The 72,089-nt window shown below is 35.4% G+C and overlaps 2 protein-coding genes and 1 long non-coding RNA gene across 3 annotated transcripts in view; 1 reads left to right on the top strand and 2 right to left on the bottom strand.

The window, feature by feature from the left end:
* The window catches only part of LOC127970333 (golgin subfamily A member 7B-like), a 23,885-nt gene extending 3,100 nt beyond the window's left edge, over nt 1-20,785 (bottom strand). The window contains exons 1-5 of the mRNA XM_052572845.1: nt 20,582-20,785; nt 10,959-11,084; nt 10,034-10,186; nt 6,003-6,104; nt 1-2,191 (exon numbers count right to left, since the gene is read on the bottom strand). The exon at nt 1-2,191 is cut by the window's left edge and continues 3,100 nt beyond it. Of these exons, the coding sequence (XP_052428805.1) occupies nt 2,111-2,191; nt 6,003-6,104; nt 10,034-10,186; nt 10,959-11,084; nt 20,582-20,593 (474 nt within the window). The 5' untranslated portion in view covers nt 20,594-20,785 and the 3' untranslated portion in view covers nt 1-2,110. The remainder of the gene's footprint in view (nt 2,192-6,002; nt 6,105-10,033; nt 10,187-10,958; nt 11,085-20,581) is intronic.
* Nucleotides 20,786-44,753: 23,968 nt separating this feature from the next.
* On the top strand, nt 44,754-58,705 carry LOC127970331 (secreted frizzled-related protein 5). Its single transcript, XM_052572844.1, has 3 exons — nt 44,754-45,556; nt 52,462-52,539; nt 57,504-58,705. Exons 1-3 carry the CDS (start codon nt 45,031-45,033, stop codon nt 57,830-57,832), a joined length of 933 nt encoding a protein of 310 aa, XP_052428804.1. The 5' UTR covers nt 44,754-45,030; the 3' UTR covers nt 57,833-58,705.
* Nucleotides 58,706-65,531: 6,826 nt separating this feature from the next.
* Nucleotides 65,532-72,089, bottom strand: part of LOC127970335 (uncharacterized) — a 26,343-nt gene continuing 19,785 nt past the window's right edge. The window contains exons 4-5 of the long non-coding RNA XR_008156587.1: nt 66,690-66,771; nt 65,532-66,076 (exon numbers count right to left, since the gene is read on the bottom strand). This is a non-coding gene — a long non-coding RNA (uncharacterized LOC127970335). The remainder of the gene's footprint in view (nt 66,077-66,689; nt 66,772-72,089) is intronic.

Consider the following 72,089-nt stretch of genomic DNA (forward strand, 5'->3'; position numbering starts at 1 on the left):
ACTGGTCATTCATCTTAAGGTGTTTTTTGGAATGTGATAGCTGGTAAACCAGCTAATTGCCATCTTTTTAATCAAATGTCTCAAAAATGAAAAATTCTGAATCATCAACATATTTATTGAACTAAAACAACATTAAACTGACTTGAGCTCAACAATGACACTACTGACTTCTGTGGAGCTGCTTATACAGTAACTGAACTGAGTTGCTTTCATAATTAACAGACCTTACAGTTATTGTATAGATCTGAATCAACCCTGGCAGAATTAGAATTTATCTTAAATTTGAAGTTTGCATTGATTCAATTATTTTCCTGTTCATTACTATGAAGCTGCTTTAAAACTATCTGTTTTGTATAAAGCGTAATCTGTTAATAAAGTGGTAAATTACTTGAAATAAAATAAATGTTAAGTGGAATATATATATATATATATATATATATATATATAACATTTTATTTCAGCCTGTTTCCAAGGCAACATTTCTCATTTCATTAAGTTTAATTTGATGTATTAAAGAAAAATTAAACAAAAAATTAACTGTCCTGTAAAAATAAAAAAATAGAAATATAAAAATAGAGATATATTTGAAAAGAACAAAACACAACCAAACTATTAAAACTTTAACTAAAATCCAGCAAAGAAGGATATATACATTTTTTATTAAAAATATTTAAGGTGCTGTATAATTTGTTTGACTCTAATAATAATAATAATAATAATATATATATATTTGCAGATACTTTTTTCTCTAAAAAACAATGCTACGAGCCAGTTAAACTTGTCAAATGTGCATTCTGTTTAAGAATTTTTTTTTTTTTTTTTTTTGGTTTTGTGATTAATTTTTTTGGGGGGGATTTTGTGACCTCGGGTTGCCAGTTGGTTAAAAACAGCATATTGCAAAAGATCTGGGTCATGGATTGCATTCACATCAATCCTACCTAAAAACCCGCAGCATCCATCTTCAAAGCTCTATGACCAGATGTAGAATGTGTTCCGGCAATTGGTCGCTAGAATTTGCTCCTTTCACACTACCAGTGATTACCCGGAATATGTGCGTGCGTTCACACACAACCTGTAAAGGTTTCGTAAAGACACGTGACAACAGGATGTGACGTGTAATATACGAGTCGAAAGCGATAGGCACGTTAATTTTCACTTAAGCTGGCGAACGATCTCAGCTTCAGCCAGGATAGTGAGGAAATACCTGATCTCTTCTTCATTTAAGTTTGCACATATTTTTTCTTTGTTGCAAACCTTGATCTGCCTTCCAAACACCCGGTAAAAAAGTTGCACGATAATGTATGTCATCACTATGACACACCATTTACGGCATTAGTTCTGGCTTTTGTTCACACAGTGCTCGTTCCGGGACTGATCCCGGCAATGTTACTAGGTCCTCAACCCGGGATCAATCCCGGAATCAATCCTGGGACATGTTTGCTTTCACAAAGAAGGCGACCCGGCAATGTTTCGGCAATTTTCCAGGTCCAGTGTGCAGTGTGACAGGGGCTTTACAGTGTCAGGCTCATCACTTTTCGTTGTTAGTTGCGATCGTTCATATTGTGTGCCCTCAATCTGGCAAACCTTGTGAGCGTAAAGTCTAAGAAGGAGGGACAGGAAAAACAACTCCCTCCAGTATTTTGATTTTGAACCCATGTCAACCCATTTGCAGTAGCTAATGGCTGTCAATATTGCATACTGCACCTTTAACAAAAAATATTAAAGTAATATGTTTCAAAACCATCTTAATCTGGATTTTCCAGAGCTAACACACCGTTAGAAATCTGTTGGAAGCACTCTATCCATTGTACCTGTCTGCTAGGCCTCTTTATTTCAGTATTGAGGGCGTCTGATCAAAATGTGTCTGTCACTAATGGAATGCAGAGGAGGCTCAAAATCAAAAGAGATGGAGAAAGGGAGGTGTGTTTGTGAATCAAAGCTCCTGGCTTTGCACTTGTTGTTTGGAAGAAGTGAGTGAGTGAGCAGTATCTGTACTTCCTCTCTCTCTCACTCTCTTTCTTTAAAATCTGGTGCTCTCATGTTTCAACATGCGGATTTTGGGGAGCGTACTGGCCCCCCTGTACCCATACCCCTGGTGCTGCTCCTCCAGTCATTGAGCCGTGCCACTGGACGGAGAACCAGTGGAGCTGGAGCTGGTGGAGCCACTGTCTTCAAAGATGGAGATTTCAATCTGGAAATACATAGTCAAGGGTTAAATGCTGAGATGTTGAAATATAACAGTTAATGAAAAATGTAAGGACCCCATACAGTTATTTAATGAGCACTGTTTCTTGGAATGTCATGTCATGCCTTTTTAATCAGGAAATTTGGGTGCATATATCAAAGAGTTTATAAACCAGTTTCAGGCGGCATCATATTTGCATTTATGCATTTGGAAGATGATTTAATTCAAAGCAACATATTGCATTCAAGTTACACATTTTATTAGTTCATGCAATCAAACCAATAAATTAAGTAGTCTTGCTTGCACCCATACTGTTTGCTTCATAAAATTGTAATGGTATTTTAATTATATGAATCAAAATTGATTATATATAATTTAGAATCATTTTGATTTTATAAACAAATATATGCAATATTAGTATTAAGTAATATCGTTGGTCTTTTATCCCAAAGAGATTAAAATAAAGTTTGAGGTTAGTACGATTTTAAATTTTTTATTTTTTCTAAATAGATAAATAAATACTTTTATTTAGCAAGTTTGCATTAAATTGATAATTGTAAAAATGTGACAATAAAGACAAATTATTTACATTTCAAATAAACTATGTTCTTTCGACCTCTCTATTCATCAGAAGAAAAAAATAATAATAATGGTATCCACAAAAATATTAAGCAGCAACTGTTTTCAACATTAATAATAAAAATAATAATAATAATAATAATAAAATATAAATAATAATAATAATAATAATATGTTGAGCACCAAATCAGCATTTTAGAATAATTTCTGAAGGATCATGTGACACTGAAGACTAAAGTAATGATGCTGAAAATTCAGCCATGGATCACATTAATAAATTACATTTTAAAACATATTCAAACAGAAAAGAGGTATTTTAAATTGTAGCAATATTTCAAAATATTACAGTTTCTACTGTATTTTTGATAAAATAAATTGAGCCTTGTTGAGCACAAGTGGCTTCTGTCAAAGACATAAAAAATCATACTGATGGCAAACTATTTAATAGTGGTGTAAGTTCAATAAATATTTGTTTTGTAAAGTATACATAACATTTAGGAGGCCTTAACATTCATAGACATGCTCTAAAAGCCACAAAACCCAAAGTTGGACCCTAAAAAGGTTCTAGATGAGAGTTGGACAGCTGTTAAAGGCATTCCCTCCTAACAAAAAAACTTCGACCTAATCAGATGATGAGAATATGCAATATTTTGCAAACGTGGTAGCATAGCAATAAAGGAATTTAACCCATCAACTGATTGATTTAATTTAAGTTGAAAATGTCTTTCCTATGAGCTAAACCAAAGTTCTGTGATGAGTTACTGGTGGTCAGTGTGGTAGGAACTGAATGGCAGCTATTGTTGCCCATTGCTCCTAAGGTGACAGCTGGTTGGATTGCACAGGACTGTGAGCTGACAACGGGTTGCCAAAGCCAGCCGGGCCTGCAGTCAGCGGGAAGAGGGAGGAACGGGATTGCCAAGCTAGCTTGATGGTTCACTGGATAGATTTCCCAAAGGGAATCACCCAAAATTATGGGATCCAAAGAATAATATGTTCCTGGAGGATCTTTTGGGAGTGCATTTACTGCCATACCTGAAGACTGTGGACATATAATAGACTTTGAGGCAAAAGGAATGCACAAAAGTTACTTGAAAGATGCTGAAATTTCATTACGTATGACAATTTAATATATATTGTGAAAAAAAGGAAACCAAAATAATAATCAAAAAGGAAAGAGGTTGCCAAGGCAACTAGCAGACAATTGGGGTGCATGCAGTGCATGGAGCCTGATTTCTGCGAAGTGACAAGCATTCAGCCAGGCATCAAAAGACTTGACAGAAGCAATGCAGCAACATCTCATTAGAAGAGTTGCTTAGAAACAATTAGTGTTGTTCACGCTGACCCAACAAACGGCAACATTTTAAACTTCTGCAGATGCCTGTTGGATTTTTAACATGAGAAACATAACCAAAATGCTTACACACTGCCTAACAAACTGTTATATGTGGACCTGATTTGGTTATAATTTGTTGGAAAACTCAAAGCTGCATTTATTTGATCAAAATTCAGTAACAAAAATAATTCAGAGAAATATCATTACAATTCAAAATAATTGCTTTCTATTTGTATATGGTTTAAACTGTAATTGATGGCAAAGATGAATTTTTTGATTTTTTTTTAGAAGCTTACTAGTAAAAAAAAGCACTTGACTCAATTTGTTTTTGGCAGGAAATCTTAAACAATATTTTCTTGTAAAATTTAGTCTAATAATTTAGTTTTATTCTTAATATATAAGTTATATATATAATATAATATAATATAATATAATATAATATAATATAATATAATATAATATAATATAAGTTAACACAGTACAGTGTCACATGATCCTTCAGGAATCATTCCAATATGCAGATTTTATGCATGTTAAGAATGTCAAAAATGGTTGTGTGGGTTTCATATCTTTGATGGAATGCTGACACTTTTTTTTCAGAATGCATCTTTGCTGAACTGAACTATTAATTAAGAAAATAAATAAATTAAATTAAAATAATCTTACCGGCCCAAACTTTGGTGCAAATCATTTTTTTTAGCATGGCTCATCAGAATCAGAATCAGAATCAGAATCAGAATGAGCTTTATTGCCAGGTATGTTTACACATACGAGGAATTTGTTTTCGTGACAGAAGCTCCGCAGTACAACAGAATGACAGCGACAGAACATAAAACACATAATAAAAGAATAAAAAATACAAATAAGTAGATATTTATCCCTCATGGGGATTCCCTCAATTTTGTAAACTCTCTGCATCTTTTAAAAGGTACAGTTTTCTACCGTTACTTTAAGATACCAATACGGACCCTTTATGCACATAGGTGAACCTTTTGAAAAGGTACCACCACTGTGACATCTTTTGTACCTTTAATTCTGAGATTGTACTTAATTATTTTGAGCTATTAACACTTAAAAAATAAGTTCAAGCAATGTAGATATTTGAGTTATGGTTACAAACTTTGAATTTTTAATAATGTTTAATCAGGACTACTTTGATTAATGACAAAATTTGGGTTAAATGTGCACTGGAAGCAAATGGTGTGTTGATGCAACAAAACTAGATCGTTCCCTTTTTGATATTTTATTTTCTCCTCTAAAATCCCATTGATGGATGTTCAGTCTGGCTTTGAATATTAATGACTTTGAACTCCAGCTGTCAAACAGTTCAAGTGTCTTTAACCTGCAAGAGTCTTTTAATCGTCTTGACAAACATTCCTTTTCCAGTTATTCTTTAATCACACAGACAAAGTGTTTCCAGGTCTGGCCTCAGGTGCTTTTTGGTCTCACACAGTTTCCTAGCTACAACCACAGAGCTGGAAAATGGAAAGAAATGCCTACAAATAAGGCTGATTTTCTATTCTGCTTTATATCAACATATCGAAGTGTCACCTCAGCTGAACGGCTGAAGGTGAAGTGATATTCTTTGCAGATTGTGACTCTTATGAAAGTGTGACTTCTTATTTTGGAAAGAACAGCAGACACACAATCACAACATTACTGACTTGTATCATACTTTGCCAAGCCAATTATATACCTTTTTTTTTATAATATCAGAAGTGAGAGGAAACCATGGCCATTGGAAAGTTTTTTACCCTAAAGTGAAAGCTAAAAGTGTTTTTTTTTTTTTTTTTTTTTTTAGCAAGCAAATAACATAATTAATCAAAATGTATAGATTGTACATAGCTCTTTCAAGGTGGTGCAACACTTAAAAAAAAACACATCTTGAGTGTTTGCTAAGGATACCACTCTCATGCCTCTCTCGATGGGGTCTGTGAGGAGCAAACCTCTGGGTGCATAGATCTTCTCATTCTGCTCCTGAATATACATGCTGATCTTTTTCAGGATCTGTGGGGGTCACAGAAGAGACATAGTGAGGAGGAAAGCGAAAGGTTATTATGCATTATGTTATTAATGCATATAGGAATAAAAAAAAGCCACATTATACTAATGAATATTTATTAGGTGAATGCTAATAAATAGACACTGTCATACAAACAAACACAAAATACCATCATAGTACTAATTTGACAACAAAAGATGTAAAATAAAACAGTATAACAGTTTTTAACCATTTAGAGTAAGGGAACTTACCATAGGATTTTTGCAACATTTTAGCATTAAAAGTAGCATTTTTTTTTTTTTTTATCATTAGAATGAATAAGTAATATTTTCATTATTATAAAAACAGCAACTATAACATAGCTTATCTAAAAACAATACAAGTCTGTAGTATTATAAAGTTAAATAACTGCGCATATTAATACATTGTATATTGCCAAAGGCATTTGTGAAAACATCAAAGCTGTATAACAGTCGTTTATTTTTTTAGATTACTCAAGTTTATTTGTTTGACTTTTCAAGTGAGCATTGCAAAGGCTGTCTGTGTTTCTCTACCCCAGTGGGGTGAAACTGTGCATCACTTCGCTTCCCTTTGCTTTCCACTCTACAGAACCGGCCGTGAAAAGGGACTAGATGTTAGTAATAAGGGAAGAAAAACTGATCTGTTCTGGGTTCAGTGGCCATGAACAAACTTCAGGATGAGCAATGACTCACAGGAGTAAATCCAACACATGCTGTTAATATGCTACTTGGCGCAACCCAGAATGAAATATGTTTTTCCAGAACAAAGTGTACAAGCACACTTTTATCCAAAAACGTACATTCATTTATCATGATAAAAATTTCATGTAAATATGCAGTGAGCTCCAAAAGCCAGAGACCACCAGTGGAAATGCCTCTTCATTACAACTTATATATAAGCTTAATATATTGATTGGAAAGTTGAACTGAAAAATTTACATAAATATCTTAGTGTTTGGCCTTTAGCTTTAGCTTTACTGACTTTAATGCAATTACATTTACATTGATTCATTCAGCAGACTCTTTAATGCAAAGTCAATTGCATTGCATTTAAGGCAAATGCTGTATTGGCTCATGCATTCCTTTGGATTTTAACTCACGACACTGACATTGCTATTGCTATTGCCATGCTTACTTTTTTTTTAACATCATAAATTGAAAAATGATTGTAATGAAAATGTAAATCCGAAAACCACCTGTTTATTTACAGATTTAAACAGGATTTTCAGTACAGTGATTATTGTCAGCAACAGAGCTGGGGCCTCATTTATAAAATTTTGTGTATAAACCGTCCTAAATTTGCCCTAAGATCATTTCTCAAAAGTGCGTAAGTGCGATTCAGAAAAATGAACGCAAAAAAAAACAAATGCATACACCTCTCTTCCAGAAGTGAAATTTATAAATCGCAAATTATCTTGAAATTGTGCGCAGCTGACTGGTGTCAGATCTCGGATTTGTAAACGCCCCCTATTTAATAATGTGTAATTATTCTGTGGACAAACAATGCGTGTGTGGTTATACTTTTCCTACTGACTATTATCAAAATTACTACTTTTAGAAACAACAGAAATAATAATAATAGTAGTAGTAGTAATTATAAAACAAAATAATAGTAGTAGTAGTAATTATAAAACAATTAGGTTTCCAAAGGTAAGAATAAACTACGAATTCAAGTACAATTTTCAGTCATCTTATGAAAAGTGAGCCATCCTACTTTTAAAATCACTTACTATGACAACATAAATAGTTTAGTATCACGGAATTCTTGCAAAACTTTAAAAAAACATTATTGAAAGAAAAATTTGAATAATAAAAATAATTATCATACGATTTTGGCCTGCATGTCATTTGCCATTTCTTAATATTTACACTTAAATGTGCCAATAATGTACTGACACAAAAATATATAGTGTATTTTACAAATATAACCAATGTTAATGACAAAAACAAAGTTTAAGGATGATGGCTCTATTAATTTTCACAGAAGCAAAGTAGCAGATGTTATAAATAAAAACAGTTAACTGTTATTGAATAGAATATATTAAAACCATTATTACACTGTATTCTTATAGCCTAGGCTACACAGACAAAACAGTTGGAAATGTGTTTAAGCATTTTTTATGCATTAGTAGTAAATCAAGACTTCACAAATTCTCTTGTAAAAAGCAAAACAACATGGAATAAACTGTTTACAGAAAGCGAGTAAAGAACTTTCAACATTAGGCTAAAAAAGTCAGTTTAATCTAGCGAAAACTTGATAAAAAATCTGACCACACTGCACAATTAATGTCTTATACTGCATCTTTGATGTTTATGATGAATTTGGTGCTTGCACGTACACCATTTTTATTATTATTGCAGCTTAGATGTTCAAATAGCTGCAGTACTCCGACTTTGCCACAAGGAAAAGTGCGTACGCCTGCTCAGACCCTGACGTGGTGGTAAGTACATTTTCACAAGTAAGTACATATATATATATATATATATATATATATATATATATATATATATATATATATATATATATATATATATATATATATATATTTTTATATATATATTATTAAATGGTACGTTAGCACAGGTAAGGTAAAAGTTGTCAACAGAGCACAACAGTCAGATTCCAGAAAAATAAAAATCTCATCTCATTTTCTCCATTAAGAAACTGATTTTTAGTGACATAACTATTCAAAAGGAGACGTACAATGAGATCTGAAGTTGTTAAGCAATGATTTATGCTTTTGGAGAAGCCAAAAGAGCTCAATGGTCTATTGGTCTATTCCTATAAAGCATTGCAGATGGCATGAAATCATTATGTCTTTTGAATTTTTTAAAATGCCTAGTAAAGAAAGGAATGTCAAATAAATCACTGGAGGCAAGGCAACTTAAAAACTGGCTTGTTATTACTGTACATATGTTTGAAATAATGACTGCTCATTTTTTTATTATTATAATCATAATATATAGATTTTTTATTGATTTATTCAAATTTTACATTTAAAATGTGATATGTAGTCTGTAAAATGTACAACTCATGTACCTGTACCACAGGTTGAGAACTGCTGCTGCTCGACAGAACGAAAGGTCATTTTGTGATTTACAGTCTCAAGCCCTGACATGTGACACACTGCAGCACGCTCTAAATCTTTGTCTCCACTGCACTGACTTGTGTGTAATCACTCGTCTTTGATGAGGGAGATGCTTATCATGCTAGCCCAGGGCATGAGAGAACTCATCCATGTCCACTCATGTGTGGCCTCCTGTCAGCTGGAGCAGCAAACAAAAGTGCTCATCATGGGTGGGTGCAGTTTATCAGAGTTTGCTTTTAAGGTGGGCATTTTTACAGTCTGGAGTTTACAATAACTCTCTGGAAAAGCCTGATGTGACCTCGGAGTTCAGACATGAACGACGTCACTTTTCAAACATGTTAAAGCATGAAGATGAATATAGTGCGAGAGAAAGACTTTTAACTTTACGTCCGCTCTATCTTAGTGCAGGTGAAGCACACCTGTATGGAGTTATTTGCTGGCCTTTGGAAGCATATCACAGCACTGAATGCCGTGTTATGATTTGGTCAGAGGTGCTCCCCACACGAAAAATTATTGTCTAAGTAGGGCTTATCTACACATATCAAACTTCATCTCAACTTTTTTTTCTGCTATTCACAGAAAGTGATTTCCATCTGCCGCTGTGAACGTGTGTGGTCAGATTCAAATGGGCCGGCACATTAAAATGTTCCAAATTTCTAATGTTTTGGTTCTGTGTGAATCCTTGGGTCATCAGGCCTGAATGCTCATCTTTGATCTTCAAAGGCATCCATGGGTTGGAGCTGTTCTCAATCTTACATCTCAGAACTGGCTTCTTGATGAATGTTAAGCGCATTGCAAATGAAACAGGAGACTTTATCTTGATACCTTTTCATAGCGTGTCTCCATGCACAGGAAGACGATGTAGGCCGTAGCACAAGCCAGGCAGCCTTCCAGGTAGGACTGACCCCCAATCTTTTCAGCCTCTGCATAACAGCAGTTCAGCGTCTTCACCGTTTCTTCGAACAGGCTCCTCTCGATCTGCGCACAACAGTTTGGTTAAACTCATTCAGTGGATCCTCTGCAGTGAATGGGTGCCATCAGTACAATCCACAAATAACTTGCACAACTCCAGGCTATCAATTAACGTCTTGTGAAGCAAAAAGCTGCATTTTCCAAGAAACAAATACATCATTAAAATGATAAAACTTCAAACCATTGCTTGGTTCTCTGTCCGTAATACTGCTTACCACAATGGAAAGTTGTCTGGTTTGAATCAGGAGCAAAATCTGCACAGACCAAGCCTTGTTTACTTGCCAAAACCATCCAAAACTGTTCTAAACAAATATATGTCAGTATATTTTGATCTGTGTGGAGTGCAAAGGGGGGAAATGTTCATTGGAGGAAGTGTTATTATTGATTATGGACTATATAAGGATTACGGTATTTTAGATAGAAGTGATGGATTGAAGTCAAAATGCATTGATGGATTTGTTTCTCACAAGAACAGTTTTTGACTACAAAGGATGTTAATTGACGGACTGGAGTCATATGGATTACTTGTGGATTATTGTGATGTTTTTATCAGATGTTTGAACTCATTCTGACGGCACCCATTCACTAGAGGAGATCTCTTTGTGAGCAAGTGATGTGGTGTTAAGTTTTTTCAAATGAAGAAACAAACTTATCCACATATTGGACGGCCTGAAGGGAGCAAATAGCTAGCAAACTATTCCTTTAAGATTGAGGCAATCCAAAGTTGAAGAAGAAAACAATGTATCGTGGGATGCGCGATTGAATAAATGAAACTCACCCTGCTGTCCAGCTCTGCAGGGAACTTGGTCTGGAATTTGCAGATTGTGCCGTCACTGTAGTCTCTCTGAATGAAGACCTTGGTGGCCAGAGATGCACTGTGACGCAGCTCCTGAAGGTTGTGAAACTACAAAAAGACACAAAATACATTAGGAATATCTTAAATGGGGACACTCATCAGCACACTTCTGAACCTTTTTTTAAATTGGCACAGTCACTAGGCCAGTCATATGACTAGCACTTTGTGTATATCACTTTGAAAAAAAAAAATCATGTAAATTATTACTTGCACAGTTAAATCATTGTACCTGTGGATAAGAATTTGTGATGTGACACTTAAAATTGAGAGGGTCCTGAAATTAGGACATTGTGTCAATTAATTTAATGATTTATGTTTTCTATCTCTTCCAAGACACACAGAAAAGCTATGATATACAATCATAGAGACTGGCTCTACATCAAGACTCTATCAAAACGAAAAATGGAAAGGGGTCTTTGAAGCAATAATATTTTAAAATATGGAGGAATATGTATGCATGTTTATAAAACCCAGGCCAGAAAGAAGACAGAGCATCAATCAAAAGAAGGAAAAGAAACACTCAATGAGTTGTTTTAAGACTTTATGTGTAAAACCATCTTCACCAGCTCTGGAAACATCATGAAATAGACGCAGGCAGCCAAGAGAGAGAATGAAACCTGATAGATCCAAGACAGAAATCCAGTTCTACTGACCATTTGCTGTGTCCTATTTCTCCTGATTCTCGAATTGACAATCAGACAGACATATTCCAGCACTCGGTCTGTCTACAGCGGCTGCCGGCAAAAGTATGTTTCATAAATTTCATTTTCAAATAATAACTGCATGAATTAAGAACAGACTGCAGTTTTCTGTCTGAGAATATCACTTGACACACTGCATCCGTTTCATTCTTTTGAGACCTTGTTTCCCCCTTGTAAACAAATCCATATTTTAATAGATCAAGACATAAGACAAGGCTCACAGCATTATTTGCAGCAAAAATGAATTGGCCTCGGCTGCGGTCTCATTAGTGTAATTGTTGAAAGCTTTGATGCCAAAAATAAGTCTATTGTTAATTCTCTCTATTGTTAACATAGTAACGTTGCTTTGCAAGGCCAGTGTTGAAACATACAGAAAGAATGATAAAGGTTTAATGGTTCTTTAAAGGTGTGAAATTTGACTTTATGGTATGTAGATGAAAGAAAAAATTAAAATCACAAATAAAATATTTTTAATGCCGCCATTGTTTCTCCTAAAGTAATGAGATTAAAGGGATAGTTCACCCAAAAAGGAAAATTGCCCCATTTACTCACGCTCAAGACAGGTTATGTTATGTTATTGGTTTGTGTTCTAGTTTTCATTGTGTTTTCAGCTGGCCTGTTCCCCAGTGACTTAGTTTCCTGATTATGTCATTTTGTTCACCTGTGTCTTGTTAATTTACTTGTTAGTCCCTTGTTTGGTTGAATATTTATAGCCCTGTCTTTCCACAGTTTTTTTGTCCTGTCTAAAGTTGTTTAAGTGGTTGTGTTCTCCTGATTTTCCTAAGTGGAGTTATTAAAAAACTCCTTTCCCCAGCAACCCATGACAGTTGCATTGACACCCAGCTTAAAGTAAATAAGTCATTTTTTTGTGTTTAATTCCAGTTAACAAAAGTGTTTATGGTTTTAGTTTCAAATAACAGTAATTTCACTGGGCCAATGGTGTTAAAAAGACATAGAACGCTTTAGAGAGCTACACATTTTTTTTTTTCAAACTGTGCTCAAAGTTGGCAATCAAAGTCAGGCAATGTAGTGTTTTAGGAGAAACATCTCTGACAAAAGTTGATAGTTAAATGAGGCACAACAAAAAGAGCCACTCCTGAGCAAGATTTGAAGAATTCAACTACATGTTGTCATTATGACTTCACACCATCAGGCGCTGGACCAAATACAAAGAAATTAAGAATTAGCAACCAAATCTTCATAAGGATGGACGTTAATGAAAATTAGTCTTTACTGTTGCCGCTACACACAAAGCCTTTTAGTTAATGCCAAATGAGACGAGCCTAATTGTCCCTGCACTCCTCCACGTAGGCATTGCTCAGAGACTCAAGTTGAGGACGCTCATTATATTGTTCTGCTGTCTGAAATCCCACAGCAGCTGTTAACATGACCACAAGTAAGTGGCTTATCTGGCCACATGACTGTCCACGGTTGGATTTCTCCCAGAAGATATAAATTATTCACACATGGGAGGTCATCTTAACTGTTATCTGCAAGTTATGCGTGTTGTTCCAAACCTGTATGACTTTCTTTATTCTGCAGAGCACAAACAGAAGAAAAATTGAAGGAGTAGTTCAACCAAAAATGAAATTTTGCTGAAAACCGACTCTCCTTCAGGCCATCCAAGAAGGTAGTATGTTTCTTCAAGGGAAAAGATTTTAAGAAATTTAACATGAAACCATCTGCTTACATTTGGATCCTATGTAGTGAATGGGTGTAATTCAATATTATGAATTATAGACTCATATTTTGTCCAGAAGTAATTGTTTAAAATTAAAATGTCTTAATAATAGATTTATTAAGGACACAGTTTTTCACTTCCTAAGACATTAATTGAAGGACTGGAGTCATGTAGATTACTCAAGGATTACTGTGATGCTTTTATTACTGTGATTTAACTATTCCTTTAAAGAACATTGTTCAGACAATGTTAGACCCATATATATTCAATTCCATTTCAATTCAAGTTTATTTGCTTAGTGCTTTTTACAGTACAAATCATTGCAAAGCAACTTTACAGAAAATTAAGTTTCTTAATAGTCTATATATTTAGACTTTTTCTTTTTCTTTTTTTTCAAAATATATAATGTGATCCAAAGAAGAAAGTTAGCCATACAGTTTGGGAGGTGTTTCTTTCTTTCTTTCTTTTTTTTTTTTTTTTGTATTGATATATTAATTAAATGCTGAACTATCCCTTTAAACTGTTTTATATTATTTATTATTTTATAATTTATTTAATTACTTCACAGATAAAAACTAAACTGTAAGTGGAACATACAGTATTATATAGCAAAAGTGGAATATATTTTGATTGTCGATATCTAGTACATACATAACACTTTGATGCAACTTTATTTCCATCTACAGTATATTGTCATGCTTCTCAAAGTTGTATAACTTTGTATACACTGTAAAAAATAAGTTGTAAATCAAACAAAGATTACTGAAGTACAATACACAAGAAAATACAATTTCAGTCTTTCAGTTATTAATTCAGTGTGTATTTTAATCAACTGTAAAAGTTACTAACAATTTCAGAGTAAAAAACAGTTTGTACACCATTTTTTGTGTGTACATCAATAAAGTTTTATCAGCCAATGCAATTGGAAGTGACAATTTCTTTAAGCTCTTGCCATTTCTGAGTCCAATTTGCATTGCTTTAGACGGTCAGTAAATGATTGTAGGTGGTTAGTGGGCTTAGGCTATGACTATAAAAAGAGAAACCATCACATTTCCATAAATCCTTAACTGTCAAAGTCAGCATGGCTGTAATTGGTGAGTAAGTCTGAAAGGTGAATGAGGGTACAGTGATATTCTTGAAGTGGGACTATTAGCATCATCGGCCATCCCAACTCTCAGCAGCGAGGTGGTCACGGCCAATTAAAATTCATCAGTTGAGGAAAAGGTTATGAATTTTAATGAAATGTTCTGTCCAGCAGGAACATCTGAGAGGTCAGAGGTTGATTCTAGATGCTGCCAATATTAAGCTGTTTTTCAGAAGTAGCTGAGCAGATCTGCAGAGGCATATTAGGAAGAAATATGTGTACATTCAAAACTTCACAGGCATTTCCTCTTCCTTCCCTTGTGAATGGGGAAGATGATTTTAAACAGATGTGACAGAAACAGAACATTTACAGCTCTTGGGTTTCTTCCCAAAGAAAAAGAGCAATGCTGATGCGCTCTCAAACCCTTGAGAGACACTGTAGAGGAAGCAAATGATAGACTCGCTTCAGTTTAATGGTGGTTTATAGACCTACATGTTATAAGTGAATGAGTCCAATTGACTGAGAGAGCAAAAAACCTCTTTTCTGCCCTGGAGGGCCGGGTGTTTAGCAATATTTTGGACTTATTACACAGAGAAAAAGTAAGTCAGCCAGCGTATGAGCTCAGATTTAAGCAGCACATAAAAGAGACTAAAACCATTCAAATGAAATATAATATATATCAATCATATCATGTTAGTACTCACTGATGCACAGACCAGCTGCCCAATCTCACTGAACTCCTCACAACTAGCTACAAAAAAAATAAAATACAATAATAAAAATAAAATACAATAAAACTGCTAATGCTTTTGAAACTTGGTTTAAATATAATGCAGGACCATTATACATTTTAGCATTGTGAAAAAAAAAAAAAGTAAATATTTTTTTGTATGGCTGAATAAAATTAATAACATTAATAATGTTGATAATATATATATATATATGTGTGTATTTTTTTTATTTTAAATTTTTTTCATAAATGCTATGTTTTGCTAAATATATGAATATATTCACTAAATTAATGCTGGTAAAAATTCTACTGAAAATAAATTCTATTTTTAGTTTTTACTTTAAATTAATTAGTTCTACTTAACTTTTTTACTCAGTTAGTTGTTTAAGGTTATTTATTGTATTTTTTACTTTACCCACAAACAGATCAACAAGCATTTGATACCATCGTGTGCCCAGATGCCTTTATAATCTAAAACTGCTGATCTTGAACACATTTTGTTATCCATGTTAATTAAATACCAGGAGATTATAAATCGACTTCCAGTCCCCCAAGATACTCACTTGCTTTTAAATAGAATGCGGCTGCCTTTTGAAGCTTGTTTATAAGTAAATGATTGTCATACCAAATAGATTTTCACAGAAAATCAGCTGAACAGTTCAGTGCAGCTCAGGCAAAAATAAACTCATAGGAATTGCTTTGAATTTGTATTTAGCATTAAGTACAGAAAAGTATTTGGACGCTTGGTCACATTTAAAAATATCTGAATCTCATTGCATTAGATAGGAAATATTAAAATAAGCAGTATAAACTTTTAGCACAAGTACAGAAGAAAAACCTTTCAAATTAAGTATCTGTATCCGAAACCAATCCATAATCTGGAATGGACTCAATTTATGTCAAGTATTCTTGATTCTATTCTAAGCACCATTATGAAAAGCCATCATTGCATGTGCTGGTTACATTTAGATTGTTAACTTGTAACTGACCTCACATGTGCTTAACATCTGCCACCAACTAGAGACTGAACAGAAGGAGAACTTCAGAACAGTTCAGCAGATATGTAAGATTCATTGAGAGTAAACAGTGCATGGATGCTATGGCTTTAGAAGAGGAAGCAGCTCTTGAAAGGGCAGCTTTTCGTTCTCTAACCGCTAGCAAAGATACTGAGTGCACATGGCCTTGGGGTCACATGAAACAAATTACAGGTTGCTTTAACTGTGACACTTTAAGAGGGCTGTTACACAGTAGAACTGCTCTCTGTCTTGCTAGTTCATTGCTTCGCTTGTCCACCCTCTCTCACTCCCTTCTTTCTAGATGCAAATATCTTTTCACAAAACATTCAGCCTGTCTTATATTTGTAAATGTGTTTCAGTTCAGTACGAGCAGAATGACTGCATTATTAAAATGTTTTACAATCTTGTTTTGTCATTTTTAGTCGCTTCTAATGAACTCAAGATATTCTGGAGATCACATTTAACAAGTAACACAAATCAAAAACCATTTGTGTTGTATACAATTGATTAGATTTAGCACAGGGTGCAAGTATGCAAAAGGAGATGACTGTGTTCTGATTTACTTAACTGTAAGGGATAAAACAGTACAAGACATTTGCTGAATCTTAATTAAATCGTCCTTTGCCATTATGAAATTATCATTTCCATATATCATTTTTTTTTCTTCTTTTTTTTCTGAGAATGAAAAAAAATTCACAAAAATTCTGATATTACAAAAGTGCAAAAAGTATGTATAAGTAAATATGTTTAGTCTAGCAAATAATACTAGGCCACTAGTATTTTCACCAACAAGTTTTAAGTCAGTTATTTCTATCTTTTGCTGTAGTGTGTCAGTAGGGAATATCAGTTTACATTTCAAAACATTATTTTTGCCAACATTTTGTAATAATGTCTGGAATAACATGAAGAAACAGAACAAACTGAGACAGACCAAATCCAGAAGAACTGTGGCAATGTCTCCAAAATGCTTCAATAAACCTGCAAAGCTACATACAGTACTGTGCAAAGTTTTAGGCACTGGATTAAAAATGCTGTAAAGTGAGGATGGTGTCAAAAATAATGCCATAAATAGAATATTAATTCACTTCTATTGACTTGACCAAACTATGTTTTAAAAAAAGCGTTTGTCCTAGGTGCACTGGCACATTGTTCTTCTGGATTGAGTCTGTCTCAGTTTGTTCTGTTTCTTCATGTAATCTCTGACAGACTGGATGATGATGATGATGATGATGATGATGAGATCAGATCTCTGTGTAGAGCTCTGGCTGTTGTCAGACTCTTTGTGCAAACAAAAGTCACACTGGATTATTACAATTAATGGCAAAAATTATGTTTAAAAATGTAAACTGATACATACTACTGACAAACTACAGTAAAAGATAGAAATAACTGACTTAAAACCATTTTAAGCAATGTTTGCTGCTGATTGGCTGATAAGACATATACTCTAGAATTTACTGGCTCAAATGTCTCTGTAATGGTTACACAAATGATATAATTTGTTATGGGTAAATCTAATGGTTCACTTTGGTTTTATTAATCTATCATTTGTTCCAGAGATGGTAGTTTTGGCAACATCTCATATCAGAGTGCTGCTTTTGTACTTTTGACTGAATTACCTAGCAACTTTTTTGATAGTTGTTTTTGTTTATGTTGTAAATTTTATCATTTATTATTCAGTAAATAATTTAATATAAATAATAGTTTTTAATAATAGTGTTTAGTATTGAGAAACGTCAGTCAGAAAAAGTAAAGACTTTTATAGTGAAAAGTTATAAAACGCTACAAACAGAAATTATTTTCAGTTTCAATAACAGCTTGATGCACTGAACTAATCCTCTAAGCAACAAAATCACCATTGACAGATGAAAGTATATTAACGTTACAACAAAGATAGTGCTTTCCTCAGCAGATATCCAAACTAACATTTATTGTGAATACGAGAATGAATGAATGAATGAATGCTGTATCAGATGCAGGTAATCACACTCGCCCAGTTCATCTCTCTCTCATATACTCTACAATAATACAGCAAGCTTTTAATACAGTAATACAATAAGCTTTCAATGAAGCAACTCAACATTCCTTCGTTACTAGTTCTAAAGTGATGTTTTGGAATTTAGTCATTGAGGGGCTACTTGGGCTCAGCTGTTATACTGTCAATTTTACATTTTTAATCCGTGAATCACATAGATGTGAGATATATTCCTTCAGGTAGGTTTATGGTTAGTCTACATTCAAAAAGCAAAAAGCAAAAAAATAAAAAATAAAAAATAAAAAAAACACAACAACAACAAACCAGTAGAAAGCAGAAGGTTTTGTGTGAGTGGTATGTTTAGGTGTAGGGTTAGGGTATGGATGTAGAAAATACAGTTTGCACATAACTTAAGTGTAGCTACCAGGCCCTTAAAACACAACAAATCAATGTGGAGGTCTATAATAGCCATGCTATGTGCCCCTTCACATGTGTAAAACACTGTTGACTTTGGACTCTCATCTAGACTGATAAATAGCAAGCAAACCTCCAAGGACTGTCTAAGGCAGCAGCTCTGCATAAAATCAGAAACACATCACACATCAGTTGTCACAGTAGCCCCGGAACATAAAACAACCTGATTTATTTCCAGCAGTAGTTATTTTAAGGATTAACTGCAGTTAATTTGAGGTGCATGTCAAAGAAAAAGCTAGAGAGCCATCTAAAGAAGCCTCAGAGTTTATGGCACCAAATGCTAAATTGACAAGTGAAGCGAAAGAAAGACTCTCGGAGCGTTCCTGGAACATTCCCATGACTCATTACAATATTTTTTAATAAAAACTAACCAGATGTAGGACAAAAAGACCACAAGATGCCCAGAGCAAGTGCATGACAACTCTTCTTTTGACAGCAAAAACATTTTTTTTTTTTTTTGCCCGGCAAATGTTGGCTAGGTGAGAGTCAACAATCAGTTTCAATATCCTAGTAAAAGTAAAATCTAGGTTGCTGAGGGATACAATTGTTTCCCTGAATACATTACAAACCGTGGAATCTCATTGTGTATTCTCACTGGAGGGATTTGTCTTGCTACCTTTTGAATAAATCTGTAAACAAGATGGCTGAGTAAACAGAAAGTGCATGCAATCTATACAGATGCCTAAATATAAACCATTTATTATGCTGTTTGGATAGGAGTTGATGATGCATTAAGGATAAAGGGCAACCATACAGACATTATTCCTAAATAGAGAAAATAAATGGTATTTGGAAGATTTGCCTTTAGAGAAAAGAGATGTGGATGCTTATGCATATTAAATATGCCCATCCATGCTTGCATTCTTGGTTTAATTATGAATAATGATACATATGATGTCAACAAGGATGAAAGAAAACAAAAAAAACTTTACATTTATGAAGATGCTAGAGTATTGCACATGGTTGTCAGGGTATTATGCAGGTATCAACAATAGAAGTCAGAGAGGGATCTTAAAATAGTATCGATAATGAAGGATTTGTCAGAATATCTCCAATCACCAACACAAAATATATCAGTGAAACAAATCTCACTCCAGATAATCTAAAGACTATGACCATTAAAATTGCTCAATTGCTAATAGTGTAAGAAGACACTGGTTGTTGTATTATGGTTTATATGCAAGGCGTAATAGACTTAACAGCAAGTCATTACTGCAAAATTAACATATCCGAGTTTATTTTGATGTCCCATTTTTACACAGCTGTTTACAAATTATAAACTGAAATAGATAAATAATAAAATAAATAAATCAACTGAAAAACATATATATTTTTAATAGATTACTTGGAGAAACAGGAGCACAGGAAGCACAGGTTTCCCCCATCAACTGTTAGTTATACTGTTACCACGGTCAGTAATCGAAAATATATGAATGGCGCAGCTGACCAATCAGAATCAAGTATTCCAAAGAGCCGCGTAATAAATTCTTCTACTTCAGCATCTGTTGGTCCCTTATTGAGTCTGTATATTTGTGTCTCTGTCCAGGGTGCTGAATTACACATCAGTCTGTCTGTATCATTCACACTTTCTTCTGTCGATCCTCTTTTTTGAAAACAAAATATAGATTTTTTCACTTTGGGCTGGCTTCATTGGAAAACTCCGTATCACATCGATGAAATCAGTCTTTAAAGGAAACATCGTCTCCATTTCTTAACTGACTTCTTTGAACGAGTCTCATCTAAATCGTTTACAGAAACATCGTGATTCCACCCCACAGCAGGTGTCAAAAACAACTTCATTCAAACCACGCGAATGAAACGGCCACGCTCTCCGCTGTCTCTACATCTCGCACGAAGCTCAGATGAAAGCGTTAATGTTCTTACCTCAGTCGCCATGTTGCCTGAGACGGTGGTGGATCTGTCCCGGTGCTGAAATCCTCTCCACTCGTGGGACAGTAACGGACGGAGAGATGAACGCGCTGGAGAGGGTGGAGCAGCGTCCTACTGATGGAGGAGGAGTGACTGGTACAGAAAGTACAGCTGTGCTTCACTTCATGTCTGTAAATGCGTTGGATCTTCGTAGATACTCTTGAGAAAGAGAGGGAGCAGGACCACCAGAGGAGTATATTACCACAGAAACGCTGGGGTTAAAAGAAACTTCTATAATAAAAAAAGGCTCTCCCTTTTCTTTAGATGTGGAGACCTTTATAGTGACTACACTGTAGTAATAATAATAATAATAATAATAATAATAATAATAATAATAAATAAAAATAAAAATAAAAATAAGTTGTGTAACCCATGTTGAATGTAATTTAACTAGTTCTATTCAAGTGAAAAAAAAAATCCTATTTATGAGGAAAATTAGGTAGAAAGAGCTCCTGAAGGTTTACATTTTTTACAGTATAGATGAGATTTATACATTTACAGTATCCAGCTAACAAAAATTTATATATATTCAAATAATGTTTTGAAAGCATTCCCTTTAAATGGTAAATGGACTTTACTTATTAAAACTTTACTTCAGACAGGTTTCAACTTTCCTTTCAAACTTTTAAGTTATTTCTGAATTAAAACATTTCATATTAATCTTCTTTCAATGTTAAAAATGTCAAATTTGTATGTTTAAAAAAATATTGGTTATGTAAATGTTAGAGAAAACATTAAGGGAAATATATATATATATATATATATATATATATATATATATTTTTTTTTTTTTTTTGAAAATGTTAAGTCCACTGAACAAATTTTGTTCATAACATCTACAGAATCTTGCAAGAACATAACCAAAATCTATGATAACATATTTAAAAATGTGACTTTGCTTGACACTCAAGATTCAATATTCATGTTTTCCATGGTGAGTTTCAGCTTCAACTGTACCTTCTGGAAGAAAATGCAGAATCCCCCAAGGCTGAACAGATCCATTCATTCATTCTTTCTGTTAAGCTCTCAAACACTAAGATCTTTATTAAATAAGGCTCTAAAGGGTGGTGCAGTATATGATAAAGGTGACGTGTGTATTCACAATGTTACAGCACATGTGGATGGAGGACTGTACATATTTAGATGCAGGCGGTGGTGTGCATATTATATTGGATGGACTGATGTTAATCCAAGTATGAAAAAAAATCAAAGTACATTTTATCTTGGGAAAATAAACACTTAATATTCCATCTGAAATTAAATTCTGACAGGTTTATGTTGTGCTGTCATTTCCCGGCTTCTGTTTGTTACAAAAATATCTTTCTCTGGCGATCATTGCGGTGGCTCAGCCTGAGTCATACATGCATGAAACAGACTGCATAATTCACAGGAAAGGCAAAGACTCTTAAAAATTTATCGATTGCGTTGCTGATGTTTGGACGCTCATAGGCTTTGACCCATACAAGGACCGGAGAGTAGCCATGTTTTAACCATGAGCATGCCTAATAAAGTCAAGAAAGGGGCATATAGCATCTGCGTGTTAAAGTTAGCTCTCAATAAAATGATTGAAATGATGTAATGCACCGTGTAAGACTATTGGAAAGCATACCTTAACTAATGGCCTTGACTTGACTTGACATGAAAATAAGATGTTCTTGAACAAAACACACTCGTTCTCTCTCCAAACAGGAACATTTGTAATTTTCGATAGCTGGGACTCAGAGATAGCTAATATGAATTATATTGGACACGGGACAATACCATCTGCTCCTGTCTCTGACTAAAGACTGTAACTGCATGCTACATAATCACAGCAAAAGAACTTTGCCTGGCATCCAAATAGTAAAACAATTTGCATTACAGGCCCACGTGGGCTGACATAATCAAAAAAGCTTCTTGCTCAAGGCGCGCACGCAATCGCACACACGTTCAGAGATTCAGAGATGATACATCCAAGAAAAAACAGAGGAAGCATAGGCCTATACACTAATCACAGCATATTTGATTAGACAGCATAACGCCTCGGGGAATGTCAGATAATATGAGGTCAAATTTGAACAAACATGCAAAGCGTGGGAAGCAAAGCTGCTTTATTTAATTTCCAAAATATTTTTTTTCTCTTATAGGCTATCAAATGAGATTATAAATGACTCCTGTTTTTCATAATGGGCACTTTTGGTTTTATAAATAGGAGAAATCTCTCCTGAATGAAAACAGATCAGGAAAGCATGCTGAACTAAGAGCATTTACTTGATAGTCACTCATGATTGTGGGAATGAAACGAATGGGAATCGCCTCCTTTGTTTTTCATCTAGGCCAAAAATGTCTTGTGCAGATTGCCACCATCCCTTGGCACAGAAACGTCTGTCTCATAGGAGGGAACTGGAAAGAAAAAAGAGGGTTTGATCTGTGATATAAATAAAACATTGAAACGTCTTGGTTTATTGTGTCTTTTTATAGAGATGTTAAAAATAAAGTGCATAATCTCACCATGCCTTGTTACTAACATTGCAGAAAGTGAGCTAAAAATAGATCTCCCTAAATAGATGCACACAGGCACCTTTCACAAGAGATTTCTATAGCGGCAAAACCATTCCTACTATGCAGTACAGTTTTACGCCCTCATCATATGTCTTAACGCAATGGATAAAATATTAAATAAAGTGTTTTTAATCACAAGATCAAAAACATTAGAGGCTGACTTTGATATGTTCATTGCTTAAGCTTGAGTGAATGTTTATAGAAATATTCCAGAGCTTTCTTTTTCTTTCTATCCTCTAATCAACATGCTTTCTTGGGAATATTGTTTTAATGTGAAAAAATGCAATGGATTATGAATTGTGATGCGTGCTGATTTTTGAAGAAAAAAAAAATTCTGGCAGTCTACACAAAGGAGTTCATAAATTTTTAGATTCAATCAGATACCACAGAAATCAAATCTTTCTTATTCATTTAACAGAATAACATTTGAAAATTTTAAAACCATCTGTTTATTTCCATAGTGAACTCAAGACTTTTGGACCTCACTCTATACACTTGCTAGGAAGATGTGTCTAAGGACAATGATAACGTCAGTGTTGCTAAGGAAACAGAATAAAAACAGATTCCTCTTCTTCTTCTTTTTTTTTTTTTTATCTGACCACCTGGAATGATCTTTGGATCACACTAAACTCTCAGTAGGATCCTTATGCACATTCAGATGGAGAAACGTGTGAGAAAAACACATTGCAACACTTCACAGACCATGGAACTATTGATTTTGGTGTGTGAAGTGCATTCCTAAGGTTGTTTCCATTCTCTTGGCATATTGTTTATGAAATCTGGCATTTCTTTTGTAACATTAGACTGGTGTTGACATGTCCAGCTAGTGTTACTGTCTTTAAGTCGGAAGACATTATCATGACAAAGACACAATTATTCCTTTGAAAAGAAATGTTCACCAAATGTCTTTGACTTCTTCCTGAGATTCAGTATAAATCAGATTATAAAATTAAATATGTATAATGCAAATCAAACTGATTACATATGAAAATATAATTACAGTTTATTCTATTTACAATTTTTATTCATTTTTTTTTATTTCTAGTAAACTACATGGTTTAAATAAGTGTAGGAGTGTTTTATTTATTTTTTTATTTCAAAAACTATATATGAAATTATTTTAATTAAATGAAACCCACTGATAAACCAGAGGGTGGTGCCAGTTAATACTGTAAATGGGTTTTGTTTTCATACGAAGTGAACTTTGTGCATCTGTTTTTTGGTAATAATATCAGTTTTGGCATTTTCCAAACTGGAAAAACACAACATTGTAGACAGCACAAAAGTGTGTGGCTATTTAAACTATGCTGTCCAGCACATACTGCCTTCCCTTAGAAGGTACAGGAAAACCTCAAAATTGGCGCTTGAAAACATATGCCTTGTAAGATTTCTTAGGACACATATGCTTCAATGTGAGGGCACATTTTCTGATTTCAATTTATTTAAGGATTTTTTGCAAGTCTGTGCAATTGTTATTTATGTGTTGCTCTTTCTCTCTCTCTCTCTCTCTCTCTCTCTCTCTCTGTGTGTGTGTGTGTGTGTGTTCTGCAAGACTGGTCAGGCTCTTTGCCACCAAAAATATCCTTCGCCTAAATGTTGACTTAACAACAGGAGGAGACGGCTGGAATGTGATCAAAATCATCTTCCATTCCAGGAACGCAGGAAATGAGAATTCTGAAAATGCAAAAATAAAATATTATTAACTTGGAATTATTAGAAAACCAAATAGACATTTATCATAGTTTTAGAGCACAGAGGTCAAGTGAACTTTGTCACGTTTTCACCCAGTCATAGAGAATTGGATGCAACATATCATGGCAAGGCACGTGGCATTGATTCACGAAAGTATTGGACGATACAATAGACTCATAATATCTTATTACTCTGGTTTTCAATGTGTTTTAGGGAAATATGATGATTACATGTTTATCCTAAAATCCAATGACAACACTGCATGGGAGCAAAGTAAAACAACATTCACTCTCAAAAGGAGCACATAATCAACAAGAATGTGATTAAAGTCCTTATTTGATGAATGGGATTTGATCAGTCAAAGTCAAGTTTGGCAGAATATACTGTTGCTAAAGTATCAGTGTAAGATGAAGAAAAGACATTTGGCAATAAAACACTCCAGATAAATGGACCAGTAGAAAGATATATTTATTTAATAGCCTACCTGTCATTGAAGCAGCAGTGATCACAAACATGACCTCTTACCATAAGGAGAAGAGCTGGCCTTGTGGATTTTACACACTATATTCTATGGCCATACACCAACCCTGCACCTAAACCTAACCCACACTGGAAACTTTGTGCATTTTTACTTTCTCAAAAATTGTAATACCTGTGTCATACCCATGTAATCATACAGAGTTGTGTCCTGATACATGTATGTCACAAAAACAAGAGCACACACACACACACACACACACACACACACAGACACACGCACACACATGGACCTGTTTTGTTGTGTTTTCTCCCCATGTGTTGTCCTTGACCTAGTTTTTCCTCATGTTTGTGTAATTCTGCTCACCTGTGTTCTGTTAAATATCCTCATGTGCCTTCCTACTGAAGCTCTAGTCTTTTCAGTTTGTCTTGTCTGGTGTTACCTCAATGTTGTGTGCTACGTGTGTCTCCTGCCAGGTCTGTGCGCCCTGCTGTTAGGTTCATTAAAGATTGCGAAGATAAAGCTTCTTCATTTCTGTGCTCCTCGATCCTACACAGTAGTGACAGTTACACTTTCAGATAAACATTTACTCTTTTATTTTATTTTTCACCCAAAGTAAAAAAATGGCAAGTTTTACAGGTAATGTTTGGGGTCAGTAGGACTTTTTTTTTTTTTTTTTTTTTTTTGAAAGAAATGAATACTTAGCAAAGCATCACTGAACTGATAAAATGACAATACATGTATTTATAATTTCAATTTGAAATAAGTGCTGTTCTTTTAAACTCTTTTTTGATCAAAGAATCCTGACAAACAAACTAAGCACATTAATATTAAACATATTGCTGCAAACTTACTAAGCACAATTGTTTACCGTGTGTGTGCATGTGTGTTATACAGAAAACCAGCATATTAGAATGATTTCTGGGACACTGAAGATTGAGTATTGGTGAAATTTCAGCTCTGCTGTCACATAAATAAATTACATTAAAATATATTCTAACAGAAAAGTAATTAAAATTTGTGATAAATGTAAAAAAAAAAAAAAAAAAAAAAAAACATTAAAAAAGCTTACTGACCCAAAAGTTTTGAACTGGTGTTGTGTATATACACACACACAGCTACTGAGCAACAAACTCAGCATTCATACGTGTTTTTGTATTGCAACAATTACAAAATTTCAACTTCGATTGAATCCTTCCACTAAAAAGAAACACACAGCAAAAGTGTATATATGATGTCATGGTGTGCTTTATCCAGTCTATACAGGAGAAATGAGAAATACTTATTAATTTGCTTTGACAGCGTCCTTTGCACAATCCTGCAGCACCTTGTAAAATGCAAAAAGTCAATTAGACATGTAAAGGTCTAGGAGGAACTTTGGCAGACATGCTAACATATCATAAGGCAGCTATAAACCTATCAAAATCAGCATTGACCAGACAGTGACAAGAATCTTTACCAGGAAAAATAATTCATCATTACATCTGCTGTGCACCTCAATGAACTGTGAATTCTTTCTGCAAAGCAGAGTTGTATATGGTGAGGCAAAGCTGAAGCACCATAAAACTAAGGGCCTTTCACAGGCCCCTACGGCCCATTTAAAAGGGAACTCAAAGGCTAACAGGACTCACATGCAGGTTTCTGTATCTATTAGGCCGGAGGAAGGGGTTTAGATCAGAACGTCTCCATATTTGTGCAGACGGACACCACGTCTCAAATATCTTTTTGCTGAGGTATTGGAACTCAGTGATGATAATAATTGCTACCGGTACAAAAATCGAATAAAAATGCTTCCATAAGTAGAAGAGTGAGCAAATCATTTCTCTAACTGACATTACAAAAGCCAACTCATGTGGACGCACACACTGTTTAGTGATTAGAAGCACGCTAATAGCTGGAAAGACAAGAAACATGTGGTTAAAGAAATGACTTTTGCTGTTTTTAATGAGTTTAGCCGTGGTTTAGCTGTGCTGGGACGCTATTGTGTTTGCTGCGGCTTTTGGCGGGCCAAACGGCTTCTTGTCTGTTTCTGATTAATCCAAACCAATGACTTCAGAACTCTATGTCCACTTGAATTCTCAGACTGCAATATTCTCTAGGTTGGAAGTTTATGAAATGGCTCTGCTTTTGTCAAGACTGATTTTTTATCCATTATACAAAAAAAGAACAAAGATTTATTAGGATAAAAGTACTTTCAGGTTGCTACATTTTCATCAGGTTTTGACAAATTTCTTTGGTTTGAGTATCAGTAGTCATTTTCAAGAAATATTGTTCAGCAGAAAGGACCTAGACCTTCTCCGTCGATGGAGCTCAACATCTAAGTTCGGTCACTGTATGCTTTCATTGCAAGTAAAAGAGCAGCAGGACTTCTCCTTTTGTGTAACACTGAAGAAAGTAAGTCATTTAGGTTTCAGATGACACATGAGGATGAGAAAATTATGACAGAATTACATTTTCAGGTGATATTGTCCTTTAAAACAGAAAAATATATAGTCTATTCAATGCCTTAGATGAGGCATTTGGTGTATCTGTTAGAAGGATTTTACAGCATGTGTCTCTATCACTAATGGTCTCAACTCTGGAGGACAGACACTTTGCTTATAGATATCTGGCCGAACTTTCTGCATTATGATCTGTAAATTGGCTCACTAGGATCTTCTAAAAGCCAGTGCACCCCAGGCTCCTTTTTAGATTAAGAAATCATTATTTCATCAGGAGGTCATGTGCCAGATGCAGTTCACATGTAACACCACGGAACAATACCCTTGGCAGAACATATCATAAATCAGTCAAAAGCTGGAGTATGTGCACTGAGGCATCATTGCCAACCTGGTTAAAAATGTGTTTTTTTGGCCGATGAGAGCTTTGTAATGCAACAGAACATAAATAAAAAATAAGAAAATTATTTAATTATTTACATGACCTTCATGCTGTTCCATTTTATTCTTTAGCCTACAAAAAAAAAAAAAAAAAAAAATGGTTTGAAAGAATGTTCACGCTGCACTAATCCATACAAAATAAAAAATATAAATACATATACATATACAGTACAACTGAGAATTTTAGGGTCAATAACGTTTTTTAAAGAAATGAATAGACTGTTGATTATAATAATTAAAATAGAAAACATTGTTTTAAATTAAAAATTAATACTTCACTTTATGACTTTTATTTATTACTATTTATTTATTTTACTCTGTAAAAATATGTCACAATTAATTAACAATTAATTAAATTACCCAACTTATTTCTGACTTTCATCAAACATCTTTTCTACACCATTTTTTTCAGAGTAGCCTACTTTCTCTCTAATACCATTTTAAACTTTTTTTATGTGACTTGCAATGTCAACAAAAAGTAAATACATATAAATAAATAATAATAATAATAATGAATAAAAACCTTATAAAAAGTTTAAATTGTTTCATAGGAATATTTTATCACCGTTTTAACTATTTTTATCCCTCAGTTGTAGTGTCTCTCGAACAGGTTCCAGGCAGCCATTATAATACGGATGTCACAATTGCACAATTCCGAGAAATCCTGCCCAAAATTTCAGCATGAACATAGTGTGTCAACAATAGCATCGTTAATTTCCTGTCATCATATGGCAGTGCAGATGGACATGCCCTCCAGGCAGAAACGACGGACTGTGCTTAACAATGGCAGGTTTCCACTATCCCGCGTGGACGCTCTGGCATGGGTGATACTTCCTGTTTGATGAGTCAGTGTGTCAGAGCCACAGTCTGTCCATTGTCCAACAGTGACATAAGGACAACAGGACAGAATCCAGGGAGTGACTAAATATAGGGCAGATCAAAAGATGGGCAGAGGGAGGGCTGGACATCGGTCTGTGAGAACAGCGCCCTCAAGTGGACTAAAAATATTTGAGCAAAGTTAAGAGCCAACTGTAAATTACATGCATGCATTAAGGCAGTGTTAGTTTTGATAACTTCTGTCATATGTTAGCTAAATTGAATGTGTAAAATAACTGATAGGCAGAGAGCGTTCGTGGTTTGCTAGAATAGCATGTGCCCCAATTTTTTGTTCATTTTTATATTTTTGCTGCTTCCAGAAGGACGTCACATTTAAAGGCATGAGCTGGCATAGAGAAAAACCTTGTTATATCTGTTAGCTTTTAGCAAGGAGGGATATTTTATTTGTGACAAATAAAATAATAAAAAATAAAATAAATATGTTTTATTATGTGTGGTTAAAAAAAAAAAAAGAAGAAAAAAAAAAACCTTTGTATGTGTGGTCCTAAGAACAGAGTAGAATAAATGTATGTGTGGTTAATAAATATTTATTTATTGATATTTTTTTTATAATAAATACATGGAGTGACTGACAATATGTTAATAAGAAGGTCATGATGTAACTAATTAAGGTTCGTTGAAAAATCTCAATTTACAATCTAAGGATAAAAAAAAAAAACTCTACTGAATTGCATTTATTTGCATACTTTCTAATAAAAGTCACTAAAAGCTATAGTTTCAATATAAGGGAAATAATATGATATGTTGTTGATAACTTTATATTTTTAAACTATTAGAAGGAAACCCATTCAGGCTTCTGAGAGGAAACTTGAGGCAAGGCTGTTTGAGATAAGCTGCAAAGTTATAAATGCTAGAATGCAATGTGTGTTTATTAAAAGCTTTATCACTGTAAATCTCCAGAGTGGCCAGACTATGAATAGAGGTCTTCATGCATGCAACATGGAGGTTATAACCTCTGCATCCAGCCCTGGAACATATCCAAACTGCCCACATCGAGCTGCTTACCCTGCGGCGACAGACAGACAGGGCCTTATTAATCTCATTCAGGCTGGCTTAGTTCACCAAAGAAGAAAAAACACTCATTATTCAAGTATAAAGTAAAGTGTAGCACTAATATTCCCTCACCAGGGGAGTGAAATTACACCAACATATATTTAAAATCCATAGAAACTGCATATACAGTACAAAGCAAATGTACAAGTTTTTGATCTTTATTAATTAGTGCTGTCATTTTAACCAGTCAATTTAGTGCTATTCATTATAAAATACATCATGTAATAAAGACACTAAACATAATTAATAATTTCTTTCTGACTCACATGTAAATTTCGCCATTCAAGCCTAAAGTAAAAATGTTCACATGAACTTGAAATATATATATATATATATATATATATATATATATATATATATATATATATATATATATATATATATATAAATATAAGAATAAAAGAACACCTACTGTTCCAAGTAGGGCTATAACGATATGGAAGTAAAATATGAAAATACAGTAAAACATACGTTATATTGACTTCTAAAGCACCTAATTGTTTACCATAAATGTATCTGCCACAATAATGAATGCATTGTCCATGCATTAATTACATTTTTATGTTTTATTCTTAATTTAGAAAATGTTCATATATGAAATTAATTAATGTGATTCATTATTTACATATCATGTATTTAATTCAGTGCAATTACAATAATTAATCTATTCACAGTGACAGTATTAATGGACCGCTGACAAAGCTTGGAGCTTCCATGCATTAAATAGTGTTTTTTGTTGATTATGCAACTCATATTATCCAGAAAATAACAAAATAACACATATATGAGAACAACTTTAGGGTCGTGTGCATCACATCAATGGAATGCTTTTGTGTTGATTTTGAAATATGAAAAATTACATTCGTTCTTCAGTCTGCTGGATTTAAACAAAAGGATCCACCCCAGATACTGTCATTGAAAGCTTATGGAAAATACTGTGCCTGAGTGCGGATGAATTTACATCAAACAGAAAGGACACCGTTTCAACGCTAAACCCAGATGAGACAATTGTGAGTAGAAATTTTCAGTAATGAGGTACCAAGAGAACTTTGCGCTTTGCTCTTGAATCAGATGTCATATCCATTCCTTACAAAAGGTGTAAGTCATGGTTCATTCTGGACTTCACATCATGGATTCTAAACATTGAATCCTTGCGAGAGTTACACGAGGGCCAAATCTCCTCCCTGTTCTCGGAAGCACCAGTTTTTTTTTTTTTTACCTAATCAAGAACTGAAAACTTTTTGCACACTCCTACTTAACTGGTATTTTTGCACAAGAATCTACGTTCTTTCTCTTTTCCACTCTTATGCTTTTAAAAATTAAAAGGGGGGGGGGGGACTTTGCAGGAACAGCCAAAATAATAATAACTCCCCCCTGCTCTGGATTAACTTGTCAGACATTCCCTTTCCTTCCCCCTCTCTCCATCTTATGAAAGATCTGCCAACGTCTTGATGCTTTGAAGTCATGTCTGTTTTCCAAACTGTTCTAGCACATCCCACCCTGCTTTGGCTCTTTTCTGCACACAATGGGCCAGAATCTGTGGGGCCTCATTATGGTAAAATGGTTGATAATCACAGCAGTGTGAGCACAGGAAAATAACACCAAGAAACCCTCATCCTATTCTGTGGGCTCACACGACTATGTCCTATGTTCCTGACTGGCTAGAGACTCCCAGAAAAGAAGATGTTGAAGGTATGTTGTCATCTCAAACATATTTTCTGACTAAACTTTCCTCTTTGCCGCTGTCTTTCCATCTGAAGGCCACACAGTAATCAATATCAGGAGTGCTATCACTCACTAATGTCAATGGACTAAGACTCTTCATACTGTAATATGAGGGGAAGATCCAATGGTTTGCCAATTTTTATATCTGTTAAACATCTGCTTCAGCACAGCAAATTAGCCTTCTACAGGAAACAGCCGAGTTCTGGATGGGAAAGCGTAATAAAAAATGAAAAAATTTTATCAGGCTGTTTCGTTTTCAAACACTACTGCCAAGATTCCATAACTGCAGGACTACCAGAGCACCTTTGCAAAGGGTTTGTCCTGCTTGCTGGAAAATTAATGCTCTCAGCGAGCAGTGAATGATTTTGTGATTTAACGGAGGCAAACCCCAGGCCAGTTCCACGGGACTGGAGCGAAAGGCTTCTGTGTGGAGTGAGGGTGAGAAAGAATCACTGGAAATACTGAAATACTGGAACAACACAAGACGGAAAAAAACGGGGCTACTGAATCACTGGAAAACGGGGAACACTGTCACTTTTATGAATGTAAAACGAAAATGCATCAAATCACTGAATCATGGAAACAGTGAGACACTGGAAACATAGAAATACATAAAATTACTGAAACACTGCAAGCACTGGAAACATACTAATGTTGAAACCCTGAAAATACATACAAAACTGAAACTCTGAGATTATTACAAAACTGAAAAAAAAAAAAAAAAAAAAAAATCCATTAATTCGCGAAAAAAGAAGAAACTTTTCTCTCACTTCAGGTGGTTTTTGGCTTTTGTGAAAAAGAGTTGGTGCGAATAATTTAAGATCAACACATGCATATCAAAATAGTCATGTGACTTGGCCTGATGGGATGGTATAACTTAACTAACCAGTGGACTGATCTCATTGCACAGCATCTCAAATGTTGATGTGGTCATTACAAAATGCCTGACCATCAAAGTATTTCTGTATAATTGCCTCCAAAAACTGTCTTCCATGACTGCATTACCAAACAACAGGCATCCACCTCCAAAAGCAGTGACCACATTTATTGCATTTCATTTGCGCTCTGAGGTGCAGAAGTCATTTATTGTATATGACAATTATAATATTGAGTGTCTTCTCCTACTTTTCTCAGTTATATTTAGTGCCATTTTATCGGGAAGTGATATTCACGGATGTTTTATGCAATATTCCAGTTTCGCACTCAAGTTAAATTAACAACTTTGGATGGAAAATGAGCTATTAAGTCACTTAAACACTGGGTTAATGACACATTCAAACGAATAAAACACACACACAAAAAACTGATCACTGGAAAAATGGATCAGACGCTGGAAACACATGAAACAAAACACTAGACTGGAAAGATAGAAAAGCATTAGATCGTTGAAACACTAAGGAAACTGAAAACAAAAATCCTGAAACACTGAGAACACATAAACTGAAACACAAAGTCACTGGGAAAAAAATAAAATAAATAAAACAATCAATGACACTAGAAGCATAAAATACTGGAACACTAGAAAAATCAAAACACTAGATAATGGGAAAAAACACAGAGAACAACACTTAATCACCAGATTACTGAAAACACTGCTGGTTATATATGTTATATATAATTTTGTATGTGACGAATAAAAATCTTGAATCTTGAAAAATTCACAAATCAGTAGAATTAGCAAACTGATGACAGAAAAAGTTTATTTACGCTAATCGATAATTAATCAATCTTGTTTGCCTCTTCAAAAACAACTAACTTGTGGCTCATTGAAAATCACAGCTTATTAATTACAGTATTCAGCAAAAACGATTTCTCGAAAATGTGTCTAAAATGTAAACAATCGTATTCTCCTGACTTAAACAAAGATGTATCTTTAGAGAAGCATGACTCCCTTCTGTGTTCTACCAGGAATCAATACTAGCCAGACTCAGAGGAAAATGGATGTCTGTTTTCATAGGAGTCATTTTTCTAATCATCAGTCATTTGTGTATGTTAGAGACTGACTGAGGTGTTTAAATTGCTTGTAACAGTAAAATGAACCCATTAGTCAAGGCCCCAGAGTTAGTACACAAAGTCTGTCTTGTTTACAACAAGATTTAATGTCCTGTGTCACTCAGTGTTCCCCTCACACCACTGTCATCACTTTATTCTGTGACTCCAAAATAGCATAGTGACATCAACTCAAAATCTATATAATAATAATTAATTAGAACACTCTTGATTTTCAAAACATACTGTGCATTGGAATACATAACCATGTGTCTAGAAGAAATGTTGCCATGGAAACAAAACACGTCATTAAGTTTCATTGTATTTGACAGCTTTTCAATGCCATGCTTACTGTAAATCCCTTGTTTTTGAACAATTATTACATTGAATTGCAAATGGAGTGATGAGAAAGAGCTGAAAGTCTAAATGAAAGTGGGACATGAATATGGGGCTAAAGACTGGATGAACAGTGTGCTTATAGAAATTCAGATCCCCTTCTAATGAGGGAGTTTTTCTTTTACACAGAGGACTTATATAATAACCCTTGGGGCGTTTTAGAAAAAGACTGACAGAATGTAGCACCATCAGATTTAATAAACTCTTCTCTTCCAGAGGGAAAAAGTTTGGTTTTACTCTCCAAAAACATACTGGAAAGGCTTAAGCTAAGGCTTGAACTATTCTCTTTGGCCTTTTTAGCATGTATTAGACCTGATTACTTTTGGCCAATTTGTATCCAAACAAGCGATTATTAGTTTAAGAGATCAATCTTCAAAATGCATTTTGGACGCTTGAGCAAAACAAAGCATTGATCGTCAAAGCAATTCTTGGTCCATTTTAGTCATCCGTCCATGTAGTTTATTTAATTTTGTACTCAACAAAATTGAAATATGCTTTGCTGCCAATAGACAATACAGCTCAAACAATTTAATTCAAAATTTTCATCAGCACATGAGACCTGACTGAACAAAAGAAGATTCTTCTGAGAGTGTCAGCCAGGACTTTGGATGATCTTTGTTGTCTCTGTGTTAATTCTTTATGTTTGGATATCCCATGACCTTCATTGGATTAAAGGAGGACACTTTATGGACTATGTGACCATTCCCACAGGTCAGATCTGTGATAAGGAAAGCACACTTCCCAAACATGAACTTCTAGAATCTAGATGATTATAATGTTGGGCACAGATCCAGCTCTGATGGGGGGGAAGTGTGTTTGGGTTATATTGCAGTGCTTAACTCTGAGACTCCGTCTCAGTCATGGTCCTGCTGAGATACGAGACATTGACTGATGCTCTCACTCCTCAATAAGAGATTACATTACTGTTTCAGATCCCAGAAACGCTTCATTCTGCTGGGAATATTTTTGAAATTTCATCAGATAAGAAAGACCTCAGACCGAGCAGTACTGGATAGCCATGTTATTGCGACAACAGTACAAGGCCTCAGCACAGAGACTAGTTAAGGCTAGAATTCCAACTGTGACACAAAATTTGATCTTGTAGATTGAACAATCTGTCAACAAAATACCTTTTTAACACGGTTAAGGACTAAAACAGAACAGTGTGGGCAGTAACATTGTTTCAAATCGTTATTAGTTTAACTGAATTTCTCAGAAGCAAGGCTAATGTGTTCATTGTCAGATTACTAACTAACTAACTTTACATTTAGCAGATGCTTTTATCCAAAGCGACTTACAGTGCATTTAGGCTACACATTATTTTACCAGATCTATTCAGTGATCAAATAGGTTAGCAAAACTTAAAACAGTAACAGGATATTACAGTGAGTAAATCCAAACCTGACTTCTGGCTGCCACAATGAAGAACACATGCATGTAAAGCCTCTGAACATTTATTTATATAGTACACAAAAGCACTTAAATTACATAAGTGTTTTTGTAAGATCTATCAACGTGATCTCAAAGAGACTGTCAAACCAACATTCAAAATTTGATAGAAAAAAAAAGAAAATCACAGGACATGATTTTCAGAATTTCAGTTCAGATTCAAGAATTGAACTGGAATTTAAAAAGCAATCTCAAATTATTTGTGAATGGCACACAACCCTGCTAATAAATACAGTAAATAAAAATTAATTATATGAGTATAGTATATGAAGTAGTGTAGAAGTAGTTAACTATGTAGCTTTCAGCTTGTAGTGTTACTAGATTGTGAAAACTAGTGTAAATATTGCTCGGCTATTTTTTTTTTTTTTTTTTTTTTGAGGCGAAATACAGTTGTTTCAATAGGAATCAAAGCAAACTGAAGTTTTGTGTAAGGGTGCAAAAGGGACCACATACAGTTTTTCCTTTGCTTTTCTAAAAATGTTCATGAACCAACCAAAAAAAAAAAAAAAAAATGTCACAACGATCATTTTTAGCTTAGTTAACTTTCATGTTTGTTGCAGATCTAGCTATATATTTTGAGTAGTACATTCAAAACTGACTAACAATAGCTTAAAAGCATCATTCTCTGGATAATGTCCAGTGAAAGTATTTGATTTTACATTTTTACAGATCATAAAACATGACAGTGCAATTGCTTCAAATACAGTACTAGAGTATTCTCCTCTAAAAGTCCATACATCAACCTCTGCAGTTGCTGCTCTTGGAAAGTGTTGCATTTTGAAAAGGAAAAGGATCACTGAAACACAAGGCCACACATCCTGAAGACAAAAACATCATCCCGAAGGTGGCCAGTTTAGCAAAGCAAAGGGAAAAATAAAAGAGCATTCACATTTTCGTCAATAAGGTCCTGTGTCTTCTGAATATAAGCTGTCAGAACGGAGCAGAACAGGCTGGTTTGGTTTGGGTCCAGTTTCCTGCTGGTGTTGAAGAAAAACTACACCAAACACTGGCTCTCGGAGCACATGATTGCACAGCAGCTGTGACTGATCAAATGCCGTATGAAAGCATATTCAGTAATTATACGTCAGAGTTCCTATGCTGATGTTCAAGGGGACAGATCCAGTTGCACACCCCTGGATTATGTCAAACTGGCTTTAGCCAGTCTTGGGACATAATAGATTCAGTCGAAGTTTATGACTTCATATGCAGTAACCTGCTCTGGAGCCTGACCACATTTAATCTCAATTTATGCAAAGGCTCTGTCCGGCATACTGTGTGAGCCTTGTCTTGAAGGAGTAGCCGTCCCTTGGTAATGTCAAGAAAGGTCTGCTATATCCGTCCTGTTTCCCTTCATACTGTCGACCCCCTCTTGTGGTCGGGACGTGTATTCGGTAATCTCAAATAGCTAGACTTGTGACTAATGGCACAAGGTTTGGTTCAAACTGTTCAAAATGTTACTCTGTCCAAGAAAAGCTTACTTGCACAAAAATCACCAGTGTTTAAAGCAACCAATCACAGTTCACTTTGTTTTAATGTGCCATTTATATAAAATGGTTGACGCCATCATAACAGACTAGCGCTGAAAAAAAAAAAAACTTCAAAGAACTCTCTATTGTACATTGTACTAAAATATCAAACAAATTAACAAAAATGAGTGCAAACATTATTATCAGATTTTATGTCCGCTCGTGAACATCTAGTTAACTGGCAACCAAGCAGCTCAAACAAAACTAAACATCGGCCAAATATTTTATGCTGATAATTTATCAAAAAGAACTTGTATAAACCAAGTACCTTATAAACATGGCTTTTCCAGTTAGACTGAACCCCAATTGCCAGAAATTGCATAAACGCTAGCCAATCAAATTGTAACCTATTTCCTAATAGTACTGTACTTGCCAGATTTCTGTAAAATATGCATCATATGGTTAGTGAACACACCGTGGGCTGTGCCATCTGAGGCTAAGTCTATTTATTCTGGTGTTGAGTGCATTTATTCTGGTGCTTGTGACTTAATATGAAAGTGCAACTTGAAATCATCCTCACTGCTGCTTTCTGGCTCCTCACACCACAGGCAAGCGCGTGATCTTGCTTCACCTGGCAGCCACATGAAACACCTCAAGAAAAAAAAAAGAGAGTGAAAGGCAAAGAACGACATTAGAAATAGAATAGAATGAATGTGATTCTGTGTGGTGAAGGAAAACAGAAGAGATCTGGTAGACCTCTGGGCATCTGTAATTGTTCAGCAAACAGTGAGGTTTTAATTGCATTAGAGCAAATAACAGAGTATGACAGCCATGTATAGAACAAATGCTCCAACACCTTTCCAACAAGGACATGTTATTTCTTTAGGGTATATATCAAAATCAAATCAGCATCAAAAAGCAATGTATCCATATCCAAAAAATTAAAAAAATAACTATTTTCCATTCATGATTCCATCAGTTTATTAAGTCTTTGGTGGAGCACCAAATTAGTTATTTTGCAGACTTACTTCTGCTGCTGTTTTCATATGCATCATAATTGTACACTAAGAATGTAAGCTTCATATTTCGCCTAATTTTTCTAATTAATAATAATAAAAATAACTGTTTTTGAAACACACCATAGCATATTTTTTATATATGAAATGACACAAAGTACTCAATTTCTTCTGTTACAGCAATTTTACTGTAAAAACTTAAAGGCGGTTAAAAAAAATAAATAATAAGAAATGAGCCCATTTTTTTAGAATAGTTTGCCCCACATAATTGTATAACCTGCCTCCTGGAATAGATGTAAAGTGTACGTGCAAAGGTGGTCCTTGTGGATATACTGTAGAACACAAGGGTTACACACAGAGTAAATAATTCACATTGTTTGCACTCTTGCTGTACTGGAACACTCTTAGGAAAACTATGAGTCATATAAGAAGATTCTTGAGGAGATTCATGAAGATGAGTCACCAAGTTCCTTAACACATCTTGGAGTCATTTATCCACATGGGTAACACCACTATGAAGGTATTTTGGGAGCGTCTGTGACAGCGGAATTTGTAGTTGCATAGAATAGCCACACGTTTTTTAATCTCCCACAAACACAACAGTTACACCTTCTTGAATCCATCACTGCAGGCGCACAAAATCAAGAAACTTGTATGCTTGAATGTTTTTTTACTATTGCTTCAGTGAATATGGTGCAAAACACTTCCAACCACCTGCATCAAAAATGTAAACTCACAGACTAATTTTGTACTTCCGCAAATCATTATGTGAATTCTTATAAATACATTTTTTACATATATTTTTTTTAAGTACAAACACAAGTGCCTAGCAACAATCTATCTATCTATCTATCTATCTATCTATCTATCTATCTATCTATCTATCTATCTATCTATCTATCTATCTATCTATCTATCTATCTATCTATCTATATATCTATCTATCTATCTATCTATCTATATATCTATCTATCTATACAGATATATAAATACACATACACACACACAGACACACACACACACACACAGATAGGTATAATTATTAGCCTTATCATTATTTATTTATTTATTTTCTTATTCTAGTTACAAAAGTGATTTAATCAAGAGCAGTGAGAGATTTTTGATTTCTAGTTTGTGGTCTGTATCAAGTGATCTGCAATACATCCCATCTGGAGCCTTTTCTTGTGATTGTCAATGTAACAGTGATAACATATACTGGTAAGTTAGCCAAAGTTAACTAGTTAAAGGTTTTTTTTTTTTTTTTTTTTTTTCGTTATCTATCCCCTCAGAATCAACTCCATTATTTCAGCAATATAACATTGAGCTCTCAATGGCAAATGCAAAAATATTAATGCATGCATTCATGACCTCAAGGTTTGATTATTGTAGTGCTATATTGGGTGGTTGTTCTGCGCGCTTAATAAACAAACTCCAGATAGTCCAAAATGCAGCAGCTAAAGTTCTTACTAGAAGCATGAAGTATGACCATGAGGGTTTTAGGACTTATTACAGTGACAGTCTATTGAGCCTAGAGGTCAGTCTGTGACATTTACATTCTCTTTTGATTAAATGTCTTTTCGACTTACAAATTTGCTAGTCAGAGTTCACCAAACTTTGGTATGCAGCAGAAACCAAAACTTTTCTGCGTGTGCTTGCATTTCTTCTCTCCCACACTGACATGCCTATGAATGGAAGTGAAGGGAGTACTAAGACTTGTGTTAAAGTCTCTTTTGGGGTGTTCCTGAATAGCTAACATCATTTACAGCACTTTTAAAGCCCTCTCCATTCCTCTGCTGTAGACTGTTATGGCAGCTGAGCCACGGGCAACCTTGCAGGGCATATAAGATGATTAAGAAAATCCTCTGGAGGGAATTCGAGTCAGCCTGTTCAAAAGCCACATTCTGCTGAAACATTTTGCCAGCGAGACAGTTGAGGAAAGTCTGGAATTGTCTGAATACCCGTTTTGTTTCAACACTGCTGACACTTGCCATGTGAAAAGAACGCTGAGTACTTCATAATTACTTTAGGTATGGCATTAATCAATTGACACATGCTAGACTATTAGATATCAGAGATTTTGCCCAACATAAACTGTCATTTGTTTGCTAAGTTAGTTTGCTATTATAAGCAGAAGCAACATGCAAACTAGCATTAAGGAATGATGGATTGATCTGTAGGGGCTGTGTGTGTGTTTCCTTAATATCTACAGCTTCCAACGGCATGTCATTTGGAAACCCCATTTTATTATGATAACATTACAAAACATGTTAAAGGTGCACAGAAAATGGCAGTAGTGTGATTTAGTACAGTACTCCAATTCTTCCACCTTGTGCTGACAAAGTAACACAGATGCCAAGCTAATGGAAGCTTGGAAGGATAAAGAAAAAAAAAGATAATTGTCACTCTTAATACACTCCTTACCTTTTTTTTCTTGCAATTCTGAATTTATATTTTATAATTCACTCTTTTGAAATACCTGAGGGAAAAAAAACATTCAGGGGCATAAATATTAACACACACACACAAAGAATTTAGGGTAAAATTCAAAATTGTGAGAATTCTGAGAAATAAATTCTGATTGCAAGATGAAAAAGAATTTAAAGAAAAAAGTAAAAGTTGCACGATGTAAACTAATAATTTTAAGAAAAAATTTTGCTTATTATGAAATATAAACAAATATAGCAAAAGCAAGAAAATGTGATATGTCGCAATTCCCTTTTTTTCAAGCCGAACTGTGGCATATTTTATTCTATTCTACTTCCTTGTGTGAGTACACTAAGCCTTCTTATAAATGTTTTATTATTATTATTATTATTATTATTATTATTATTAATTCCTTTGACATATATCTTGAATACACTTTGATTTTTATCTATTTTAATGTTTTGTTTCTCACGTGGCAGCTCGGGCATGTCAGTGGAAGTTTCACATCATCGCCTGTATGCAGACCCCCGGGACTCCCGGACCCCTCCATCCTCTGCAGAACCTGGCTTTGAGGGTCCTTTATTCTCTGATCTGTCCCTTTGAATTCTGCTCCATGACCACAATCTTTTCAAGAGTCTCTTAAAGACCTGCTTGTGATTGGGGCAAGCGCAATCCAAACTGAAGTGCGTTTCCCGCAAGCATGCCTGACTCCATGGCTGCCTCGCAAGTGTGGCGTCCCTTCAGCCGTGCCAGGCAGTGTGCCTAATACAGTGAAAATGTGATCTTGTGTTTCCAGGGATAATAAATAAATTGGTTCACAGTCCGGTGCGTCCAAGTGGTTTTTGTGGAACTCATTTGCCAGCGAAAGTACTTATTTTGGGTCTATCTCAAGTCAAATCTGCGGTAAGAAATGTACCCCTGCATTTCATCACATTTCAGCGACTATATGATTTTATAACAAATTTCCCTTTAGATATGTAGTCGGTTGAATTGCATTTTGTGATTTAAACTTTAAACTCCAAACATAAAATTTTTACATCGTCAGGCCATGTATAGGAAGTCAAGAAAACCAAACATTTTTTAGATCGTGATTTTCACTTATAAAAATATAAAACATACTATATGACTAAAATAAAGAAAATTGTAGGAATAAATTAAAGGGAATGCATTTAGTCAATAAGTAAATGTAAATGTTTAGAGAACACACATTATTAGAGAACACTTTAAAGTTTCAAACTTTCAACCGATCTCCATCACTTTTTAATTCAAAATAATTTTAAAAATAATAATAACGCTTAAGCTCTGCTCCCAATATGGAAACAACTGTAACTTTAACTTCTTATTTTTCAGTGCAAATGTCTGGAGATTCTTAAATCTAGATGCATTTACTTGAGAAACACATGAGATGAGAAGTCTTGTGGATCTGCCAATGGGCTCATAAAAATCTAATTAATTTAAAGGGAATAAGTTTCATACCTCACTGATAGATGTTATCCAATATTAAATATCTAAACAGCTATTTGGCCTTAAAACAAGAAAACAATTTGTTTTGGACAACAAGACAGAAATACCATGAAATATATTAATTTGTAGCAATGCATGCAACATTCACCATGCCTTGACTTTATGAATTTAAGAGGCTTTTCTCTTTAAGGCCTTAATTTTTGAATTTGTGAACTTTTTGCACAAGACCTTCAGAAACTCTGTATACAAACAAGCAATTGGATTTACCTGGTCATGTGGCAGATAATTAAAAATTCATTAAGATCATTAAGATCATTAATCATTAAGAAGAACATGTAGGTAGCGGATGCAAGAAAATCTGGCCTTTTGCACAAAGTTCACATGGCTACAAATTTACTAATTAGATTGGTGACCTAGAAATAGGCAGATATGAACTTACATTCTTATATCACAGTCATTCTGTTAGGACTCTTTGCCCATCACAACCAAATTACATTAACTTTACCTCAGAGCAGATAACTTCCATCTAAAACACAGAAAAACGATCTTCATTGATATTATTGTACCCAACCTAAACAAATTTGTCCCTGTTTGTACACATATTTCTATTGTGCACTGTGTTAACATTCACATTTTCTTTTAAAATAACATTTGCTATGAAGAAATAAACATCCCGTGCCCTCATTTGACCAGAGAGTTCTCTCCATTCTTCAGGGTTTCCTTGTCAGGCTTATCAAGAATTTACTGAGCATATCTGGGCATTGGGCCACCTCTCCAGCACCCTGAAACGAACCCTTTTAATAGTCACTTCAAATCCATTCTTTAAGCGTTTGGCTGAAAGTGCACTTCCAGCGGTGCTTGAACTTAATCTCTAAATGCTGAGCCAATCACAAAGCTGGAGAAAGTTGAAGTGTAGAGTTGAATAGCCAATTAACACAGCCCTGCATGCTGAGGAAGCCTGCTGAAGGAGTTTGTGTTTTACCAAACTACGATGAAAAGCATGTCCATCTAATGAGAACCTGCTCACACAGCAGTTTCCACTCACTACATTTGATAGTAAGGAGCTATATTCAACTAAGGATTATTTATTATTAGATTGGAATTCAATTACAGCCATACAACTTTTATTGAGTTTTTATAAATATCCTTTTGACCCCAAACAATAAGTAAAAGAAAATGAATGCCAGTTGATTATAATTGCTATTAGATGATATACTAATTCATTAAATAAATCAATATTGGATATTTAATAAAAAAAGGAATGAATGATTGCATGCAGGAATGCCAAAAATTTAAAACAAAAACACCTGTGACCTTGTCTTGGTGAAGTAAGAGTGAATGATACATTGTTTTTTATTTATTATGTCTCTGTGTATCAAATGCCACAAAGTATTATTCCTATCAGTTCATAAACCGCACAAAGTTGACTTTTTTGGTATCTCTTGGTATCCGATTTATATGCTGATTTCTGAAAATTCCTCATTGTCACAAAATACCATAGGAATATTTGTCCCAAAAACATTCCTCATCATCACTATAATCTCATTTATATCCGCTGCGGTGATTACTGATTTCTAAAGAGCATAAAATTGTGCCTCTTTCAGTCTTTGACACAATCTGGGCAACACACAACAGGACAGAACGAGTTTCCATTTCTAGAGAGTGAGTGATTATAGTTCAGTCCCAGAGAGATCAGTCCTGGATGAAACATTTTATGAACTTCGTAAAGGACCAGCTATGGAAGTCTATCAGACAAAATTTCAACAGACTTTCTACAATAATAAGTATTTCTGTATTTTTTGCAGCATTTACTGTCACATATAAAACACTTATGCAATGGTCTGACACTCTCTGCCAGCTTGTAAAACTCCAAGAAGTAAACATTCAAAGAGCCTGCTAACCACATTTTGTTAGCTTTCTAGATTTACTGTAACCACCGTTTGCTGTGTCATTTGTATGCCGCCCATCTGATGAACTATTTCTGGCCTTTTTCCTTTTTCGCTCCACTGTACTCTCCACTGTACTAAGGTCTAAAGAAAAGACCTACAGTATCGATTTGCTTTTTCCAACACAGACAGTACAAAAAGGAAAGCCAACTGAAATGCACATTCAGTAAAGTGTATAAAACCTGAGCTAATAGATAAAGATCTATCTGCAAGTCTGCTCAATTTGGGCGGCTGTAATATGGCAGTACGGCCCCCTGCTGCTGGGTGGCTGTGGGTTGAATTTTGGGCCCCACGGTGTGACAGCGAATGATAGAAGGAGACAGAGAGAAAGCCGCTTTCTATTCACATCCAGCGGCAGCATTAGCATATCTCAAACAGCACAGCCCAAAAACCCTGACCACCTGTAGATGAATCTTTTTTCCGCCTTCTGATTATTTCCTAATAAAGTGGAATGTGAAAGGCCGCAGAAGATGTGTGTGGAAAATGTGTGTGTGTTCTCTTCTCTTAAGAGAAACTGAATGAGCCCAGCGCACTCCACACATGCATTGTGCTGCAGGACAGCGCATGGTCTGCCTGTAGAAGTGTCTGCGAGGGGGGTGGGCTGCAGGGGTGCCGCCCACTGCGCAGCAGTTGGCTGAGGCTGAGAAGGGGGCGGGGCTTAGAGTGGACAGGGGAAACCAGTGGGAGGTGGGTGGGCAAGATTTACTCAAGGGTTGTCAGCTCATAGGGCCCTGAGTCCACTGGCTTTTATACACTAGGTGCACTTGAGTCAAGCTAGAGAAGAGCTGAGCTCTGAGATCTGCCACTACTGCCTGCTACCAGGAGTTTAAGTGCATTAAACTGCAGGACAACCAGAAGGAAACAGGGAAAATCCAGCAATTTTATCATTTTTCTTTTCAAACACAACAACAACAAACGAGGATTAAAATTCATCTTTTTGAACCACCTCCCCCAGTTCCTCTTCTGAATTACACCAGGACTTTATAAGCATGGCAGAGCAGAAGAGGCAGGTGTCTCTGACCCAGGCTGTGACCCTAGCGCTGGTTTTGCTCACCTCAGCCGCTTCGGCAGAGGAGTACGACTACTACAGCTGGCAATCGGACAATTTCCACAACGGCCGCTTCTATGCCAAGCAGCCACAGTGTGTGGATATTCCAGCCGACCTGCGGCTCTGCTACAACGTGGGCTACAAAAAGATGCGCCTGCCAAACCTACTGGACCATGAGACCATGCCTGAGGTCAAGCAGCAGGCGGGCAGCTGGGTGCCCCTTCTGGCAAAGCGATGCCACGCTGACACGCAGGTGTTCCTCTGCTCTCTTTTTGCTCCAGTGTGCCTGGACCGGCCCATCTACCCCTGCCGGTCTCTGTGTGAGGCGGTGCGGGACAGCTGCGCTCCGGTCATGGAGACCTACGGCTTTCCCTGGCCAGAGATGCTGCAGTGCGAGAAGTTTCCCATCGACAATGATCTGTGCATTCCCATGCAGTTCTCTGCGGGTCACGCCACTCAGACTCCAGGTAGGACCTATAAGAACATTGTATTATAGATTCAAATGTTATTGATTCATTCAAAGAAAAGCAGAAATGAATTTACACAGGGGACATTTAATGAAATTTGGGACAAATTATTATTTTTTAACAGCAATACACAGATCCAAAACCAAATGTACCAGTGTTTTTAATAAAACATAAATATCTTAAGTTTCTTAATTATATATTTCTTAATTATATTTTTCATGCTCCATAAAAAACATTATTGCTTCAGTCTTGCCTTTTTGTTTAAAAAGTGAAAAAAATGATAATCATTAAGTCTCCATAAATCTATACAATAGGGCCCATTGGTGGATTTCCACTTGCTTTATTAAGCCTAAGGCTCATGAGAAAGTAAAATTAAGGAAAGCTCTCATGAGGACAAAAAAACTTTCACTATCTAAAGCAAACATCTTGTGTGGAATGTGGAGAGGAGCGTTCCTGCTGCGCCCTGCCTCTCTCTCTTTATTTAATCATGCATTTAGGTTTCCAATTAGCCAGGCAGCCGAACCTTTTGGATCACTAATTAGTCTGAAAGGTTTTACACTACTTTGTCTCACTGAGATGAGAAGGACTTTTGTAACAGACAGAGGAAGGACAAGAGTAGTTAGTGCTCAAGGGAAGTTTGTGGATGGCGTTGAGCCATATTAATAGCACAATATGCTATAAAAAAAAGCATCTTAAAAAATGTGTTTATTTTTTTTAACAATTTTTACATTTTAATACAAAGTGTTCATAATTTATTTTTATTGTTTTGTATAGGGATGTGTCATTTGTGCAACAAGTGATGCACAAATGACACATCCCTAAAGCAATGAGAAAAATATGAATGCATCATACTGCAAGCTGAATACACAATGAATCACATTTACTGTAAAGTGCAGCTTTCCTTTTGAATTAAATATAAATAAAAACTATTATAACAGCTGGACTATTGCCAAACAGCATCTAATGAAACTTTATTCAAAAAAACATTACACAGAACAGATAACCAAAAGGTAAAATTATTTTAAACGTAAATTTATTAGAAGTAAAATAAAGGATTTTGGTTAGTTTGTGGTCATAATTAGCTTTATATAAGAACAACATAAGTCTGGTATGCCTCCAAGTCAATGTGAGTGTAAACATGCACACAGTTTCTCTTTTCACAACCAAGATTTGATGGATTACAATGTTCTTAAAGAAGAAAAAAAGTGGCTTTTGAAAAATGTGACTCCACAACACTGTTTTCATACTTCCAAGTTAAGTAGCTCAAATAAGCTCCTTACAATTGCAGCATACTCAAGAGCAAGTACAGAAAGAGTGGGACCTTTGAGACAATATCAATTACAAACCATAGCCATTCTGAAATGACATGATACTGAAAGCTTGAAAACTAGCAGAAGTCAAATGTGCTTTCAACATCGCAGCTGGATGGGAAAGTAGCTCGGGGCCAAGTGTTTCCAGCGATGTGTTTCTGGTGAGAGTGCACATCGACGTGAAACAGGACTCTCGAGGTAACATGACAGCACAAACTCTCGCTTGACACGGCCAGTCACTCTGGCCTGCAGCCGTCAGCTCCTGCACACATGAGCGGTGGACCAGGGACATGAAGAGCTGTTTTTTCCCTTGTGGTTTGAGGTGAAATCCTGCGAAGGGGTCCGTTCACAGCCAGAGCCACAGACATGCATCAGGGCTGTTTCTGGAGACTGACAGTAAATGATACATTCCAGTAAATCACATTAGACAGAGCAGCAAAAAGCCTCTTTAAACAATATTGTTCATTCTACAAATAGGATACTTTTTCTTAGCAGAAATAGTCAAAAACAAACCTACTGGCTACTGGCTTTAAATATGATAATATTTTAACATTAATTATAAAACGTGGCATATTTCATGCTTAAATTCTGTTGAGATAAAACCTGAAACCTGTAATTGTAATTTAAAAAACCTGAAATGTAATTAAAAAAATAATAATAATCTACTATCGTAGCTTTAAATGCAGAGACAATTAATAGCAGTGACATTTGTTTAACCAATGGTGTGAGTTTGGGGCGGGGCTAGTCTGTGGAAACCTGTTTGAAAATCATTATTTTTTGCAGCTCTGCTTGATGACATCGGTGGGTTAGAAAGTATACATGTTACAAAAAGGATTACATTTTATTATAAGAGAAGGACTAGACAATTAATTTGTCTATATGTTATAATAACTACAAGATAAAACAAACTTACCGTCTCAGATAGAGAGAATGTGTATTCCATTGTTTGCAGTATTCTGATGAATGCAGAAGCGCTGCTGCCTGAGGGGTGACTCAAAGAGACATGTAAACCTGTATCTGTCTCTGCTCACTGCACATTTAAACAGAGATAAATCACAGCAGTTTTTCATCCTGATTAATGTTTTATGTCCAAAGTGTTGCTGCTCATAACTTCAAGGGCCCAGATGAGCCATAAAATTATGACCTGTGCATAGTTTAAACAGAACATTTCCCTCATAAACTGTGATACAGACAGTCAGCGATGCAGAAATTTTTCGGACACTGAAACACATGTAGGAAGTCTCTCTGAGGAAACTGTGAGGACTTGCAATGGACTCGTATATCCAACATGACAAACTGTGAGAAGTAGTAAGTGACGGATTTCATCACTTAAGGTTTTAGTCGAGATCTTTTCAGTAATAAGGAAGACCCCTGGGGTTGTCACAATTAATATTTACTCCAGAAAAAAATTTAGTCAGTATATTATAAAGTAAACTTTTACTTTACAAAAAAAAAAAAAATATGACTTGCATCTCCAACATTATTGGCCAGAAAAAAAAACAATTGTTTTCAACAACATAGTGGGGCATGTTGTCCATGCATTAAAGGGTTAGTTTACCCAAAAAAATGACCTAAAAAAAGACCTTAGTTCATCTCTGGAACACAAATAAAGATATTTTTGACGAAATTCGAGAGCCCCAGACATTACATAGACAGCAATGCAAATGAAATGTTCACAGGTCCAGAAATATAGCAAGTATCTGTAATCTGTAAAATAGTCCATGTGAAATCAGGGTTTCAACCGTAATTTCACAAAGCTACGAGAATACTTTTTGTGTGCAAAGAAAACAAAAATAATGACTTGATTCAACAAATCTCCTCCTCATCCCGTCTGCAGTGGTGAGCTGCCACTGTTCTTCTGCTATATGTAAAAAACGCACACGCGTTTACCAATGTCCTTGCTAAGTTTCTGGACCTTGGAACATTTCAGTTGTATTGTTGTCAATGCAGGGTCTGGGAACTCTCGAATTTCATCTAAAATATATTACGGTATTTTTCGGACTATAAGTCGCACCTGAGTATAAGTCGCATCAGTCCAAAAATATGTCATGATGAGGAAAAACACATATATAAGTCACACTGGACTATAAGTTGCATTTATTTATAACCAAGAACCAAGAGAAAACATTACCGTCTACAGCCACGAGAGGGCGCTCTGTGTCTTCAGTTTAGACTACAGGAGCACTGAGCAGCATAGAACGCCCTCTCGCGGCTGTAGACGGTAATGTTTTCTCTTGGTTCATGTCTCTTAGTTAATTTCTCTTGGTTCATTTCAAATTAATTTTTATAAATAAGTCGCAGGACCAGCCAAACTATGAAGAAAAATGTGACTTATAGTCCGGAAAATATGGTAATTTGTGTTCCAAAGATGAATGAAGGTCTTTTTTTAGATTAACCTTTTTTTAGGTTATTTATTTTTGGGTGAACTAACCCTTTAATGCATGGACAACATGCCACACTATCCCCAATAACTTACGGGTTCGGAACAACATGATGGTGAGTAATTAATGACAGAATTTTCAGTTTTGGGTGAACTATCCCTTTCAATCACCCATTACAAGCTTTTTTTTTTTTTTTTTGTATCAAACCATTTTTTGATCAATACTTTATGAAAAAATACCCTTGTGGTGAAAACACAGTTCAGCCTTTTAGTTAATATACATTTGAATTAAATCACTAAATCTTGTTTGAATGTGTGGTTCACATGTGGCAACAGAAGTATGTCACTAATCACTAAATAAATAAAAAAATAATCTAAATAAATAAACAATGTTGACTGAATCAACCAAATCAGTTCAGTAGGATATATAACCTTTAGTTTCAACTTTTCTGGTCAGTAAACTTGAATAAAAACAGTTTTTAGGTTACCTGACAACAGGTTTTACATTGCAGAAACCGGTTTAGGACTGAGCTTTTAAGTGTGTCACTAAAGCACTCTTGCTAATTAAAAAGTTTCCTTTCAGAAGCAGTTCTGTTGAGTCCTTACACGTTTCAATGAACATGAGAAGGAATTCAACAGGAAATTTAGGGAATAGATTACAACAACAACAACAAAAGACAGTATTGCTCTGATATCGCTCAATCTCTGAATTGGCACTTGCACTTGCAGAATTACCCTCACTCAGTCTCCTGACACATGCTTTGGCTCCAATTCCACTGGGCGTCCCGCCAGCAAGCCACCCCACAAAACAGAATAAATCGCTCTGCAGTTTAAATAAGTATGCAGTTTGCTACAGCCTGCGAGTATGAAACAAAGTTTCCTCCACAACATGCTCAGTGTGTGCAAGTCTCCGCACACGTCACGTCGCCGAATATTGAATGGATGGGAATGTCTGGTCAGGGACCAATTGACTGTAGAAACTTACAGAGGGGTTCAACTCCCCACGACCTGTGCATTGAAGCCTGGTGAACTTTGACCTCTCTCCTCATTATCTACCTCTATGGCTGTGCTCGAGGCTGGGGTGATAAACTCTGACCCTTGGTTTTTAACCTGGAAGGGGGAGTCTGGAGACGAGCCATGTAAGTTCTTGTTACCAGATGCTTTTGTTTTGTGAACTCAAGGGAGGACCTGTGCTGAGTAAATGACAAAATCATATTCGCCTCCTCAGAGATCAGATCTAACACACATCATTGTGTGGGTGATATCAGTGGAGAGTTTCAAGCTTCAGCCAATCTGGTCACGGTTTGTTCTGTTAGAATCACCACACAGCGATCGAATAGAGCTCTCTGTATTTTTAGCTGAACAAATGAATGACTTTTCCAAACCTTAACAAGCCACATCCTGCCTAATTACTCAGTTAAGCGGATCGATGATGTGATGGAATCATGGAAGCAGGAAAAAGCATGGAAGCTTTCGCAACTGGAAAATACGCATGGTACTTTGCTTACAAAATTGACAAGAATAAATAAATCCTTTAGAAAGCAAAAAACAATGTCAAAGAAGAGAAGTGGTACATTTGATCCAAAATATTGAAAAACAGAATTATTGTGAAATGTTAAACATTAAATTAAATTAAAACCTCCAATCTCCAGTTTCACATGATCCTTCAGAAATCCTGATAATATACTGATGATAATTAATTGGTGTTTTAATTTTTTCAGAATAGAAAACAATGGACCATTCAAAAGAACATTAATTTGAAATGTCACTTCAAAAAAAATCTAATGCATTATGTGTGAATGAAATCAATTAAAAAAAAATAATAATAAAACAAAATTCTAGTAACCCCCAAATTTCCCTGGATTTCCAGTAAAAATACACATCTATTAAACGATTAAAACATTCCTGCAAAGTAAAATGATGAAGATATTATCAAGTTTAATTCTATTAATAAAGGAAAAAAATATTGGCCATTATATGCTTGTTATGCCAATTAAGTAAGAGTTGTGCAAGAAAAACCATATGCCTGTGGAGTATAAGGAAATGCACAAATTAGTTTCTTACATAAATTATGTTTATCACTGAAAAACAAGAAAAAAAATAAATAAATGGTATTGTTTTTTGTTGTTGTTGATAAATGTGAAATTGCGTATGTGTGTAAGTGCGTTATACAGTAATATAAAGGTTAACCAAACAAAAAGCTGATACTGGGGGTAGGTGTCACAATAAACATCTGTAGCTTCTCTTGCCATGTGTGACGTCTACAGTTAAAAATAAGATCAGCAAATAACTATACGCTCCAAGAAGGTCACGTACAGCTGTTTGCATGTTCCAGTGAACATTTTCCCTGTCAAACTGCTGAGAAGTATGTTTTCACAGTGACCTATTGAAAGTTTACCCCTGCATTCGTCTTCGTGCGTCTGCGGTGAGTGTGAAATACTCGGGTTTCTATACCATCCTGAGACATCCTGTGTTAAAGAGAGGCCAAAAATATTTTCTCAGGTCCAGTGATATGTAGTTATACATACACTAGTGACCATCTTCAGATCTGTAGGGATGTGATTTCACAGTGATAAACCACTGGAAGTCTTAATCTTGTTTTATAACTTCCCTTCCTCTGCAAGGAAATAAAACTAGCAGCTGCCAAACCTCTCCCTCTCATGGCTTCAAACGCTGCGGATTAAGCTCTATTAGCACTGGCCTGCTACCCCCGCATGAGTCCAGCACCAAACCAAACCCCCTTCTAGAGCTGTTAGAATTACAATATCACATCATTTTAGTGTCTCCTTTGGTTAACTGAATATAGGCATCTCTGAGTACATCTTTCACTGTACTCATGTATCATTGCTACTCACCTCAAATAACAGTTCAGTGCACCAACAAAGAAACAAAATAACAATGAACTTTTCATAATCTTTCAATTATACCTCATTCTTATGCGTTTAATCATCCCAAGCACTCTGACATGGCAACATTAGTTTAAATAATGGCAGACGTGGCATGAGGCTGGACTATTTGTTAGACAAAAATACAGTACATGTGGTTGATTTAGTCATATTACAGGTAAATTATTTTTCTGACTTGAATGATGTTATCACATGAAGCATGCAATTTTTTCAGATTTCCCCCCAAAAAGTATTGCAGCTCTCTTTCAAATACCAAGATGTTTTGGCTAAATGCTCTAGACACTAACTTTCCCATTCTTTACCCTGTAGTTTCAAAAGTGTGTCCACCCTGTGACAACGAGTTGAAAGCCGACACCATAATGGAGCACTACTGCGCCAGTGATTTTGGTAAGATATTAACTTTTATTGAGACATTATATTTGACAACTTCAATAACTCGTCTCTAGAGGAATAATCTCTTTATAATGATATAAAAATATGTGATGAAAAAACTGATGAGAAAGGCTGCGGTTTGCTTGCATGGGAAAGTGGTCACATTAATATTTAGGATGAGCATTAAAAAAAATGACCTCATGAGAAAAAACAGATACAATATTAGGTGGTTCTGCTATGCATTGCTTTAACATTACTGTGCAATAATATGTAATTATTATTATTCAAAACAATAAGATAACTTTAAAATAAAAATTCATATATATAATTTATATAATTGTATTATTATTTTTTTATAATAATAATGTCATATTGCATGGTAATCTTAATGCAATGCATTGCAGAGCCACTTCACACTGTATATATTATGTAATATATATATATATATATATATATATAAACAAAACATTTTATTAGTTTTTTCTCGGTTGCTTAAACGATGCCTGAAATGGTGCCTCTTTTTTGCGACTGAAATATCCAGGCAGACTTCTTCCATGGCCTGGATGAGGTGAACACAAATGTAAGGTTTAGAAAGGAAGAGTATGCAGGCAGAAAGATGTTTGATAACCTCTTTTTTTCCTCTTCCTCTCCATACTCCTCCTTCTCATCCTCTTCCTTCATTTCTTCCTCTACTCCCTCCTCCTCCTCCTCCTCTTCCTCTCTGGTGTCTTCAACCTCTTCCTTCACATCTCTCTGGATCAATTTTTCAAACCTGAATGAGTTGACTTTGGCACTTTTATCTATCCATTGAACTGATGGGTGTGCTTTTTTAAAAATGGCGTTATGGTTTTGAAATATTAGTTCCAAATCCTGGATATAGTGTTTTAGCAAACGAGAAAAATGGTAACAGTTTTCAAGCATGAGACACATTCACGAGTTTGGAATGGACATCCAGTTTTAACTGGCATCAGAGGATTCCTGTTGTGGATTCTTTATGGTTCGTTTAAAGTGATGCATTCTGACAGGAGTTCCATTGATCTGTCTAAGGTGAATCTCTAGAATGAGTCTCTGGCACTGAATAAAAGAGCTTCAAGGTTAAAAGTCATTTGAAATCCTTCCCTATAGAGAGCAGAGGATTACAGCACAGTAGAGCCACACATACGCCTGACTTATCTTTGGCCGTGAGGCCTATTGCTCTTGGATGTGTGTGTATTTTCTTTAATAACTATGACAGATGACACTAGAAAATATTGTTAGTAGTAGCTTGAGTGTTCGATGTTTTAGATTTTATACATTTAATTCAGAAAGTGAAGTGCAGGTAACACAAAAAGATTTATGTTAAAAAAATTCCACTATTACTGCCTCTTAAGATCTAATAGTCCACATACTGAACGCATAATGCATGGCATGATATTAAAGCTTTATTAACTTCTTTCCCTGATCGCCATATCATGCCATTTTACTGGTACCTGTTCAAATGATGTGTGGTTTGTTGACTAGTGCTGTTCAGTTTATTATGATTGTAAGCTTAATTGCATGCTCTATTAGTCTTACTTGATGTTATGGCCAGTGTAGCAGTTTTCACTTATCAAATAATTTAAGGTTAGTTCAGACAGCTGAAGCTGATTTATATATTTTATATCCGGCTAAAGAAGTTTTTGTGATGGCTCAGTTTTGTTTATATGCGATTTGTCACCCTCCTTTTTTAGTGAAGACAGTTTTATGTCACAGAAAAGTTCTCAGTACTTCAAATAACAAATTAAAAATGTGAACAAAAAAGTTGTAAAAAAATTCTTCAAAATTATTTTTATTTAGTAATTTCATTGATTACTGTTAAGTACAATGACTAACTAATGACTGAATTGGTTGGTGATCTATTTCTGTTATGACAAAACAAAGTATACCACTATTAAAGGGATAGTAAAAATATATATATATATATATATATATATATATATATATATATATATATATATATATATATATATAGATATATATATAGATATATATATATATATGTAATGTTGTTCCAAATGTCTATTGCTTTTCTTTCTTTTCAGGAACACTAAAGAAGATATCTTAATTGAAAAGAAAAAAAAAATCATTATTGAAATCATTATAAAAAAAATAAAATAAAAAAAAGACAAACTCTAATCTTCAATCAAACCAAATATACATATTATTTTTATTTTTTCATTAATTAATTAAATTAAATTTAATTTAATTTTAAAAAGCCTCTTTCACATTTGCAGCATAGTGTGGGCAAATGATATTTAAACCTAAAACCATTTTGCCCAATTTTACAAGATAATTTAAAGGGGTGGGACTATATGACCTCATGGGTTTTAACTCATGTTTTCCTATCTTTAATGGTGATTTTAACCTTAAAGATGAATGATTTTTAATCACATTATATAAAGAATACCTAATTAGACTAAAGCACGGCAATATAGACTCGTTTCTTTAAAGATTAATCACAGCTCTGCACTGACAGGACTTTGAATAATAATTTAAAAAAAGCCAGCATAATTAGAGAATTCCCCCGAATTAGCTAATTGTATATATAGTATATATAATTTTTAACATGATAAATGCTATTTAACTGGTCCAGAATGACTTCATTGTTAATGTTGGTCTACAATTGTAATCGTTTTTTGCAGGCTAGGCTAAAATTGGACACAGTTCATTTAGAAAATAGAGTAGTAATTATTGTTTAATAATTCAAAACAATAATGTAAATTGTTTGTATTGATGTTACCTGCCAATACAGAATATTTTCAACTCTAAATGTTATTCCATCTGTCTCTATTGATAACCTCTCACCCCCAAAGCCCCGTTCAAGTCTAGGGCTGGTCTATTCAAGTCTAGAAAAGAAGGCTGCAAATGCTCAAGGTGACACTTTTCCTCCTTGCCTTCCTTCATCTGCTGTCTGACCTACTGCCAACAATTTAAAGCAGCTCTTGTGGTTTTGGCTTGTCACCACGATATTGCCCAGGCGTGTTGACTCCCCACAAGCATTATGGGTCATGAGCGATCACCTGAATCAGAGAGAAAACCCCCATGTCCAGTTGAACTACAGTTACCAGTTACAGTTATTCTGTGGTTTTGCAAGTACTCAGTTGTGACTTAAAGTTAATGTGTGCTTTTTTTTACAGTTAAATGTTTTAAAATACATTAAATACGTCTGCTATATAAAGAGCTACAGATATTTCATTTGAATTTTCAAATTTTTCCAAAAAGTGTAAATAAACAGTGGCTCTGGGAGACTTCAGACCTTTGGTTTGTTTGAGTGGCCTGAGACAGCAACATTACTACCATCTGAACAAGACTTCTTCTAGACTTACACTGAAGGAGGGACCTTTCTATAGGTACAAAAAAATTACTGAAGAATTGGCGGCACTTTTGATTTGACTAAGCAACCACCAAAACACCCTAGCAACCAAAATGCATTTAAAAGGTACTAGAATTGTGACATCATGAACTCACATTTTCTTCTGGCTTTCTTTCTCCATCTTTACTTTATCTTGTCATACAATGTTTTCAGTTTTAAAAATAAATAAATTCAAGTTCATATTTTTATTTTTTAATCCCTGTAAGAAATATCATAAGATTTAAAATAATATTTATGCCAGTACCAAACATCCACATGCAGATGAACTAAAGCGGTGATCAGTGAGACCATTTAAATGTTCACTTCCAGAGATGCTTGAATGTTTATGATAGTACACATAAAGCAAAGCTTACCCTGATAATGCTTTCTAGTTCTCTAGATGTTTGAGAACAAATGCTGTCATTGATTAATGTGCTTTAAACAAGCTTGCAGCATGAGTTCTGTTCCACAGTATCAATTACAGCTTTTACTTATCACTTTCATATTTGATGTCAAATGGAACATTTTTCACTTTTTTTTAATATTTAGATTTGAATCAGAGCTGCCTCTTTAAAATGGTTTCTAATTTATAAAATTGTTCCATATCATGTTTAATTAATTAATTTGATCGCATTTTTTATAAATAAAAGTCAGAGAGGTTGTCAAAATAATGAAAAATTACATATGAAATTGTAAAACAATTGAATACTACTACTACTACTACTACTACTACTAAAAAGCCACAGCCATGAAATAGTGCTAAAGATTATTGTGATTATCTGAAATGGGACATCGGGCTAATAAGACTTTCGAAAAGAAAATGAATATGCTTCCAACATGATGTTTTGGGGGATTTTTTTCAATCACTAAAAACAAATAATAATAAGAATTATTAGGAAAATTAGGAAAAAATTATTCAACAAAAACAATTTGGTAGCTTATGTGCTCAGCTACTGAAGGGGTGTTCACTTTTCACATCTGTCTTTGGAACTTTCCATTCTACTTTCTGTCCTCTCCCGAGTGAGAGCAATTAGTGCTGTCCATGTTTAAATGATGCTCCTCCGGGGAGGTGTAAACCATTCCAGCATTCTGGATAGCCTTGGTTCTTCCTGTGTGCTCTTCGTGAAGGGTCTTGTTGCCTGAGACAGCAGAAATATATGGGAGAACTGGAGTGTGACCAAGGGTCCCATGAGAAGATTTCCCATTCTTTCCAATGGATAAAGTTAAATGGCGACAAATAGAACCCAGACTTTTCCCCAAAAGGTCTCTCTGGTCTTTCCTTGATGTTTTTAAAGGGATAGTTCCCCTCATAAATGAAAACTCTGTCATCATTTACTCACCCTCATGTTGTTCCAAACCCAAATGCTGTTAGTTTTTCCTGTGGAACACGAAAGCAGAAGTTTTTGAAGAATCTGACACAAGTGAATAATGGCAAACATTTCATTTTATGTTTCCCTAACTCGGGTTCACAAGAGAATTTATGAAAAGCTTCTCATTTTTAAATGAGCTTATTTACCTGCTTGTCATGTGACCATTATCCGACATGAGAGAAACATGAACATGCAAATATGTTGTAAATTACTGAAAGTTATCTATATTTTATCTACAGCACTCAAGATGAAGATTAAAGAGGTGAAAAAGGAAAAAGGCGACCGCAAGCTCATCGCGGCACAAAAGAAGAAGAAGGTTCTGAAGATGGGAATACTGAGGAAGAAAGACCTGAAGAAGCTCACACTATACATCAAGAATGGAGCAAACTGCCCCTGCTCGCAACTGGACAATCTCGGGAGCAACTTCCTCATCATGGGCCGCAAAGTGGACCAACAGTTACTGCTCATGTCCATCCACAAATGGGACAAAAAGAGCAAGGAACTCAAGTTTGCCATTAAATACATGAAGTCTCATCAGTGTCCCACCTATCACACGGTCTTCCAATGACCAATGACTCTTCTGTCTATAGCGGGCCCTGAGTCTTCCAATAACTCTTTCGGAGACTGTATCCCATGCCTAATTCCAACAGTTAGTACAGATGTATTTCATTACTCAAAAAATGGCTTTTGGAAACTGCTTAGGACTTAATTCATCATCAAGTACAGCTACATTCTGTTGGCAACTGTATCTACATACAATTTATTGTTTATGCAGCAATCAGTACACTTATGAAACTCATGCATATTTTAGTGATACTTTCCTGGTTCCCTCATTCAGAGCACAAGCTATGAGACTTTTTGGAAAGACATTGACCACCCTTTCAATCGATGTGAGAAAAAGAAAATTGTGAACAAGAGCTTTAAAGAGTGCGGTCGGTTAATAAGCACATATTTGATTTCAATGGCCAGATCCCATCAAAAGAATGAAAAGGAACAAACATAGTGCCAACTGGTTTTTATTTGTATCTTTTATTTTGTAGATAAGGAATAAAAACGTTTTTATTATATACTATGAAGATACAGTCGTGATCATTAGCGCCACGATGGGACACGACTGCAGTTGTGGCTTGAATCGTGGGAGGTAAGAAAGCTGATTGATTGTAAAGTGTTGGTCAGGACAGTGGCCCAAATACTCCAACCGCAGCCCTGTGAGCAAGTCCGGACCATTTCTCTGCTCATCATATCAGCCAAGCTTATAACAGACTCTGGACTCATTCAAGCAGTTTGGTTGGTGAGGTGTTTGTTTATGTTTTCTATACTATATGCAACATTATTTTTTTACTAAAATTATTATATATTGCTACAAATATACATGGTATGGAAAAAGCATTTCAAAATTACATCTGGGTTCTCTGTAATAAACGTTCAAATCTAAACTGAATCAGAGATCAGGAAGCTTTTTAACAATATTATCTTACAAGGATTTCCTCAGTTTGTTATTTATCTTCTGGAATTAATAGTTCAACCAAAAATTAAATACCTGTAATTTACTTTCCCTCTAATCATCTCAGACATATAAATTTCACACAAAAGTATAAATTTACAGTGGAAAATTACATATGTTTAGACTCTCTCTGGCTTTTGGAGAAAAAAAGAAAAAAAAGAAAAGAAAATATATATATATATATATATATATATATATATATATATATATATATATATATATATATATATTTAAAAAATCATTTTACGGTGCTTTATTGTCATTTTGGAGCTTGACAGCATATATACCGCATTCACTTTCATTGGAATAGAGCATCTCCAAAACATTCCCTGATGATTACGGAATTTTAGTTTTTGGCTGAAGTAACCCTACCTACGGCTATTCATTTAAATGACACTGCATGACATAAATACACACCAAAACCACAAATGGAGATGCAGTGAGCTCAGTCTAAAACAGGAAATGTTCAAAATCAGATAAAGTCAAGCATTTCCTTTGCCAACCGGTGCTTTTAAGAACAAACCTAAGTGCCAACCTGTTTAAACAAGTCAGGCAAATGCCCGATTCAGTGCCAGTCTCTGTAAAAGTGAATAGGCAATGAAAAAAGCAGTGGAGTTTATCTGAGATCGAGGAACAAATGCCTCCTCCAGCCTCCTGTGGATACTGGTATTGTGCTTCATGGATAAGCAACCTCTCATTACTGGCCTATTGTCTGTGGGGATCTGCCAGCTCATGCCACCCCCACCTCTCACATTCAAACACTCTCCACAAAGCTTACATCACACCACACAACACTACAGTTTGATCTGGGCTCCCTCAGAGTCACAGTGCCGTCTCAAACATCAGCTGAACAGTCGTGCTATACAATTACAGGATGTGCAACACAACATAGTTTTATACATACAGTATATGTGCATGTTTCTGGATATTGAAATATGATTGAAGGATTTAGTACATATTTGGTTTGGCCACATCTGCTAACAACACATGCTGTTCTAAAACGTTTAAAAATACTAGCCGGCATTTAATGAAAAATTCACCCAATATCTGTTTTCTAAATGCATTTAAAATATTTAAAAAATGCTGTCCAGTGAAACAATGCTGCAACTTTTCTCCGGTGATGTATACCGGACTCCTCCAATAATTTTTTAGTGCAACGCCACATCTTAAAATCCAATCAGCAATCGATGCATAGAACCAAGAACCTGCCATGCATCTTTTTTCTTTTTCGATAATGTTACACTCGGCTGTACATCGGTCGCTGCTTCTGATTCATCACAAGATTCACTGATAAAATGGTACTTGTTACAACTTGTTTATAAGATCTTAAAGGCTTTCCGGAGTTCTTTAAACTACTACAAAATAACTTTTTAATCCAGCAGATCAAGGGCTAAAGGTATTAAAATTGTGTTTATCATTCACTCACCCTCACGACTCTTTCTTCTCAAGAAAAGAAATTAGAAATCTTGGGGTCCATATGACTTTTGAGCTAAATACAGTCTTCTGAAGTGACATATACCTTTTAATGAGCTGTTAAGCACTGCAGATCACTGAACCTGTGAGTTAAATTCAAGAACAAGAAGACTTTGACTCATGAACTAATCACTAATCAACTGATTCATTGAAAACATTTGAGCCAAAGAATTTTAGTCAAGAAGAGCTAGGAGGATAAGATTTTTCAATTAAACATTTCTGTTAGTTAGAGCCATAGGATTCATTTATGAGACTTGGAGTTGAACAGTATTTCTGACCACTTTTCTTGACATTTTGATGCTTGATCTTCAGTTCTAATGTACAAATTTGAAAGTAATAGAGACGTGCTCAATTAGACCGAAAAGAAAGAGAGGAAAGATCCAGTGAGATGTGAACATGAGATATTAGTGCAGGAGAGAGAGACAGGACACCAGAAGAGAAAGAGTCTTCTTATAGAAGCTTATCAGACGGACAGTCCTGGCCCCTCACTCTCATCCTTCTGTCAGCATCACCGCAAAGGTCACTTACCGTAATTAAAAAAGGCCTGATGGCAGCAGACAGGGGGAACAGGGCTCCGCTTTGTGCCAGCTGACCGATGATATAAACAGCCCACCACACCAGCAATCAAAAGATAATTTAGACCCTCTGTCAGCTTCTGTGTCATACTGATTTCCTTGAAAGGTTAATATCACCGGGAATGCAGGGCCCAGCCAAGAGCAGCCCCCAAACCCTCACTCTCTCTGGTTTTATCTCACCCCAGTAATCTCGGATCCATCAGCAGGGATGGAGAATGGCGCCTTTGTGTTGTTCAATTGCTGCTACTGTGCTTGCAGGCGCGTTGTTGATTAAAAACTGGCTGAGAGATCACCAGACCCTCTAGTGTCTTTGCAGACATGGAGGGGCAAATTCAACATACCTACTTTTTCGGGTACTCCAGAGCAAAAACTAATGTTTTAATTACTAACCTGCAGTTTTTCTAAAACCAGGCACTAAATGGATTCAAGTTTAATTGTCTGTATCAAAAACTTGGATATTATAATGTAATGTTGCTTCTTGAATGTTTCGCAAAAGTTTCAAAGCAAAATGTTCAGCAAGTGGCGTTAAAAGTGTGTTTAGTTTTATCTGAAATAGATGAACGTGAATCTGGCAACAGTTTATTATGGTGGTCATTGTATGTATTCTGATTTCTGGAAATGAAACATCCAGTAAGTGGTGCTATCATATTTGAAAGTATCGTACTACTTACATTAAACTCTACCATAAACATAATTGATAATGTTAACAAAAGTGATGACTTGAAGACTTGAACACAAGTGATTCACATTGCAAGTGCAATGATGTACCAGGTGATCTACTGAGCAAGTTTACTATGACAGAAAATCCATTTAAATAATACATATAAAATTATAATCTAAAAATATGTTATATGTTACCTTAAACTCCTCATTTAAATGCTGAATAATAAAAAAAAAAGACTGGAACGACAAAATATAGAGCCCAATGACAAAATACAGAATCACTTAACTGAGATGATTTGAAACAAACAAAAACAGGTCAGCATCATGTTCTACAGCACTGGCAGCTTTCAGTAAAATGATCTGATCCTTTTAAATATACACACAATACCACACACATTGGGCCTCATTCATGAAACATGAGCAGGACTCATTTTTGTGCAATTTATTCGTAAATCCATTCTTACGTAAATTGTTGCGTTGAATTGAATGCTACAATTTAAGTAAGAATGTTTTCATGGATGATTTGCACAGAAATTCGTTCTGCTCATGTTTCATGAATGAGGCCTGATGAGTACATGTAAGACAAGGAATTACGAAGACAGGATGCTTTTGAGTCCTGGCACCAGATTATAGCTTAAGGAAAGCACAAGAAACAGTGAGATCAGATCTTTTCCAATAAACGTTTTAACAGCATGTTTGGAGAGCTCTAGGCTAAGTATCTCTCAAAGAAATGATGGTCAGTGTTGGGTTTTAACCTAACAATACTACATTGTTTTTTTCAGTAGCATACTGTAATGCAAGTAATGTATCTGTTTTTGAAATTTACTGTATCCCAAAATGCAATCCACTTGACTCAACCTTACATTTTTAGTGTAATGAATAAATTACATAGAAGGCATTTTTAATTATTTATTTTTTACATTAATTAATTTTTAATCCTTTAATCTTCACTTGCTTTTTTATAATTGTATATTACTCATCCATCCACCCATCCATCCAATTCATAAACAGAAAGCTGTATACAGTGTGGCTGATAAAAATGGATGTTACTTAGCCTTTTGACTAACATATGTGGATATATTCAAATACATGTGAAATTACAATAAATAGAATGCAAAATGCCACAGGGACATTCAGTGAACATTTCTGAGTAATATGCAAACAGATCATTCACTACTGAACTGATTCACTTAAATGGATAGTCTGAACTGATTCATGGAAAATAATTATACAAAACAAACTGAAATTAGTGTAATGAAGCAATATTTATGAAACTTGTGGGCAAACAAACAAACAAAAAAATCTCATTAAACACTGCCGTTTAATTTTATAAGTTATTTATAAATATGTGATACATACACTTGAGAAGGCAAGACCTTGCACTAATTCCTGACGTAAACTATATAGAGACATGAATGTGTCTGCGTTCCGGACAAACGGGATGTGCGGTGAGACAGCTCTGCTTTGAGAGATGGGTGTTAATGGGAGCTCTGTTCCACAGGATACAGCGAGACCCTCCGCAGTGGAAGCTCTCATGGCTTCTGACTTGAAAAATCATTTGAGGCGGTCGCATTGGTCGACTCTCATCAGCAGTGCAGAATTAATTGCGAGCACAGGAGCTCATAATTTAAGAGCACAGCATCTGTAAAGTCCATCATGGCACTGCAGTCCCACCGACCACCTCGCAGAACAAACACGTCCACCGGGGAGATTTACGCCTCTACGGAAAAACAACTGAATCTGATAAATACATCCATTTCCCTTGCGAATCGTCGACTGCGAGGCTTCTCTGTCACTGCTTTGTGAGAGGAACCAACGTGGGGGCCCCCGAGGGGTCAAGGTTGTTGGAAAGGTCACATAGGGCGACAAGCCTCTGTGTTTTGGCAGCAGGGTCGCGAACTTTAACCTCTGGGCCCTGAGAGCCCTAGCCTGGGAGGGTTGCACAGCCAAGAGTTAAACTGGGACCACCGTCTCTCGCTAATTGACATAATCTGTAAACTCCAGTATCTGCCCCCGTTTCACAGTCGAGCGGGTGGGTTAATCAATAGAGCTGAGACAGTGGAGGGTCTGAAGCCATTCATCCTTTCCAAAAGCTCCTCTATATACAGCTTGAAGAAACCTTGCCAAATAAAGCTATTCTCTGGCATTGTTCATTGGGAATGGCTGACAGCCATGTCTGGCTCTTGCGACCCACTCCTTACAGCAAACACTCAAAGTAAGTTCCCATGAGGCAAGTGGAGGAAAAGCACAATGCCCCTTTAGCTGGAGAAATACAGCTTTTTATCAGGGTGGTAGAATTGGGGTCATTAGGGTTGTGCCACCCCCTCACTAACCTTTACCTCCCTCATTGCTGTAGTCGAGCCCACCCTCCTTCCTCCAGAGGTTCTTCATTCATATGCATAAGTGGCATGAGAAAAGTTGCTGGGGAGCTCAACCACTGATGACCTGCCAATCAATCTGCCACTCACAACTGTCAAACAGCATGTATATGATGGGCTATTGGACTAAACCGCTATGCTGAAAACCAGTGTTGGGCAGAAGCGTCTACAAATACTACAGCTATTAGATGAGCTGTGTTTCTTAATAGTGAAGTGATAGCACCACTAATTTTTAACCCTTTGTTCTTTTTGAAATGGATTGAAATTTTATTAGAAATTAAAAATCCTTTGAAATTCAAATTATTCTAATATTTATATAGCCTACTACTTTTTAAAAATTGGGATTTTCTTTTTTTTTTTTAAAGAAGTATCTTATGCTCTCAACGGCTGCATTTATTTGATCAAAAACAGTAAAAAACAGCAGTATTGCAAAATATGATTACAACTACTTTCTATTTTAACACACTTTAAAATGTAGAAATCATTCATAAATCATTCTAGTATGCTGTTTGGTCAAGAAACATTTTATATTATAAACAATATTGAAAACTTAATATGCTTAATATTTTTGTGGAAACTGTGATACATCTTTTTTTCAGGATTGTCTGATAAATAAAAAGTCCAAATGAACAACGTTTAAAATAGATGAAATAAAAATATTATCTTATGATCACCTTTAAGGCATTATTGCTAAATAAATGTTGGGCAGTATTTAATTTGTTTTACAATAAGAATAAGAAATGAAGTATCAAATTAACAATTCAATGTTAAGCATATTTAAGCTATTGAAATGGCTGAACAAAATATGAGTTTTTATTTTATTTATTTTTTCAAATGCAAAAACTGTTTGATTTATTCTAATAGATCACCAATGCACTAAACTTTTTGGAGATGTTTCTAACTCTGTAACAGTAACAAGATTTAGAACACAGAAAACGATAGAATGGATATGTATCTACAATCAGCTAAAACCAAACCTGGATCTTATTGTTAGCCAACAATGAAGATGATTAAATTCAACATCTGAATGTACAACTTGTGATTGAGCACTTCAGCTGAAATTTTCTTATCTTACCTCATTTTTCTGTAGTGTATTTGTTAGCACAGCTAGATACACTTTTTTATAGCTTGCCCAAATTGGCTGGCACTGTAATCTATGCCTGCTGTCTAAACTCTGAGTCGAATGTCAGAGAAAATCACAAGGAACACTGGCGATGGCAATGATTCAAACAGATGGTCTATTCTACACTAGTTTCAGCTAGACACAAAGCTGTAACACATTTAATCTGTGGTAAAAATCATGATGAGCATGTGACACCACATCTACATAACTGGAAATGAAAGATAAAATCAAGTCACCACTTAAAAATAAGATGTTGCTGTGTCATATTAAAGAGAAAAATCTATTTGCTAACGGTAAATACTCTCTGCATCTGTACAGTCTTCCAGAGCAAAAACTATTCACAAATGAGGTCTGTTAAACATCTCAATTGCTTCTCTTAGACAGTAATGAGATTGATAAATTTTTTGGCTGAAATAGCTTAAAAGAATTTGTCTCCTGAAAAAAAAAAAAAAAAAAAAAAAAAAAAAAAAAAAAAAAAGATAATGACTCTTATAATCTCATGTGTATCCACTTTGTATGTCTCAAATTTTCCAAGATACCAGATACACATCTTGGTCATCCACTCACTAATGGATATATTTTGCTTTTTATTATAGACATAATTGCATGAATGCCTTTTTAAACCCATTCCCTCAAACCGCCTACTTCCATCATTTCACAGTCCAATCGATTCCCAGTGGATCAAAGTTCCACCCTACATTTCTTCTTCTAGTTGAATATCCTGTTTCACTTAAAAATACATCCGATTACGTAAGTAAGATCACTTGTGAAGAGCCTGAATTTAATTTTATAGTTCTATACTCTCACTCTATGCCAACAATTGTCTCATTTATTAAAGGATTTCCAGGAGATTCTCTGTGAGCACCTGGTTCTGTGGGACCAGCATGGATCTGTCCGCTGACCCCAGAGAGAGGAAAGTACATCCACCTGGCTCTCACTCAGTAACACTCCTCAATGCCTGCATTCAAGTGCACAGCTGAGCGTAACTTACAGAACAGCCATAATGCTGTCATCCCACACTTCACATACTGTAGGTGTTCCCATGGACTCCATCTGCAGCACTGAGCTCAGGTTGCTTATGCTCACAGGAAACAGACTGACAAACAGGAAGAGAGCCTTAGATAACTCTGCAAACTTCATTTTAAAGAAAGAAGAATTTAAACAAAATCACATTTTTATGCATTTTATCACATTTACATTTACAGTGGTGGCCAAATTATTAGAACATCAGCTAAAAAATGGTTTTAAGTCAGTTATTTCTATCTTTTGCTGTAGTGTGTAGTAGGAAATATCAGTTTACATTCCAAACATACATTTTGCCATTAATTACAACTATCCAGTGAGATTTTTGTTTGCACAAGGAGTCTGACAACAGCCAGTGCTTTTATAAAGAGATAAAATATAAATGTCATAAATATATTTTCTTTATCAATTAACTTCTAACAACTAAATTAATTCAACATTTGATGTGACCATTCTTTGTGTTTAAAGCAGCTCTTGCACAAGGTACTGTGAGGCAAAAACTCCATGAAACAGTTTTGTAAGTTGTGAAGTTGTGAAGTGTGCCACTGTGAAAAATGTAAGTATATCCATCACAGCTGCATTTTTAATTGTTTAATTTAATATGGTGTCTATCTTTACTAAGGTGTATAAATGCATGCATATAACCCAACTCTTATTATACCCAAGCTAAAACCAGACATACAGACCTGATATATTGGCAATATCTTTGTTCTGAATCAGGGGCTCCACCTGGAGGAACTTGCAGCCCAAATTTACTGGCAAACCAATCTGGTAAGATGGGAAGAGCAGGTTAGTATGATTCACAACCTTTCATTACACGCTCAATCACTGTCACAATATCTCACTCTCACTTTTTAATTTACATCCCTGCCTTACCCAAACACATCCATCCATTCGGTTGTGTCACTTCAAGGTTATCAGCTGCCAAGCCATAGCAAGTCATCATTACTTCCCTTGCCCAATTGAAGGTGGAAACTTCCAAGGAGAGTGTGTTAGACTCTTGGACCAACCAATCTGGGAAAATGTTGCAATTTTTTTCCCTACATCATGGTGTTTCTTGCTTTTTAAACTTTATAGGTAAGACAAAAGATGTCACATTTTACCAGTGAATGTGAGCATATATAGTAAGAGTGAAATGTGATGCTCTGTGGATAAAAAAAGATAGTCTACCACCAAATAAAACGCATCTGTTCTATATATTGTGACTAGTAGCAACCTTATTCTTCATGTACCCATAGGCTTACTTCCATGAAATGATTCTTATCAGATGTCGCCAACTCTTTTAAGTGAATAACACACATACAGCAGTGTATTCAGTACAGTCTGCTTCAAGAACTAATGACTCATATGAGTCTCAGTGAAGTGAATGATTCATATGTGTCCCGTTTCAGTACATTAAAAGCAGTGCAACCTGATACATAAACAAATGAATCTTATGAGGGAGTTCTTTTCGGTGACTCAAAACATACAGCAAAATCAGTGTGGTCTGATTCCTGAACTAATGACTCATATGAGCCGGTTCAATTAATCTTGTTCAACAAGGCAAGTTACCGTTTGAATCAGTCTGATGAATCATCCAATAAACTAAACCAATCAGAATGATTGCCGATTCGATATTTGATTTGCCACATTTGAAGTTATCATTAGTATCACCTACGTTTGAAATACTTTTTAAAGGAATACTGTCCTGCTGAATTTCTATGTTAGCCAAACATAGTTTTGCTGGTCAATGCTAGTTTAACCTATTTGTGACTTTCCAAATCATTAGTTTGAATTGGTTCATCCAAATGGCTCTCTATGGCTGCTTTGGAAAGTCTGAATCATTCTAATTAATTGTTTTGTCTTTCATTGTACATTTTTTTTATATGAAGCACTGAAAAATCTGATTCTGTCTATTGAATGAATTGGTACGGACACTTGTTGTAAATATACGATCTGAAAAAATCCCTGGATGACATACTTTTTGAACAGCTTCCATTTTTAAGCTAAGTTTAAAATTATAGTGCATTATACTGTATTGCATTCTTGTATTGTTGTAAAGTTTAAATGTTTATTTGATAAAAATAGTTTATCAAAAACTATGGCTCATTAAATTATGAGTTATTTAATTAAATGTTACCCTTATTTAGCTTCATTATAATGACTTTTTGTGAACCATAGGAGGGAAAGATGGATTAGGGCACCACTTGGCTTGAGCTGTTGTGGTCATATCTTATTCAGTGGCATTACAGCGATAGAATTGGACTTATTTTGAAAGGGTAAGAAAAAAATGAGGCACAAATATTGAGCTCTTGTGTTTGTACGGCAGAGCCAAGTCACAGATTGAAATGATTTATGTCCGACTATGTTGTTCTCTTTTTTTTTTCCTGCTCAGCTTTCAGAGCTTTGGAAGTCCAATACCCCAATCACTCTCTCTGACAATATACACTCGACTCTCTCTATGTCTACACAAATTGTGAATTTGAGATCTCTGTTCATACATGCCATGATCTCTTTCCAAGATGAGTAGTCATGCACTTCAAAGGAATCAGAAGGGCTTATCACAGTTCCAGTGTGCCCCTCTGTTTATGAGGCAGGCAAGAAATCATGCGACACATTTTAAGTGCCAAGAGAGACATTTACAGCAGCAACACAAGCCAGATCTGAGAGATCTGAAGTTTAGCTGATATCCTTGGCAAAAGCGCACTTGTGATGCATCTAACACTTCACATTCCCGGTGCTCGATCTAATGACCAGTTGGCACAAACACAAGAAAGATTTTTGACTGTCTTGTATGGGAGTCAATGAAATGTGGTGGTGGTGAGGTGGACATTCGCGCACGTGCAGCTCTGAAATGAAGACGAATTCTTATTTTATTTCTGTTTAGTTCATTTATGCTCTCATGCAACGTGACACAAAAGGAATCCACACGCAAAAAATTACTTGCTCACCACACCAGTCACAGAAAAGTCATGGTTTCCAAATACTAATGAGTGAATCCTGAGTGCACATAAAAATGCAGCCCACCCTACAGTACATATATAAGTATAAAATCAGTTTTAGATTATGTTCTTTGGAATACATCCCAAAGTATGAAGGGGCCAAATGTATGAACTTACTTTAACTTTGTGCACAGTATTTCAGTTCAGTGTTTTACTTCTGTTTATTAAATCTCTTTGAGTACTTCTCAATAGGTGCTTTCTGGTTTGCTTTTTCCTCTTTCCTCAAGCAGCCCATGATCTGAAAATCAATAAAAAAAAAGTCTTCCATTATGAAAGATATACCAATTCTCTAAATACACTGCTCTAAATGAATTCTCACTCACTGCTTCTTCAATGTTTATGTAATGTATGTTTTGAAATCATAAGACAGCTGGTAAAATGCATAAATGTACATATTTTCTATAGTAAAAAAAAAAACTCTATACCAAAATTGCTGAACATTTGCTGACCCTCATGCCATCCAAGATTTAGATGAGTTTGTTAACATTATGTTACTTGCTCACTAAAGGATCCTCTTCAGTGAATATGTGCTGTCAGAATGGGAGCTCAAACAGCTGATAAAACATCACAATAATTCACACGCACTATAATCCACATGACTCCAGTTCTTCAATGAATATCTTGTGTAGCAAAAATATGTGTTTGGTTATTAATTGGTAGGAATCATGTTGATTATTGTGATGTATTTGGACTCTCATTCTGACGGCACCCATTAGCTGCAGAGGATCTATTGGTGAGCAAGTGATGTAATGTAAAATTTCTCCAAATCTGGCTTGAAGGGTCACTACATTTTCAGCTAATTTTCATATTTGGTGAACTATTCCTTTAAATTAACAAGACTTACAGAAAAGTCACGTTATTGATGTTCACATAAATGTTGCCATATTTTTCACAACTAATTAGATCTCCATATAGCCTTTCAGGAACTTCACCAAAGGTCATGGGTGATTACGAGCTTCTGCTAATGATGATCAAATTAATTCCGAACTTTGTACTTTCAAAGACTACATGAACTTTTAATTAACTGCGGAGTCCGGCATTCACTTGAAATGTTTAATTAGTCTGCTGTCTCAGCTTTGGATGTTGTCTAATAGATCAAGTCAAAAATGCAAAGACAGCACATTTGATCCACGCACTTTGATTAACAAATAGTGCTATAAAAACAAGCCGTTTCAGGGGTGCAGGTCCAAATGGTATGAACTATTCATTTAAATCAATATTCACCTCATTCAATCATTCTGTACATATACAGTATGATGTGCTGAACACCAGCAGCCACATTTTGTGTGTGTGTGTGTATGTGTGTGTCTATTCATTCCTATACTGTAAATGACATCATCTGAAAACAGGACAGATGTTGCATTCACATGTACTCTACTGTGTGGTCTGAAAACCTCTCTATGTAGCAGCATATGACTGTGATGTCATACTACAAACATTTAGCATAAGAAAAAACAAATGTTCTGAACACACCTCACACTGTCCCTCTTCATTTAGATTGACACAGTAATGGGCCATTACTTTCATGCGTAATATGCATGACTGTCCATATAAACATTAGACATGTCAATTGATTATTTTAAAGGGGTCATATGACGTTGCTAAAAAGAAAATTATTTTTGTGTATTTGGTGTAATGAAATGTATGCTGTTTAAAGTAAAAAAAAAAAAAAACATTTTACACATAATGTACATTATTGTTTCTCCTCTATGCCTCCACCTTTAAATGCGTCTATTTTTACAAAAATCATTGTTCTGAAAAGCAAGGTGTGGTCTGATTGGCCAGCTATCCAGTGCATTGTGATTGGCTGAATTCCTCAAGCGTGTGACTTAAATGTTGCGCCCTGTAACATACTGTGATGTCGTGACCCGGCGCAGTGATGCAAAATCAAAATAGTTTCGCTTTCACAACAAAACACACAGCATTTCCACGACATGGCGTCTGCAACAATACCACAGCAAGGTAAAAAAGTTACGCCTTCTTTCTTTGCATGAACATTTGGATGGTGTCATGGAAATCTTCCCAAACAGTGATGTAGAGATGTAGGGGTTTGTTTAAACAATGTGTTTTATGGGGGCGTGGCTGAGTCTTAACTTTTATTAAGAATATCTCTTTGGGTTTGAGACTTTAGTCTTTACGACTTTAGGGATCTTATCTATGCATGAACAGCTTGTAACACTCCAAAGAAAAAGGAAATCCCATCATATGACCTCTTTAACCATATGAATTACATGATATGCTAATTCACTGCAAGCATGTATCAATAGAGCTTGGGAAACTACGTCACTGCGCATTGCATTCTGGGTAGTCGCGCCCATTTTTGGGGACACGCTTATCAGTAAAAGTGAAAGTGAAAGTGACATGACATACAGATCAAGTGTAAGATTACATATAAAGAAAACCTCAACAAGGAAGCAAAGATGCGGTATTTAGAAAAAATCAAGACAATCAACAAACTCAATCTGCACAAACACAAAGAGTGGTCGGATGATCTTAAAGAGCTGCCGCTCGTAACCTTCCCCAATGTGTTTTCTTACCTTGTTTGTAGTGTCAGAGCGTACACCTCTGATCAGTTTAAAAATGATAAATCTCTCGAGTCTCACCTGCAATTTACAAATGGATGGGTGCACAACCTACAAATTTTCCGCGTCAACGAGCGAGTTACACTGCCCCTTTACTTTTTAATATACGTTATTGTAAACACTACAAATTAACCTCAGTGTGATATGATGCACAAATAAAGAGATATACAGAATTGATCAATTTTGCCGTTTATTACTGTAACAGGTGGTATGCAATATCCATAACGCTGATAATGCAGGAGATGTGGTTCATAGGTAACATTTAATGTAAGTCTGTCAAATCGATTAATCACATCCAAAAAAAGTTGTTTATATAACGTACATTTCTGTATATATATATATATATATATATATATATATAAATGCACATACACACGTGTGTATATATCAGACCAAAGGGACAATCCTTCTTTTCCTTCGTACTGCTGCTAACCAAGCCATGTGACACCGCTTTGTTAACTCGGAGACCTGAGATCAAGGTGCGGTTTTCCAGTGGGAAAGCTGAAAAATCGCACTCCATTCA

The sequence above is a fragment of the Carassius gibelio genome, chromosome B13 (genome assembly GCF_023724105.1).
Source record: "Carassius gibelio isolate Cgi1373 ecotype wild population from Czech Republic chromosome B13, carGib1.2-hapl.c, whole genome shotgun sequence".
Lineage (NCBI taxonomy): Eukaryota > Metazoa > Chordata > Actinopteri > Cypriniformes > Cyprinidae > Carassius > Carassius gibelio.

Bases quoted from the DNA above. Each gene is read 5' to 3' on its own strand.
- LOC127970331 (XM_052572844.1), top strand. From the start codon at position 45,031: ATGGCAGAGCAGAAGAGGCAGGTGTCTCTGACCCAGGCTGTGACCCTA. The intron at 45,557-52,461 runs GTAGGACCTATA...TTTACCCTGTAG, and splicing joins TCACGCCACTCAGACTCCAG to TTTCAAAAGTGTGTCCACCC. The intron at 52,540-57,503 runs GTAAGATATTAA...TTTTATCTACAG, and splicing joins CTACTGCGCCAGTGATTTTG to CACTCAAGATGAAGATTAAA.